This window comes from Corythoichthys intestinalis, chromosome 21 (genome assembly GCF_030265065.1).
Source record: "Corythoichthys intestinalis isolate RoL2023-P3 chromosome 21, ASM3026506v1, whole genome shotgun sequence".
Classification (NCBI taxonomy): domain Eukaryota; kingdom Metazoa; phylum Chordata; class Actinopteri; order Syngnathiformes; family Syngnathidae; genus Corythoichthys; species Corythoichthys intestinalis.
The window spans coordinates 21,280,664-21,352,752 of record NC_080415.1 but is presented as its reverse complement, the minus strand read 5'-3'; the positions used below and the strand labels follow the sequence as shown (position 1 = coordinate 21,352,752).

At 39.6% G+C, this 72,089-nt stretch overlaps 2 protein-coding genes across 5 annotated transcripts in view; one reads left to right on the top strand and one right to left on the bottom strand.

Moving 5' to 3' along the window:
- Positions 1 to 9,257, bottom strand: part of LOC130909821 (heparan sulfate glucosamine 3-O-sulfotransferase 2-like) — a 22,455-nt gene extending 13,198 nt beyond the window's left edge. The window contains exon 1 of the mRNA XM_057826695.1: positions 8,456 to 9,257. Coding sequence (XP_057682678.1) covers positions 8,456 to 8,910 — 455 coding nt within the window. The 5' untranslated portion in view covers positions 8,911 to 9,257. The remainder of the gene's footprint in view (positions 1 to 8,455) is intronic.
- A 3,077-nt stretch (positions 9,258 to 12,334) lies between these two features.
- Positions 12,335 to 44,840, top strand: lrrc4bb (leucine rich repeat containing 4Bb). 4 transcript variants are annotated; one of them, XM_057826693.1, is made up of 4 exons: positions 12,335 to 12,503; positions 15,567 to 15,684; positions 39,998 to 40,621; positions 40,710 to 44,840. In XM_057826693.1, the coding sequence occupies exons 3-4, from the start codon at positions 40,379 to 40,381 to the stop codon at positions 42,684 to 42,686; spliced, it is 2,220 nt and encodes a 739-aa protein (XP_057682676.1). In that variant the 5' UTR covers positions 12,335 to 12,503; positions 15,567 to 15,684; positions 39,998 to 40,378; the 3' UTR covers positions 42,687 to 44,840. The 4 variants fall into 4 exon arrangements, with proteins under 4 accessions (XP_057682676.1, XP_057682675.1, XP_057682674.1 ...); XM_057826692.1 differs by having other exon boundaries at positions 15,567 to 15,690; XM_057826691.1 differs by lacking the exons at positions 12,335 to 12,503; positions 15,567 to 15,684 and adding an exon at positions 36,500 to 36,989.
- Positions 44,841 to 72,089: the final 27,249 nt, after the last annotated feature.

The following is a 72,089-nucleotide window of genomic DNA, read 5'->3' as shown; positions in this document are numbered from 1 at the left end:
TGGTCAAGCAGCCCTCCAAGGTGTGATAACTGTACTGCTGTACTGTTTTTAACTGCTGACTAACGAGCAGATCTAATCTGAGGCAGGGGCTCAATTAAGGTAAGAAAATTGACCGGTTGTGTCTGTATTTTCGACTCAAACTGGAGTGAGTCCATATTTTTTTTCTTCAGGAGGGATGGATTCTATTTTTATTTCCCTGCACTTGCTCTATAAAAGTAACATTTACTGACGAGTCGACGACCACAATGTTTTTTATTCATTTCTTTAAGTGTTTCTGAATGCCAAGCAGTTGCACTTTCAAACTAATTATTTTTTTCAAGCTTTTTATCTGAGTTTGTTCTACATGATAAAATGTCTGAGTGAGTGCTCGTCCGAGACTAGTGATTCCATACTTTTTGCTAGGGGTTGTATTTTTAGTATAGCTCTAATATTGGTTCTCAATAGTTTGTTCAGTTGTATCTAATGCAGGGCTGTCTCAAACGACTAATTTCCTCCCGATTAGTCAGCCAACTATTTTTACGATTATTATCTTTTTTTTTTTTTAAACTAATTTAATAATGACGTTTTTGTTGACGCTTATTAATTCACCAAAAAAAAAAAAAAAAAAATTGAAACACCTATATTCTTTATTAACGAGTAAATAAATAACATAAATACCAATAATAAATAACAAACAATGAGGTCAAATGCTGCTGGCATTAACTAGTGCAAAAAAAAAAAAAAAAAAGTAAACGGAAACACTGTGACTTCACCTTTTTAAAAGGAGTCAAAACAATTCTTACTCTTTTTGTGGTATGTCTATATTGTTTAAATGTTAAAATGAATTGCAATAGGCCTCATGTCCCGGACAATCGTTTTCAGAATACTTTATGTGAGTTCAGATGCTCTTTCTGGTGTGCATTCCGCATTTTTTGGGGAGGGGTAAAACTGTTCAACTTTTGTTTTAATCTGAAAATAGATAAAGCAGAGAGCACACTGAAATATTTATAATTATTTTGAATGGGAGGGACACATAGTCCTAGTAACAAAAATTAAATATATAGTATTAATTTTATAGTATCCTACTATATGTACAGTGGGGAGAACAAGTATTTGATACACTGCCAATGGGCATTGGCAGTGTATCAAATACTTGTTCTCCCCACTGTATATACACAATAATACTTTATAATATAAAGTAACTAACATTAGCGCAGTCAAGTATTATAGTAAGCAGACCAGTGCTGTGTTTCCATATGTATGTATGTATGTATGTATACATATACACAGTGGGGAGAACAAGTATTTGATACACTGCCAATGGGTTTTCCCATAGGCAGTGTATCAAATACTTGTTCTCCCCACTGTATACATATATGTATATATATATATATATATATATTTTTTTTGCCCAAGTGGGAGCTTCCGTGATCCTAATAAATACAATCTACATGCCGTGCACAGAGATGTCGAGATCTACAGCTTTCGGGAGCAGGAGCAGAGTAGATTAAAAACGTGAAGTACGTGAGGAAAAAACTTATGATTCACGTTGATAAGACGCACATAAATGCAACTGCAATTAAAAAAAAATGTTAGAAAGTTGTATGGATTTACAATCCATCCGCTAGCTTGTTGTTTCTTGTTGTCTTCCAAAATTACACCTGGGTGACGGCGCTTCAAGTGTTCGTTCATAGCCGACGTGCTACAGTGGTATGCAAGCTCAGCTTGGCAAAGAGTACACACAGTGGCACCCTCCATTTTCCTTGAAATTATTCCAGGCTCTGGCCATTATGGTCCGCTTTTCTGGCTTTATGCCGCTTTTACCGCTTGCATTGCGAGCACCCGCCATTCTAAACTTTATCCGCATGTCATTTTTTTTTAAACCCGTCATTACCCGTCGACGGTATGTTTTGCCCGCCGACGCATTTACGTCATCGATGACGTCGACAACGTCGACTAGTCGGGACAGCTCTAATCTAATGAAGCATATACAGTGAGTGAGCACGTCGTCTTCACTCCAGAAAACTTATGAATCTGAGTACAGGGTCGTTGTTTGTGCTTGAGGGCCACATATTTATTAAACTAATAGCATAATTGCTTGAGTCATTTTTAAAGGGAACCTCGGATTTAAAGACTTATATAGGCTCTAATAAGCAACAATTGTTCTCTTTTACTAAAATATGTTCATAGAAACACATAAAATATTGCCATTGATTTAAAAATCTATGTTTAGTACATGTTTCAACCTACGTAGGGTGCCATGTTTAAAGCGCGCAATTGAGGCTCGGGTTACTCCAATTCCTTTTACGCGGCGAGACGGTACTTACTATTTGAGTTTTTATTGAGTCTATTATTACCTTTTCATTGCCTCAAGATACTTTTTGCATGTGTTTGCCTCTCATACTTTAAGCATTGTGTTTTCCTGTGGTAGCCTCAAAGCAGATTGTTGATTTGTTGACCACTTTAGCATATTTAAACCACCCTTACTTTATATTACTGCATTTAAGTACTTTCTTAAGGCATCTTTAAGTATGTTCTATCTGAATGCATCTAAACAAAACAAGCTGAAAGTGCACAGTGGTACTTTGGGAGTCAAATTCGCCTCTTGTAGGACATTTCGCTTGTGTACCACATTTTCGTTTTCTTTTTTCTTACTCTCGTCTCATCTCATCCCGTCTTTCCTGTTCATTTTGCTTTTGCTGCTCCTTTTGTGAAATATCGACAGCGCTTTCATGCTCATTAATGTTCCTCTTGGGTTCAAATTGAAAGGGTTGAACAGATGACATGTTTATGTCGCTAGAGTCATACTCTGGAAGCCCGGCTGCGTAACCATGTGACGTCAGCGCTCCGCGACGTCAACAACAATGCGACCTACAAGTTAAACTAATTTTACAAATTGTATTAAGATGAAAACATCAAGAGGGGTTTTCATATCAAATTATTTTAACTCATAATAACGTTTATCTTCGGAACTAGGAACTAGAAGCCTTTCAATTCGTGGATCCCTTTAATCAACTGTCACAACATCAATTGGATACACTAGACAAAAAGGTTTTGTTTTAAATATACTACTTAAAAATATTACTTGATAATCACGCGGTCATTGTCGCTGTTTTCTATTTTTTCGTGGCAGAAATTTTCAGTGAATTCTTATTCTTGCACTGCAGCCCCCTGAGTGTTGTTATTATTTGTAAACTTTTAGGGATCTTTCACCTTTTTGCTTGTTTGAGAGAACAGTTACCCAAAGCTCCAATGGTCAATAAATGGCTGTCTGGCTCCACAGCTTGACCTTTCTTCATCAGAAGCAAACTTACATTATGAAGGCCCACAAAACTCTCAAGTCTGCGTCTGGGCATTTGACCTTTTATGGCGGCTGACAATCAAACTGCCCGGATACCAATTAGCGAAGCAAGGAGGCTTTCTTCTGCAATTATATCATGTCAATTCCACTGCTTGACAGCAAATCATTAGCAAGAACGAATATGACTTAAATCTCAAAATGATTGGAAAGTATGAATGTTAGATTTATTGCAATATTACACCTGCATTCTTCCGTGACACAATTCGAGATTCCTGCCTTTACAAGTAAGATAACTCTTGTACTGGCTCTTACTATGGATTGTGAGGGTATGCCTAATGAAGTGTCTGACAGGCTTTCGACAAACGCGGCCGTTTAATGAGGCCACACTTTGTTAAAGGCTCTCCGTGTCGCAGTTTTGGATCAATAACTAACGCATTCCAACTTCTTTGCAGAGGAATGGAAAAGTACAAGTTTGTTGACGATAGCTGGCAAGTGGTTTAATTAACTGAAATGATGGCAAGACATAGAAATAGGTCTTAGCTTCGCCTTAAAAATAGGACTACATTCTAATACTCAAAGTAGCTCTACAACTGGTTGGAAAAGCCATTTCACATTTGTTTTATCTAAAACATTTTTTATCCTGGAAGTGAAATTTTCTGTATATCTTATGTTGCTCGCATTACAAATTCAAAACCAGGGTGCCTTTGGAAACAATCAATTTTAATTGGTACAAAAATACTTATTTATTGCAGATTATATATCTTTGTTGAGCTGTTTGGTGAGATAGTGTAAAGCGCTTTGAGCGCCTTGAAAGGTGGAAAAGCGCTATGTAAGTGTAACACCATTTACCATTTATGCCAGCGACTTGATTTGACAGGCACAAAAATTAAATGTGCTTCCGCTAAATGGAAGGTAAATAATTCTGAGGCATTCCATGAAAACCAGACACTTCTCGCACAGTGTTAAAATGAGACGTAGCGCCCTCGAAATGTTTGGGATATACAGCGGTACCTCTACATACGAAGTTAATTCGTTCCAGGACCTTGTTTGTAAGTTGAAAAGGTCGTATGTTGAGCAGGATTTTCCCATAAGAATACATTGTAATTCCATTAATTTGTTCCACAGCCCAAAACCCTACACTAAATCCTTAATACAGTGTATCACAAAAGTGTGTAAACCCCTCGCATTTCTCCAGATATTTAAGTATATCTTTTCACTGGACAACGCTGACAAAATGACACTTTGACACAATGAAAAGTAGTCTGTGTGCAGCTTATATAAGAGAGTTAATTTATTTTCCCCTCAAAATAACTCAAAATATAGACATTAATATCTAAACCCCTGGCAACAAAAGTGAGTACACCGCATAGAAACTACATACAGTACATCGCTAAATGTCCAAATTGAGTACTGCTCTTCATTTTCCCTCCAAAATGTCATGTGACTCATTACAGGAGTGCTGTCAGCATTGCTGCAAAGATTGAAGAGGTGGGGGGTCAGCCTGTTAGTGCTCAGACCATACGCCACACTCTACATCAAATTAGTGTGCATGGCTGTCACCCCAGGAGGAAGCCTCTTCTTGTACACAAGAAAGCCCGCCCGTCTCATTAGACCATAGGACATGGTTCAAGTAATCCATGTGCTTTGTTGAGATGTCTTCAGCAAAATGTTTGTCTTCAGAAGAGGCTTCCTCCTGGGGTTAGGGTTAGAGTGCGGCGTATAGTCTGAGCAATAACAGGCTGCCCCCCCCCCCCCCCCCACCACCACCTCTTCAATCTCTGCAGCAATTCCGACAGCACTCCTGTAAGGAGTCACATGACATTTTGGAGGGGAAATGACAAGCAGTACTTAATTTGAACATTCAGGTATGTACAGTGCCTTGCAAATGTATTCGGCCCCCTTGAACCTTGCAACCTTTCGCCACATTTCAGGCTTCAAACATAAAGATATAAAATATTAATTTTTTGTCAAGAATCAACAACAAGTGGGACACAATCGTGAAGTGGAACAAAATTTATTGGATAATTTAAACTTTTTTAACAAATAAAAAACTGAAAAGTGGGGCGTGCAATATTATTCGGCCCCCTTGCGTTAATACTTTGTTGCGCCACCTTTTGCTCCAATTACAGCTGCAAGTCGCTTGGGGTATGTTTCTATCAGTTTTGCACATCGAGACACTGACATTCTTGCCCATTCTTCCTTGCAAAACAGCTCGAGCTCAGTGAGGTTGGATGGAGAGTGTTTGTGAACAGCAGTCTTCTGCTCTTTCCCCAGATTCTCGATTGGATTCAGGTCTGGACTTTGACTTGGCCATTCTAACACCTGGATACATTTATTTTTGAACCATTCCATTGTAGATTTGGCTTTATGTTTTGGATCATTGTCCTGTTGGAAGATAAATCTCCGTCCCAGTCTCAGGTCTTGTGCAGATACCAACAGGTTTTCTTCCAGAATGTTCCTGTATTTGGCTGCATCCATCTTCCCGTCAATTTTAACCATCTTCCCTGTCCCTGCTGAAGAAAAGCAGGCCCAAACCATGATGCTGCCACCACCATGTTTGACAGTGGGGATGGTGTGTTCAGGGTGATGAGCTGTGTTGCTTTTACGCCAAACATATCGTTTTGCATTGTGGCCAAAAAGTTCAATTTTGGTTTCATCTGACCAGAGCACCTTCTTCCACATGTTTGGTGTGTCTCCCAGGTGGCTTGTGGTAAACTTTAAACAAGACTTTTTATGGATATCTTTGAGAAATGGCTTTCTTCTTGCCACTCTTCCATAAAGGCCAGATTTGTGCAGTGTACGACTGATTGTTGTCCTATGGACAGACTCTCCCACCTCAGCTGTAGATCTCTGCAGTTCATCCAGAGTGATCATGGGCCTCTTGGCTGCATCTCTGATCAGTTTTCTCCTTGTTTGAGAAGAAAGTTTGGAAGGACTGCCGGGTCTTGGTAGATTTGCAGTGGTTTGATGCTCCTTCCATTTCAATATGATGGCTTGCACAGTGCTCCTTGAGTTGTTTAAAGCTTGGGAAATCTTTTTGTATCCAAATCCGGCTTTAAACTTCTCCACAACAGTATCTCGGACCTGCCTGGTGTGTTCCTTGGTTTTCATAATGCTCTCTGCACTTTAAACAGAACCCTGAGACTATCACAGAGCAGGTGCATTTATACGGAGACTTGATTACACACAGGTGGATTCTATTTATCATCATCGGTCATTTAGGACAACATTGGATCATTCAGAGATCCTCACTGAACTTCTGGAGTGAGTTTGCTGCACTGAAAGTAAAGGGGCCGAATAATATTGCACGCCCCACTTTTCAGTTTTTTATTTGTTAAAAAAAGTTTAAATTATCCAATAAATGTTGTTCCACTTCACGATTGTGTCCCACTTGTTGTTGATTCTTGACAAAAAAAATTTAATTTCATATCTTTATGTTTGAAGCCTGAAATGTGGCGAAAGGTTGCAAGATTCAAGGGGGCCGAATACTTTTGCAAGGCACTGTACGTAGTTTCTATGTGGTGTACTCACTTTTGTTGCCAGGGGTTTACTTTAGATATTAATGGCTATATTTTGAGTTATTTTGACGGGAAAATAAATTAACTCTCTTATATAAGCTGCACACAGACTACTTTTCATTGTGTCAAAGTGTCATTTTGTCAGTGTTGTCCCATGAAAAGATAGTCTTCAATATCTGCAGAAAGCATAGGGGTGTATTCACTTTTGTGATACACTGTAAATACTGCTGTAACTATTGCAAATAGCAATTCCAAAGAGCAAAACAAATAAATTATGAATAAAAATCGTAATAATAGTATAATAGGAGTAATAATAATAATAATACTTGTAATACTCGACCCCGGATCAATTGGCAGATAATGGATGTATGGATAATGTAACAAATCGGGTTCTAATGTGGCGGATGTATTTTGCGTGGTGTACCTGAACGCACCGCGCGGCTGACTTGCCAGAGTCAGAGAGAGTGCAGTTGAGATATTACTTTCTTTTGTAACGTCCTGTTGTTACTGACGTTAACTGCTGCAGACAGTTGGTGTGTTGTGTTGCGCAAGTTCTGAAATAAATGATTAAAAAACCGAAGCTGATAATCTCTTTGGCGATGGTACCAAAATAATAATTGTCTTTATAACTTCTAAAGACTAGGAGTATTGTCAAGCAGTTCATGGACGAGCACTCATATTTTTCTATCATTTCCATCTTTATTTCAATGATAAGGGTCACCTTTTTTTCTTTTTTTCACCACCTACTTTAACATTCTTGGAGCCCATGTTGAGTTCTCTAACAAGAAAATCCGCCGTGCGTCCGTCTTGCGAGAAAACAATGACGCTGTCTTAAATCGTCATAATTTCGTCGGATGTAAAAACAAATGGCGAGTCAAAAATTTTACGCCCGATGTCGAAAAGATCGTGTGTCGAAGGGATTGTATCTCGAGATACCAGTGTATTGAGATATGATTTATGATTAAACTCTCACCTCAGAAACTTTCACATCAGTATTCATCCTAATGTTGTGTTTGAGAGTGTTTTTCAAAGTTGACTAATTGTAAGCATTGCGAAAACTTAAAAACAAACAAAACAGCAGTTTCTTGTTTTTTTGTTTTGTTTTGTTTTTCATTCAATTTCAGTTTCATCATATTGTAGGTAGCTGCTAAACACCCAACACTGGGCAGTAGGATTGTGGTGGTAATTTTCTATAAATGCTCAGAATGAGTCTCAAAATTAAAGGATGGTTGCTTAGAAATATTAAAAGGCAAACTGCTTCTTTGGCAATGTTCTTATATTTTATTATCTTGAATTTCCTCCAATTTAAAGGAGAAAAATGTAATTCACCAATTCTTAATGATTTCTAAATTCGAAAAGGACAGTATAAATATCTTAAAATCACAATTTGTGGAGTTTATAATGTTTGGTGGTATGCAAGGAGTTTTTTTTTTTTCCTAACATGTAAATTATGTCTCTTGTCTCAATAATGGCTGCAACACCCAAATACTCTATATTTATATGTGTAAATAAATCCAACACAACGAATATGCTTTTACGCATGAATACTCTTCCGTTGACCCAGTCAGTGACGCTTCAAACTAATTTTCTTCATATAGATTGCAAACCGCACTGCATATAGTGAGAGAGTGTGTCTATCCCGCCGTCACCTCCTCACCTGTACCACTCGAGCCCTCGGTCATAGTGCCTGTCAAAGAAGTGCGTCTCGGTACCAGCGGCTCTCACGTCCGGGTGGATCCGAATGAACTCCAGAACCGCCCTAGTTCCTCCCTTCTTCACTCCAACTATGACAGCATTGGGCAACTTTTTATTCCCGAACTTCGGATGCCCCATCGGCGGGCCGGGTGTGTGGCTCCTGGCGTGGAGCGCGGCTGACGGCGGCCCCTCGGCAGCCTTCACCCGGGCTGCCTCCACAGCTGGCGGTGCAGGAGACGCGCAGGCTCCGTCGGTCGGCAGCCGCCGACCGCAGCTCTGCGCCGGATCCCCGGAAGCCGGGAGCAAGAAGGGGTCCCCGTGGAATAAAGTGCAGTAGCCCACGTAGGAAAGGAACAGGGACAACAAGCACACCGATGTTTTGGTAAACCGGCGACTGAAAAGGAGCGCGCATGCCATCACTCCATGGATACCAACAGTGCATCTTTTTCCTTTTTGAACTAATCTCGTCTCGCCTATGATTTGTCCAAAGCGCGAAAAAAATGGTGTTCCATCTTCTGTGGTGCGTGTCCCAAGTTCCCATGTGGGGAAAAACGGCTTACTCCGAGAGTCCTGCTCTTGGTCATGGTTAAGACGCGTGCAGTCTGACAACTTCCACTGACTCTAGGCTCACACACCAGCGCTGCAAAAAGCAAGTTGGTGACGTCACAACATATTTTCGTTATGCTGGACTCGCACTCAGACTTGACTGACTCACTGCTCTTCAAACTGCGCTCAGAATACAGGAGAGTTGGAGATTCCAACACATGAAGAACAATACCTTGTAAATGAATGACAGCATATCATTGCAAATCTTTTATACCACGACTACTAGTGGATGTGAACCACAATTACACCTAAACAATCTTGAGAGCGTTTCTTCTTCTTCTTCAAAAAAAAAAAGATTCGTGTGAGTTGACTGAAAAAATGTCATCTGGTTTATTCTATTTTATGTATTTTTGCTTTTTTATGAGATAAAAGCGGCAGCAGCAGGGGCGTCACAGGTTTTGAGAACGGGGGAGGGGAGGTCTTAGCCCCCAGGATTTACACACGATGTAAAACTTCACAAACAGCTAACAAAGACTGATAATTCATATATATATATATATATATGTCGGAAAACAGGACTGAAAAAGCAGTTTCTGCTCTTGCACTCCTCTTTAAAAGAAACTGCTGTATTTTAAGCCAAAACAACTGTTGTGTTTGAGATATGTCTATATGCTGCCATAGCAGATTCATGGCGCGTTAAGCCCCCAAACTACAGATGTCGCGCAATCGCTTTTGTTTCAACCCAGCCATAAAAGAAAAGTAATTAATGATACTTCTTATTCAAAATGTCTGTCATTTTTAGCTTAGAATCATTAATTTGAAAAAAGTCACGGATATCTACCTCATAACGATCGCTCAATTGCATTTTTTTTGTTACTGTCACATCTTCTCCGATATGTTAGGTGATAAATAATCGATCCAAACAAAGAAAAACTGAAAAAAATATAATAAAAAATAAATGAAAAATACGTTTAAAAGGGTAAATATATGAAAAACAAAATCTCGACCACTCATTGATGTCTGCGATTTCTGCATCGCGACCCATGTTATTTTACCTTGTTTCACACATAAAACCCCCAAAAATCCAGCTGTGGCCATTCACAGCTTTGTCTTGACACTCAGAGATACATGCTACACAGGGCCGGCCCAGGCCATTTGGGGGCCCTAAGCAAAATAATGCAAAGGGGCCCATATTTTTGGCCCACCATTTCGTCACAATGTACTGTGAAACCCATACATGCAATCCAAGCCATACGTCCATATTTTGTATATTAATCAGATTTTGTTGCACTGCATACTTCAAACTTCTCACCCTAAATGATTGTCATTACTTACAGCAGATAGCGCCAAACCTTTTTCTAAAAGAGGAAAGAAAGAAGATAAAGAAGAACTTTTATTTTTTTAAAGTTTGTAATCAAGTATCAAAACTCACAAAAGTCAAATAAAGCAAACTGTAGTAAACAAAATAGAATATAAACGAAACAATTGCCAGATTGGGGGCCCCCTAGTGGTCGGGGGCCCTAAGCAGCTGCATAGTCTGCGTATAGGCTGGGCTGGCCCTGATGCTACATTGAGTTTTTGGATCGAAACAAGATAAGTACGCGATAATATCTCGTTAAAGTCATGGCGCTTGTAATTCTGCTCTCGCGTGCTCTCACCTCCAGTTAGGGTTTTGCTGTTTAAAAAAACATTTTAAAAAAAAAATGCCCTCCTGTTCATTTTTTTTCTTTCCCCAGAAAATTGAGATTTTAAGCTTTCCAATGATGTATCACACATGCATATCGGACAATTTTGAAATTTGGCCAAATTGGGGGTCTCATAGCGGAACTTCAAGTCACATGAGTGTTTTCCGCTATATGTATTTAATCATAGAGGCTAATACCATGACTTTCGTTCATAACACAGTAATTGTTAGTTCCCAAATATTTGTAAATCGCACAGATGACGTTGAGCACATATGTAACAAAAATGGCTGTAATTTCAAACCCTGAAAAATAATACTTATTACTTGAATTAAAGTAATATCTGGGTCAGACTAATTTGCATCAGTATCATCAAGAGAATGGCAAGAGTGTGCAAAAACCTAATCAGAGCAAACTACTTGGCTACTTTGAAGATCCTAGAATATTATACATTTTTAGTTATTTCACCTACATAATCCCACACATGTAAAACGCACGAATGACAAGGTGTGTCCTAACTTTTGGCTTGTACTTTATATATTGTGTGTGTAAGGGTGTGTATGTGGGGGGCGGTGTACAGTATGTATGCTATATATAATCACCTTTTTGGCTTTTTCCACTCTCTAATCATTACTCCCCTACTCACCTTTTAAGTCACCCTCGTTGCTCCTCTGCGCTGACTCCTACAGGTCAATAAAGGTGCTTGAGTGATTATTATTTGTGTATTATTATGACTATCCACTGATGATAATCATACGTGAATGAGCTCAGCTCCTGTACTCATCTGTGCGTAAAGTGAGAAACACAGCTGATGCTCCAGAAGGACGTCACCCCAATGATAGTGGGAACAAGATTGCACACTTACTCTACTAGGACCTTCACAATGCATTTCAGACTAACTAGTTAGCAGCAGCTAAGTAGCAGTGTTATTTTAGAGCTGGGATGTAACTTTTGACTGCAAGAAAACAACGGTAAGACATGCGCAAAAACCGACTGTGAAAAAAAAAAAAAGTCACAGGGAAAATGCGGATTAGATTTTCAGAGATGTGGGCGTTCTTTATATGAACAAGTGAAATGGATTGGATAGCGACGCACTGAAGGGGCTCTCTACCTTCTTTTTTTGTATTTGTATATACTGTATGTATATATTTTTTAAATAAAACAACACCAAATGATTTAGGGGGGCTTAAGAATATTTTAGGGGGCTAAAGTCCCCTAAAAAAGGCCTAACCACGCCACTGGGCAGCAGTTGAACTTGTCCTTCCCATGACAGGGTACGCGCGGGTTATTAAAAGTATTAAAAAAAGCATTGAATTTAGTTTTCCATTATTAAAGGTATTAAAAGTATTAAATTAGCTGTCGTAAGTCTGGAATTTTTTCACCGTGGTTTTAATTTTGAAGAACATCTCAGTGCAACCTAAATTAATATCCGTGACGAAGTTTTTTTTTTTTTAAATCCATAACGAAGATGACGCGTCGAATTTTTAAGATGCACTGCACTACAAATCATAACGCACCTCGTGCATGCGCGCTGTTAGCATAATTAGCATCAACATCACAACAGCAGGCAATCGCACAGTACTGTGTGCTAACGTAAGGAACTGCTCAGATGCCTTAGTTGTTATGTTCGACGAAAGCCTCAACAAGACAACCAAGTCCAAACTGTTGGACCAGCATGTGAGGTATTGGATCGGCGACCAAGTCGCATCAGTATACAAGATACTACTTTGGATCGCAGTTTATGGGTCATGCAAAGGCAGTGGACCTGCTAAACATTTGAAAGTAAGTTGCCAATTTCTCCAATTAAAATGTGTTGGATGCAATAATGTATTTCTGCACGGTTTGCCTTTCGAATGAATGTGAATTTCGGAGTTTTAACTCAAGAGTTAGCCATGTTCAATGGGGTATTGGCAGGTGCACTAGCCTTAGCATGGATAAACCGGAGTCGTAGATCCACCATCAACCTCAGATACACAACACGGTTGACACTATTATTGGAACGAGTGCGGGGTAGCGTTGATCTGAATAACATGGCATGGTGATAGGCAAATTATAATGTAGGTGATAGTAAAACTAAAACACCTCCTGGTATATTTAAATGTTTTTCTTGATTGAATAAGAGTATGGATTTTCTCTATCTGATTAAAAGAAATGTCTTCAATATCTAACAAAGGATTAACATGTGTTTTGTATACTTCTTGTAATGTGATTAGAAAAAAACAATTACCAAGGGAAATGGTCATGTGTAGCATTTTTATTTTGTGGTAATTAATGGTAAACTACTGCCATTTAGTGGCTGTTTTTTAAACTTTCACTGCCAATTGCAAGATTTTCCCAAGCACTTTACAGTTAAGGTGACCAACTTGACAATCACCAACCTACCACCTTGACTAGGTCCTCCTAAAAGGGAAACCTGTTGTATTGCAAATGTAATTTCTGAAGTTGCTTTACAAAAATAGTGTAAAATCCATTTTATCCTGGGGGGAAAAAAAATCTGAAAGACCTTATATTTAAATGCGTTTTAATTGTATCTTCAGTAAATGTGCATTCTTTTGTCAAACATACTTAGTAATTGAGGTCACATTTGATGTTCAGTGCTTTATTTTTTTCATATGATTCAATATTATCTAAATAATGGGTGCGAGAAAAGTATTAATTTTCAGTTGAAATGGCATTAAAAAAGGTCTTAAAAGTCTTGAATTTAGATTCATCAATCCTGGGGGGACCCTGCATGAAATCGCTCAACCAACTAAAGACCATTTAACATCAGACCAACTGATGAGAGGAAAGTTGCGACGCAAAATTCTGATGATTGTTGTTCTTGGAAAAAGAAAACCTTATTTAATTATTGGATACGAAACCAGCAAGCAATTCTGAGGGCTATCGGAAGTTTACATGTACATAGCAACACATCAGATAAAATCTAATTGGACAAAAATATGTGAAGAAACTGGGCAGTCAAGATACAGTGAAAGTACAATTACAAAACAATGTTAAATTTATTGATGATGTAAATAAATCAATACATTTTCATTAACTAATTGAATGCCCTCAACAGCAAATAGACGTTCAAGTCACTTGAAATCATTTGTCAATGATTTCAATTCAAATGAATTGAATGTCTGTCACCGTCAATGGTACAGAAACGTGATCACTCATCAGCCCTATCAGTGAAAAATGCAGGGTTTGAAGGCCTTCATGGTGCACAACAGAGTCACAGCAACATTAAGCGCTACTATTTTGAGCTGCTGCTGAAGTCGGCTAATATTCAACGAAACTCGGTGGGCCCAAACTGTTGAATAAAACAGCAGAGTTCCTTTGACAGACACTAATTCTGTGACAGTGGTTTGCTTTTGGGCAAAGGCACGGGTCGGGTCATCCCTCTTCGTTTCCTGACGAGCGGACTGACAGTCCCGCAGGGGCGAAATGCGGAAGATAAAAACTCGCAGCACTGCATGGGCATGCAAGGAGGAGTCGAGGTGTCACCGTGTTGCTCCCGAGGGTGTTTGCGCCCAATCTCGGAGGCCTCTGATTAAAGAATGATTTATAGGGGCCAGTCCGAGGCCCCCCCTCAGCAATCCGTCTACTGAATGAGATTTTTTCCTCACAAGAGGGCGGGTAAATCAAACCTCGAAGCGAGTAAGTCTGCGCACCGTGGCGATGGAAGTCTGTGATTAAATGGTATAATCACCTCTGCTGAGTGTGCAGCTTGTGTTTTCGCCTTTTTCTTTTCCTTTTTATTTTTATCAGGGACATTGATGCCTTAAATCATTTTAGTTTGAGTTCAGTTTGCCGGGCATACACTGTTTGTCTTATTTTCAGCTATCACCGATTGCAGTCCCAGAGGCGCTGTTATATGAAAAAATGGCCAGGGCAACAGCCCTTCAAGTAGACTACATACCTGCACTATTCCTATATTCTGACTCCTATAAAGAAGTACAACAAAAAAGATGTTATAATGTTGTATCATGTTGCAATATTGTAGAGGTAGTTATAAGACTTTAGTAATGGAACATAACAACATGTCACAAATATGCGTGTTTTGATTAAATAACTACCTAACTTTACCTTAAAGTCTACTATCTTAAGTAGTGCTGTAAGGATGAATCGATCAACTCGAGTATTCGATTAGAAAAAAATATTCAAATTAAAATTTGCTGCTTTGAGTATTCGTTTTATTAACGTGGTGTAGTAATGGTTTATTTTGAAAGTGTTTTCATTTAGTTTTATTGATTACGGTGGATACACGGCCCTCTGGTCTGCCTCTTTTCACATGGCTGAATCCAACTGCCCCTTGTTAAGACCAACGTAAGCTAATTTTTTGTTTGAGATAATGTTTTTTAATGCATTCATAATTTAGTTTATAGGTACATTTAGTTAGTTATATTTTAGTTTTTTGTGGGAATGTGTCTGAACCATTTGTTAAGACGATTTTCCCATAAGAATACATTATAATTCCATTAATTTGTTCCACTGCCTGAAAACCTACACTAAATCCTCAATAAATAATGATGTTACTATTGCAAATATCAATTACATAGAGCAAAACAAATAAATTATTAATAAAAATTGGAATAATAATATAACAATAGCAATAGTCATAATAATACCTGTAATAATGTAACAAACCGGGTTCTATTGTGGCGAATGTGTTTGCGTGGTGTACCTGAACGCATCACGTGGCTGACAGTGAGCTTTTTAGTTTCACTTTGTTTACTTACTGCGGGGGTCACTAGGCGTGTTGTGTAGAACAAGTTCCAAAATGAATTATTTAAAAACCTGACGAAGCTGGTGAGTTCTTTGGTGATGTTACCACAAAAATAATTGCCACCTTAACTTTTAAAGATTGGCGAACGGAGGAGGACCGTCATAGACCATCTATGGCTGTATTGTTGACCGAGCCATATCACGGATGCGCACCCCACACTCATATTTTTCCATCGTATCTATCTTCATGTCAAAGGTAACGGTAAGCATCACCATTTTCCCCCTTTTTTTACCACCTGCACTAACATTGTTGGAACCCATGTTGATTTCTCTCACAAGAAAATCTGCCATGCGTCCACCTGAAACTGCGGTGCTGTCATAGATTGTTGTATTTAGAGCATGTTGTCGGATGTAGAAACAAATGGCGAGTCAAATTTTACGTCAGATGTTGTAAAGATCGTGTGTCGAAGCGATCGGATGTCGAGGTACCACTGTTTTGGAAAGTCAATTATATGCAATGGCATTTTAGGCCACCAGAGGGGGCTATGCGCCAAGCCCCCACCCCCTTAATCTCAGCGTATGGACATTCCCTTTAGCGCAGCACCATCTATTAGATGTGTAACGCAACCCCAACCACTACTACTATTTCTGCGCCTTATAATGCGGTGCGCCCTCTATATGAAAAGTTATAAAATAGGCCATTCATTCAAGGTGCGCCTTATACTCCGATGCACCATATAGTGCGGAAAATACGGTAATTGTAATTTTAATGACTGAACGGCAAAATCCAAAATAAACTCGCCAATGCAATTCAAAATGTCAGATTATGTCTTTTGTACAGAATTCCAAATTTATACGTATAACATAATTTCACAAGGTTTTGGCCGTGATCAGTAAAACATTCTAAATTGTGGTAGTATAAAAGTATTTACTTGTAATACCGTATCTGTTCCCTTCCAAAAGAGGTTCAAGGCAAGGGCGTATGTTTGCATAGGGACGGTAGGGACATAAGACTACCAACTTTTCAGGATGCTCAAATTGTCCCCACCAATTTTTAACCAACCTTATTTGCATGATACAATGACTTCAGTTATATAGGTCATTTAGATTGTCTCCCCATATGTTGTAAGGATAGAATTGATATTACCATTATTAAGTGAATTAGAGTCAGACTTACAATTACCACTTTTCACTACTGAGTGTGCCAGTCCATTTTCTTCCCCCTCAAACATCATATTGCCTCTGCAAAGCCCTTTGAGAAAACCTTGTTGTGATTTAGGGCTATAGAAATAAAATTGAATTGAATTGAATTGAATTGAAACACAGTTTTGATGGGCTGATGACTTCACAACACCCCCTCCCCACCCCACACACACACATACGCACTAGCAGCCCTGACAGAAAAACAACATGTCGACAACATGCCGCCTCCTTCGAATAGGAGGGATATTGGAAGGTTTTGTTTTTTTGGGGGGCCAGCAGCAGCCACCATAAGTAATGTGAAAAGACATCAATGTTGCAAAGGTGGGAAACACACCAAAAATTTTGCTACTGAAAATTTGCCTGACACAACCAGACAGAAATGCATGTCAATATGCCGCCTCCTCCACCTCCTTCAAAGACAAGGGATACTACATTTTTCTTTTCAGCCAGCCGCAGCAGGCACTGTAATTAGATGTCAGTGTTGTAGAAGTGGGGAACACACCACTAATTTTCTACTGAAAGTCCGACCTGCATCAGAGTTAGCATAACATTAAACTGTGTGAACTTGCTAACCTGCAAAACTGTTGGAAGCAGCTTAATAAGTGTTCTCCTGTACTGTATGTGTTTTCTACTGTTAACGTTAATTCAACTGTGCATTTGTTTATTTATTAAAATTTATTTATTTTCTCCCTCATTCATTTAGAAAATAATTTTATTTGCAGACTATGCAGACATTTCTTTAACCCCCCCCCACAAAAACACAACCACTGTAAATTTCCTTTATATGAAGAAAGGTGGATTTCCCCCATTTTCTCCCTTGAAAATAACAATTTTTAACTTTTTTCATTTTACGTAGGCAACTTATCAGCATATTTGTGAGAAATGTAGCCCTGAGCCCCGTTCATCCAATCTGTTTGGTCTTATTAATGTACTGTGCCCAGCAAAAAGTGCAAATGCAGGTTATGCTGTTGTAGTGTCCCTACCAATGTTGATACCAAACCTACGCCCTTGGTTCAAGGAGTGATAATTGCATACAATCTAGTGAGACAAAAAATGATGTGTGTTTTTCTTAGATACTGCTCATTTGTCTAGTGGAGAATTCCAAGAGTCCGCTTTTTCTCACTGTCCGCTGTGCCAGCGGCTCAGCTCGTTTGTCAGCAGTAAGTGAGGCCCAAGGCGGGGGGAGATTGCCGATTGGGGGGTTGGTGTCACCGCTCAGATACAGATGATGCGCACATCTTCACCTCGCAGATGGATGAGGGATGGCTTCTTTGCAGAAACAATTGACGCCCACTTCGTAAAGCGAACACCCTCCAAGTGCTTTTATTGAGTGCCGCTCTTCAGCTCATAAACACACCCAACGGGACTACCACGCTGCGTAAAGTGCATTTATTAGCTGTCGATGCAATCATCTCACTAGTGAAACACAGTTTATAATAGAGACATTTGTAAATACCTATTGTGACAGACACTGTACTTGGCGGAAAACACAGACAAGACTGAAAAAGCAGTTTCTGCTCTTGCACTCCTCTTTTAAAGAAACTGCCGTATTTTAAGCCAAAAGAACTGTTGTGTTTAATAGAACAATATGTCTACATGCTGCCATCGCAGATTCTTGGCGCATTAAGCCCCCCAACTATTTTTAATTTGCCCATTTTACTCTGGAAACCCCCGTTTACAAACGTCGCGCAACCGTTTTTTTTTTTCAACCCAGCCATGAAATCAAGGTAAGTAATTATATTTATTATTCAAAATGTCAGTCATTTTTAGCTTAGAATCATTAATTGATGTCTAATATTTTTTGTCTATAATATTTCTAAAAAACGACTTTAAAAATTATTCACTCGAATATTTTAAACCTTTAAACAAATTACGTCACAGTGAAAAAAATTGTGTCTGTAAAAAAGTCACGGATATCTACCTCATAACTATAGCTAAATTGTAGTTTTTTGTTACTGTCGCATAATCGATCCAAATAAAGAGAAATTGAAAAAAAAAAAAAAAAAAAAAGTTCAAAAGGGTAAATTTATGAAAAAGAAAATCTCGACCACTCCTTGATGTCTGCAATTTCTGCATCACGACCCTTGTTATATTACCATGTTTCACCCATAAAATCCCCCCAAAATCCAGCTGTGGCCATTCACAGTTGTGTCTTCACACTCAGTGATACATGCGACATGGAGTTTTTGGATCGAAACAAGGTAAGTATGCAATAATATCTCGTTCAAGTCGTGGCGTCTGTAATTCTGCTCTCACGTGCTCTCACCTCCATATAGGGTTTTGCTGTTTAAAAAACTTTTTTATTTTTAAATGCCCTCCTGTCCAAAATTTTTCTTCCTCCAGAAAATTGAGATTTTAAGCTTTCCAATGATGTATCACACATGCATATCGGACAATTTTGAAATTTGGCCAAATTGGGGGTCTCAGAGCGGAATTTCAAGTCAGCTGAGTGTTTTCCGCCACATAATACTGTATAATTGCTAATAATACAGTATATGACCTCTAAAATAGGCATCTCTCAATCTCTTCTGGCATTTAGGAGTAAAACCATTATGTTTGATTGGTGTTGTTGTGGACAATAAAAGTCTCTTTAAAATAGTCTCCCATGTCTAGGGTCTTTGCACCATAAAAACTGAGACCCTTCCGCTCGAGTGGTCCAAAGCTGCAGTAATAGCGCAATCTACTGGTGAAACTGGGATAACACAATTTTTTGTGGCGTGATTTGAGATTGATTTCCTCTTGAACACAAAGGGACATGAAAAGACCTCCACCTCTAGATCACGTTGACCTTAATGGTGAATGTATTCACTCATCCAGATTAGGTACGCTTCCAGTCAATAAATTGTTCAATATGTTGTCTTCTCGAAGCTAGAAATGCTCAGTCATGACAAATGAATGGCAGCTTTTACAGTAATTGAAAATATGTATATATTAGTATTGCAACGATTAATGGATTAACTCAAGTAATTTGATTAGAAAAAAGATTCAAATTAAATGTTGCTGCTTTGAGTAATCGTTTAATAAAATAAAGTAGCGTTGTAATGGTTTGTTTTAAAAGTGTTTGCATTTAGTTTTATTGATTTGGTGGATACACTGCCATTTAGTGGCAACAGCGAATATGACATAACGCATTTCACATGGCTGAATCCAGCTGCTCCCTGTTAAGACCACCATATGCTAGGTTGTTGTTTGAGCTAATGTTTTTTTTTTTTTTTTTAATGCATTCGTAATTTAGTTAATAGGTATATTTAGCCATTTTTTTGTGGGAACATGTGCTTGAACCATTTGTTAAGAGCATTGTTAAAAAAACGTTTGAGGCTCACCTCTGGTATTTGTTTATATATGTATATATATATATATACTGTATATATATATATATATATACAGTGGGGCGAACAAGTATTTGATACACTGCAATGGGTTTTCCCATTGCAGTGTATCAAATACTTGTTCTCCCCACTGTATATAATTTAGGACTTTTAGGACATTAAAAGAAAAAGAAAAAAAATTAAACAGCGAACCCCTAACTGGAGGTGAGAGCATGACAGCATAATTAAAGACACCATGATTTTAACGTGATATTATCACCTTCTTTCGATCCCAAATCTATGTGTAGCATGTCTCATCCAGTGTCAAGACTGGATATACGGTATTTGTACATATATATATATATATATATATATATATATATATATAAACTAGGGCTGTCAAAATTATCGCGTTAACGCGCGGTAATTAATTTTTTAAATTAATCACGTTAAAATATTTGACGCATTTAACGCACATGTCCCGCTCAGACAGTATTCTGCCTTTTGGTAAGTTTTACAGCAAGGCTTTTTGTGCTGTCTAACAGCGAACTCTTGTGGTCGCTTTGCGACATGGTTTATTGTTTTCTTGCCAGTTCATTATGGCTGCACGTCATCTCGGGCTGACGCCTACGTTGTAATGTTGTGCTTATATGATCCTTGGACAAGATTTGTCCGTAAATATGGTTGTTGTAAAGAATGTACATATATGTTAGTAAGCGAAATGTTATATTTTTTTTATGAGAAGCTTTTTTTTATGTTTAGTGAACCTGTATAGCGTGCTAAGCTAACGTTATTGCTAATGCAATGCTTGTGTACTTTTATTTAGTAGTTTTACGACGGTCTAAAGAGGACAATGGTTTGAGGCCATTTTATTAATAACTCAGATGAAAAAGGAAGAAGTTTGATTATTAAGGCGTCGTTCACTAGCTGTCTAGCTTTGGAAAAAGTAGACGCTTCGGAGTGAGGACAGCATAGACAGATTTAAATGACAAGTAGAGTGAAATGCCCACTACAGTCCTTATGTACCGTATGTTGAATGTATATATCCATCTTGTGTCTTTTCTTTCTTATCTTATCTTTCAACAAGACATGGAAAAACTTATGCATGCATTCATTTTCAGCAGATTGGACTATTGCAACGGTATATTTACAGGTCTTGATAAAAAATCAGTCAGGAAGTTGCAGCTGGTACAGAATGCTGCAGCCAGAGTCCTCACAAATACAAGAAAGCTGGACCACATTACACCAGTTTTGAAATCGCTACACTGGCTTCCAGTAAGTCAAAGGATAGACTATAAAATACTACTGCTCGTCTACAAAACACTTAATGGCCTTGGACCAAAATACATGCTTGACTTGTTAGAGTCCTATGAGACATCTAGACCCCTGAGGTCGTCTGGAACCGGTCTTCTGCATGTTCCAAGAACAAGAACCAAGCAGGGTGAGGCAGCATTTAGTTATTATGCTCCTCACCTCTGGAACAAGTTACCCGAACGTCTGAAGTATGCTCAAATTGTTAGCTCTTTTAAATCAGGGCTAAAAACGCTTTTGTTTAGCACTGCATATCTATAACTGTCTATATATTTCAATCTACCTGCTTTCTATTCCTCTTGTTTTTATCTCCATTGCTGATTTCAATTATTATTAGTAGTAGTAGTTTTTGTTTTATTTTTATTTTATTTATTTATTTTTATTCTGTGATTAAATGCGATCTTTTGTCTTCGTTTCTACGTTGTGTTGATTTAAATGTGATTTTTATGATCTTCATGTGATGTAAAGCACTTTGAATTGCCTTGTGTTGAATTGTGCTATATAAATTAATTTGCCTTGCCTTGCCTTGCCTTTCCATTTCGACAATTTATTTTACAGAATATATATATAATTTACTGAAAAATATGGCATATTTTATAGATGGTTTGAATTGCGATTAATTACGATTAATTAATTTTTAAGCTGTAATTAACTCGATTAAAAAATTTTAATCGTTTGACAGCCTTAATATATATATATATATATATATATATATATATATATGAAGCTGCCCAAATCTTTTCCTACGATAAAAAATTCAGAATTAATTTTGAATCAACAATTTCATTTATATTACTAAGAAGTATTGCTATTCAGAGAGGCAATACAAATTGATACCATAATTTTAATGTTTATTTCTTCAATTTAGAATATTTGTTGACACACTTATTAAATGGTATATATGTTTTTTAAAATCTGCAATTCTTTAAGTGAAAAGTGCTGACAATTTTCATTTCCTGGGCATGCAAACAGGGAGATAACTTGCCATAACTTGATTAATCACTCAACATTTAAGCACATGTATTTTCCATTTAATTTATAAATCCATTATTTGCTTTTAATCCAATTTTACCTGTTTGTGATCACAGCTGTGGGTCAGACATTAAATAGAAACATAATTTTAAACTTTTCATTTGTTGACAGGAGTCAAATAATTGATTAATTAAATAGATTACATGAGTTGATGTTTAAACTCAAGCGCTTTTATCAATATTGGAAAGAAAACTATTTATAAAGGGGGAAATTACATCATAGCAAGAGAACATGAAGAGATAGCATTGAAGGAAAATCCTAACATCACTTAGGATTTTTCTCTTACTGAAGGCGCTTCGGTGCACGGATTTTATTTTCTTTAATCATATTCTGCTCCAGTCTTATCTAAGAAACACATCCAGCTCCTGTGGGATGTTATAAATCATATGCTGAGCTCTATAATGCGTGTATAATGCTCAAACTGCGTTCTGCTGACTCTGGAGATTTGTGTCAGGCCTTCAGAATTCCTTTGGGAGACGAACACATTCGGTTATCATTGTGGCGTGACCTTTACTATGCAACAATTTTCACCAGATGCCTCTTTGTATGGTCGTAGATCATTTCATAATATTATTATGAGGACGCCTTAAATGTGCCATCTGCCACCAATGCACTTTTCATTGTTAGAAGTTAGAATTGTTGCTATGTTGCCATTGGCAGTGATGGATGTCAATGAATTATCATTTTTCCAGTGCCATTGATGGTGATAGACTTAACTGGAAGGGGCCGACAGCAATCAATTGATCGCTCCAAGCCCTCCAGGTCAGAATGGCTTGGGCGTCTTTTGCCGTCAGTGGAAAAACAATGAGTTAATTTTGGAAAAAGCATTAAAGCAGTTGCAACAGTAAGTTGTTCATCTGTTTCCTTAGTTTCAGTTTGGTAATTAGTAAATGCCAAAGTTACTATGTGGTCAGTACATTTGTAGAGAAAATCAGTTTTTCTATCACTGTCAATGGCAGCCAACGAGTTAATTATATTTCCACCCTTATATGATTGCTTTTAAGTCACGGAAAATACATTTGAATTGTAAACTTTCTGACTAAAAGTATACATAGAAATACAATACAGTGATCCGTTTTTCGCGGTTAATGGGGACCAGAACCCACCGCGATAAGTGAAAAACCATGAAGTAGCGACCCCCCCCCCAATACACACACACACACAAAAAATTTTTTTTTTTAAACCTGTCCTGTACAGCTGCTTGGATACAGGAGATTTTTATTTGATGTACGTATATTACATTCTTTATATATATTTTTGTGTATACAGTACACTAGTTAGAGAAGTAAATGCAATATTAATATACAATAACATGCATAAGATGAATAAAATGTACTCACCACACTGATGATCTTGATTAATGAAGAAAAAACTCCGAACAATGGATATAAAGGTAAAGATGATTTATTGAGAAGCTTGAGAGTCACGCGATCTTTGTAGGACTTAAAGCCTCGCCTCTTCACTTCTTCCTTGAAAAGGAATTTCCTGGATGGCATCATCTTCCAAAAAAGGCCAGTCTCATCCATGTTAAACACCTGGTCCAGGTGATAGCCACCCTCTTCAATTAATTTGGGAAATTGGTCCTCAACGTAACGAACAGCTGTGTCATGGTCCGTCGAGGAGGCCTCCCCATGCAACGTGAGGCTGCCAAGTCCAAACCTCTTTTTGAATTTTTCGAACCAGCCCTTGCTGGCAAAAACCCCACAATTTTCTGTGGTTCATCTTCGTCGTAGTCGGCATCACCGCCACCTTCATTCAACTCTCCTTCAGGAATGAGGCTATCATACAGCGCTTTGGCTTTTCATGTTTGTGTCGAGACTCACCTTCTTTTCCCGACAGTCCGATATCCACACTGTTAGTCCATTTTCCATTTTTACAAACGTCTTGTTGCGAGGAGTCACGACTCACTTAATGTCCCTGGAAAGCGACATTGAGGCGGTCTTTCAGATTTTCGCCTCGTCTTTTTTTATGTAACGAACTGTTGATTCGTGTAGTCCGTAATGGCGTGCAACAGACACATAGCTGTGGCCAATTTTAAGCATGTCCGGTAATTGAACTTTCTCGTGCACCGTCATCATTTTTCTTTTCTTCTTGGGTTCGCTAGAGGATTGAGCGGGCGGACGACGCTTTGGAGCCATTTTCCTTCGATAGCAGCAAGGTTAAACATCTCTGCCAATCAGCTTGCGATATTACCGAGTGATGCTGGCCAGCGAATCAGAGCGGTGGAATATAAGTTGGGTGGGCTCTCCCAGGGCCGGCCCAGGCCATTTGGCGGCCCTAGGCAAAATAATGCAAAGGGGCCCATATTTTTGGCCCACCATTTCGTCACAGTGTACTGTGAAACCCATACATGCAATCCAAGCCATACTTCCATATTTTGTATATTAATCAGATTGTGTTGCACTGCATACTTCAAACTTCTCACCCCAAATGATTGTCAGTACTTACAGTAGATAGCGCCAAACGTTTTTCTAAAAGAGGAAAAGAAAGAAGTTAAGGAAGAACTTATATTTTTTTAAGCTTGTAATCAAGTATCAAAACTCACAAAAGTCAAATAAAGCGAACTGTGGTAAACAAAATAGAATATAAATTAAACAATTGCCAGATTGGGGGCCCCCTAGTGGTCAGGGGCCCTAAGCATCTGCATAGTCTGCGTATAGGCTGGGCCGGCCCTGGGCTCTCCTTGCCTTCAGTTAGGGAACGGGCAGATTTTACACCATATTTTCGCCATTATTTTTTATTTTATTTATTTATTTATTCTATTTTTTATGCATATTTTTCTATGCATGTATATATATTTTTTTTGACTGAAAAAAAAATCCGCGATAGACTGAAACAGTGAAATTCAAAGCGCGAAGTAGCGAGGGATCACTGTAGTAGTGGGTTGAGACTGACTGCAGGTACCATTTATTTCCACAAGAGGACAGTGAAAGATAACAATAGTGAAAAGACAGTTTGCAAAGCATTCAACACTTTTGATTTTTTTAAACATTGGGACAGTATAGATAACTTTTTGTAATAGACATTGTATGCATATTACAATTTTGTGATTAAATTATATACAGTTGGGATCATTATGAGTCTACTGTTGTTCATTGTTGTAGTTTATATTTTTGTTTTTGAATGGTTCCATGGTAAACGATTTTGTCTCATAAATGCAGTAACTACATGCCTTATCATGGATGTAACATGTAGTCAACTTACAGTTTAACCCCGAATACACACACGTATATACACACACACACTTAAAGTGAGTTCTCTAACAGACAGGAAATGATGTCAGCCCTTCGTCTCCAAGGAGATGGAGGCAGTTGCTAAGATACTGTGACACCAGGGTTTTTCCTCACTGTTTTCTCTCAGCTTCCCATATACTGGCGCCCAAAAAATGTATACTTTTTTTTTCTCACGGTGATGAGGGGGTTTGAAGTGACGGACGTGTGTACGGGCCCCCTCCTCCCTGCCAAAACTGCTTCACAGTGTGAGCCGCACCTCTGTGGTGCTATCAGCATGCCACATATGTCTCGGCGCGCTGGCATGTCTCTGCCAAATCCTCGTCGCCCTCCCTCTCCCGTTCCTCTCCTGTGGCTCCCGACACGGCATTAAGAGTTGATGGGGTTTGTGCCTTGTCCTCTGCATGGAGGGATGACAATTCCCTCCTCTGTGCAATCCGTGTACCGATGACACGAGCAATACAGTCATGATGTTTGTTTATATGGCACAAATGCATGTCCTCTCCTCACACAGATGCTCAAGGGTGCCTGAAAATACACGAGCCGTACATGCATAAGGGGGGATATCAGATTCAATGTGCAATGACACAGTGAGGACACGGAGTGGAAAGCGGGGGGGAGAGGAGGCGTGGAGGACTAGGGACTTGGCATGGGCAGCGTGGAGGCATTTTAAATGGCGTGGTGGGCAGGGGATGGGGGGTTTGGAAGGCAAAAAGATGTACAGAGAGGAGAGTGGGCGCTGAAAGGCGGCCAGGTTGGGACGCAGACTGGATTGTGAGCTGAGATTTCAGCAGAGAAGGAAAAAAGAAGAGGGAAGAGAGGGAACAAGGGAAAGGAGGAATATCCTCTGCACCGCTGTGTGACTGGAAATTTAATAGAGAGAGAGAGCGAAGGGGGGGATGGGTAGACGAGGTGGGGGGGAAGAGGCAAAAAGGCACAGAGACCTCATTGCTGTGCGGCTTTCAGCAAAAAGCCAGCGCTCGTGAACAATGCTCACTACGGCATTCACAGAGAGGGGAAGTGCAAAAAGGGATGGGGGGCATATCTTGGGGGTCTTTCAGAAGCATAACCGGCCTTCTGCGTCCTTTGACCTTTTAGTGCGGGCTGGGACAGAGCGAAGATGCGCTAACTTGGAGCTGACAGTGAAGAGGGCAGTCAAAAGACAAAATCTGATAAGAGGGGACACTTCAAATGTGCAGGGGCCAAATCAGCACACGCGCATGCACACACGTGCGTGCCGATGCACACGCACAATGCTTTGTGACGGAGATTTGATGTGCTCGCCAAGACTTGCATAGGCGACGTCTGCAGAATAGGCATTTTATTGAAGTGCGTTTCGTTTAAAAGGCTCCTCTATCAAATACAATATAGTGGCTCTAAAATGTCTACACACCCCAGATCAAATGCTAGCTTCTTCATGAGATAACTTCTACCATTAATGTGCCAAACAACCTGTTCAATTGGAATATTTGTGCAAAGCTCTTTGCAATTGTCAGCACACTCTTATATCTCATTTGACAGCGATGGACGTCCAATCCATTTTGACTGGGAGATGCTGGCATGAAGCGAGCGAAGTAACCAATTGCATCCAGCATGGGAATGTAAATCATATACAGTATATCGACCTAGTGTTTTTTTGTTTTGTTATTTTTGCTAAAATACACTGTTTAAAAAAAATAATCAATGGTTCCCTGAGCGAAACACGGGCGGCGCCATCTTTGATAATTTCTGCTCCGAACTTGCGGTTTAGACAGAACAACATGAAGTGTGCAGTGTGTTGACAAAGTTAAAACTGCAAAATCAAACCAGAGGAACCCATGGAATCTCCAAAAATGGATTCAGCACGACGTAGATGAGACTCCAAGACTTTCTGTGCTGTGCGTGAACTCCGGGAAGCATTTACAGTATATATGGTTGGAAGTGAAACATTTTGATAAGCGACCAGCTAGTAGCTACAATGCGCCAGTGTGAATCTAACTCGCCTCATGCCTTAATAAGAAAGCAGTTTAAACCCCAGGATCTACCTAAAAGATAGTATGTTTGTTCTTATCACTTCGTTGATCATTCGTGGACACAATCATAACAACCTGTGTTAACGTGAAGTGTGGACTGATACACCGGCCACTTGATTGACCAAAATGAGGTGAAATTACAAATATTACAGTTGCCGAATACAGAAGGGCTGAGACGGATTTTGTTGTGTGAAATACTACAAAGTATGTATAGCATGTAATTCTTTTTTATTGCAGATATTGATCGCGATAAAACATTTGGACAACATGATTCCATTTCTTGTTTTATTTAAAATGATTGGTGCATGTGCAAAACAGGTCAACAAATCACAATTTATAAAATTATTATAGAAATATTAACGAAGGTTGAGCATGAGTCGAGCCTTCCACCATCAAAGTAGAATGCACGTATGTCCATCAACATAAGGACATACATCAAGTTGTCTTCCCTTGCCTAACAGTGTTTTCACTTGTAAACAACTGAACAAAAAACTTGTAATACTTGCATTTATGCGTTTACATAATTGTGCCATCATACACGTACTGACTAGCAACAGGCTAGCAGCAGATAGCATGTGTTGCAGCCACAGCAGTACATTATTATTAAACATCATCATAATTAAAATCATCATCGTAATAACAATATCAAAGTCAACAGGTCGTTTCATGCACAAGATTTTAGCTTTAGTAATTTTTGAGCACCTGACACATTAAATGCAGGGATAGGAAGAACATGCCTTCCATAACACCAGCGTCAACATGGCTACATAAACAACCGGTCTTCGTGGTGGCACGGGCTTGGTTACACATCTGCCTTCATGAACATGTTGCCCTCTCATGTTGTGATGACGTCAGATGGATGCAATATTTCCAAATTGTCTTATTTGAGGGATTTTGATAAGTGATACCACTCGAGCTCCACTGTTGTTTTGGAAAGAGAAAGTGTAAAACGGAAGTCGCGAGCAGAAATGTGGAAGCAAAGCAGAAGTTCCTCGGAAACTTGTCTATAAATTTTTTGAATTTTGAAAGGTTTTACTGGCTCCTGATTTCCATTTGTTGTGTATTCAATATTATATGGCGATTATACATTTACTTTATATGGGCTCACAGCCATAATGACTCTCGAAGCAAAACCATAACTATGATTTAAGGCCTGCGACAAAAATGAAAAAGTTCAAGTGTTCTAGCAGGATTTTCCTTTTTTTTTTTTCTTGTTAATCCTGACTGCCACTTCCAAACTGTTCATAATTCCGTTCATTAGTTACAGCCATGACACATTATGCTACAATTGCCATTGAGTACATGCTGTCTACCAACGTGCTGTAGACCAGCCAAAAAGTTGTTTTTTATCGGAACAAAATCCCCTCCATACGTATGGGACTTTGAGTGTGTTTTCGATTGGAAAGATTCCATTTTGCCACCCTTGCCCATAGCTCAGACATATGAAGCAATGGGAGATTGTTGTCACTAAGCAGTCACTTCTTGCCAGAAATACTTGCAGCTTCTTCAATATTGCTGTCACTCTCTTGGCAGGCTCCCTGACCAGTTTTCTTCTCGCCTTTTCATCAGTTTGGGAATGGACATTCAGTCCTTGATAATGTTACCATTGTGCCATATTTTCTCTACTTGAGAAGCAGTGTCTTCACTGTGTTACTTGGTATGTTCAATGCCTTGGAAATTCTTTTGGTTTCCTTCTATGAACTGATTCCTTTGAACAAGGAGATCCCAGCGATGCTCTGAAGCTCTCTGTGGAACATCACTCGTGCTGTAAGATGTGACTAGGAATACAGTATATCAAAAAAAGAAAACTAGAAAAGCTGACCTTTATTTGGTGTTGGAAACATTTCAAAATTATTCCGTCATCATGACACTATTGTTGGGGGTAAATACATGCAATGTACAATGATATATACCTGCACCAATAATTAGCCTTGCAGATGACATTAATGTAGATTTTACCTTGAGGGAAACAAATAGACCCCTACTGTACCCCATTTCCAGACTCAGTAGGTGGCTGTTCTTGCTCGATACAACGACTTCACAAAAGAAAATATTACATGCTGGAGGATATTATTGACTTTTTTCAACCCTTGGCTAAGACCAGAGGTTGGGATGTGCAAGTATGTATAACCCTTAAGTTTCAAACAGTGTTGTTTTCGTCAACGATGACGATAACGAAAATATTTCATCAACGAACACTTTATTCATGATGATGACGAGACTATAACAAGCTAAAAACGTGTTTTGGGAGAATAAAACATCACGAGATGAATGCCAGTTTTCGTCTAACAAGAACAAGACGAAAATGCACAATAGTTTCCGTCACATATTTACAATGTGTGACATTTACCGTATTGGCCTGAATATAAGACGGTGTTTTTTTTGCATTGAAATAAGACTGAAAAAGTGGGAGTTGTCTTATATTAATATTAAAATTAATTATTATAAATATATTAAAAATTAATTACCGCCGTCATCGGGATAAATTTGATAACCCTACCTTAAGCCTAAACTAAAGACTCTGGATGGGTGTAACATATTATGTCTGTAACGTTAAATACAATTAGAAAACGATTTAATTAAAAAATATATATATATTAAAAAAAGGCATGGCCGATATTTTTTTGCCGATTCCGATACTTTGAAAATTACGTGATCGGACCCGATCGATCGGCACATCTCTAACTAAGACTAAGACGAAAATTAAAAGGGCTGTCAAAAACAACACTGGTTTCAAACCAGTACGATAAGTACTATACTTAGTCCATGTGACTATTAACGTGGCATTATATTCGTCCTAGCAGGTCACTGTTAAACGTGTTAAAATTAAAAGTTGTGCACACGTTGCGTTGCCCTCATGAGTGCTGTTACTTTAGAAAAGTGACTCCAAAGTAAAGCAAACGCTCCTCTAAATAATTACTTCAGTGTCTGCAATTTATTGGTTGAATAGCGTATGAACTTTGAATAAATAAAAACATTATACAGAGGCATGGAAATTCAAATATCACAGGAATCAGTCTTAGAATAAATGTATTTGCTTTTAACAACTAAGATGCAGCACAATAGACATACCATAGACTTGTATAAAATTGTTGTCTTTTAAATAGTATTCAGTCAACTATCAATTTCTCTGTCGTCTGTCTGTCTTTTGACGGGGGTGGGGGAACACGGAAGTAATTACTCAGTGTGGCCTGCCTCTTCGACATTTTGAGAAGTTATTTTCTCGTGTCCGCCGCAAATAGAGTGGTCAGCCATCGGTACGCAAAAGCGTATGGAAGCCGTTGAGGGCCAGCGCGTTTGTCTACGTCCAGTACGCATGTGCGGACCACTTATGTGCACCCCTGAATATAATATAATATAATATAATATAATATCATGTAATATAATATAATATAATAATACTGTATTAATTAAATAGATAATAACCAAATAACCATTGCTCGGTTCTTCACAGAAAAAAGCCAGGAAATAAATAACTCTATTGAAAAAAAAAAAAAAATATATATATATATATATTTTTTTTTTTAACAATTTTTTTTTTTTTTTTTTGTTCAGGGGGCCGGACCAAATGTGGCTGCGGGCCGTGTCCGGCCCGCGGGCCGTAGTTTGGGGACCCCTGGCCTACACTAACTATTAATATGTTGGTGCTATCCTCAGCTTGATGTATTTCCGACTGACACCATCTAGGGGGCCTGTTGACCCGGGAAAGAAGGGGAGGGAGGTGGGGAAGTCTATAAGCTTGCAATTGGGATGGGTAGAGTGTACACAAATCAGATTTTAAAATCTTAAAATATTTAGTACGTGTTTTGACCTTCGGAAGGCGCTATGTTTTAGGCGCACAATGCATGCTTGGGGTGATAATAGTAGTTCGTCACTCACTAGTTGAACACTACCGGTGTTCTGTTAATCCTCGCGGTGAAATGTACTACACAATGTTCAGTGCGCTTGTGCAAACATCCGCATGCATGCACACATCGGTTAAAAGCGGCGAATACTCACTATTTTTGTTTTTATTGAGTTTTTTTTTACCTTTTCAAAAATACTTTTTGCATGTATTTCCCTGTCATACTTTTAACCACTGTGTTTTCTTTTGGTAGCTTTAAAGCAATGTTGATCTGTTGACCACATTAGTCACATAACGTATTTAAACCGTCCTTATATGATATAACTACATTTAATTATTATTATTATTTTTCTAAGGCATTTTTTAATACGTTCTGCCTGTATGCATCCAAACAAAGCAAGTTGAAAGTGCACGGTTGTACTTTGGGTTTCAAATTCGCCTGTTGTAGACGTTTTGCCGATGCAGCGCCTAGACAACCTGCAGATAAGGACGCCTTCTGACTACGGAAGCCCACATGTGCGTCATGCAACTGACTGAGCAAGATTGACGCTGACTACCGGGTGATAGGCAAGGCATCTACAAGCTCACGTCTGCAACACCAAATTCTGCAATCAGCTCTTCAGGACAGTCCAGAACAAATGGCGGCACGTCCTGTACTAACACAACACGCAATAACAAAAAGAACTCCAAGTTTGATAGCTCAGCCCTTCTCAGAAGTTGAGGTGCGCCGAACCTCCCACCTCAGTTACCTCATTAACCATTACCCAGCAACGGTGACACAAGAACCTGACCGAACAAATCTGCAACAGAAGACGACCCAAATACACCATTCTTCCTGCGCACGGCCTGCCCCACGAGAGCCTTCAAAAAGACTGACTGTTTAACTAATAGTTGTCATTTTTCTTGGAAACATTTTGTTGACTTGTGATATGGTGACCCTGGAACGAGTCTGCCTTCTCGCCTGGGTCTGTTGCTGTTTTGCCTTGTCGTTTGATCGCTGTCGACTTGAATAAATTGTGAACTTGTGTATCGAAGTCTTTTTCCAGCTTTCAAAATGGAGTCAGTACAAGGGGTTAAGACTGAGGTGAACGCGCGGAGTTTGGCCTTTTGGCCGGGTTGTTGTTACTGCGCCAGCACGGGTCCGGCGGTTTGGCTGGCATGATTCCGTCAATCTGACTAGAACAGGGGTTGGCAAACTATTGCACAAAGGGCCACAGTGGGGGCAAGTTTTTGTTCATACCCATCATGAGGACAGCCTTTCACCAATCTGGTTCAGTTCAGTTGATTGCAGTCAGGTGCTTCTTGTTTCCACTGAAACCTCATTGGTTAAACTGTCTGTGCTGAATCAGTTGGAACAAAGACCAGGACCCACTGCGGCCCTCGAGGACCAGGGGTTTGCCCACCCCTGGTCTAGAAGGTCAGATTCCTTTAGTTTATTGAGTTTTTTATGACCTTTTCATTGCCTCAAAAATACTTTTTGCATGTATTTCCCTGTCATACTTTTAACCATTGTGTTGTTTTGTAGTAGCTTTAAAGCAGAGTGTTGATCTGTTGACCACATTAGTCATGTAACGGATTTAAACTGTCCTTATTTGATATACTAGTAACTACATTTAAGTATTTTCATAAGGATTTTTTTGTATGTTCTGGCTGTATGCATCTTAACAAAACAAGTTGAGAGCGTACGTTAGTACTTTGGGTGTTAAATTCGCTTCATGTAGACATTTTGGCAGAACACCGGCTAGGTTTAATCTGAAACCCCAAATTAGGTTATTCAACTATTTGGGTCAAAATAACCCACGTTGTAGCCTGCCTTTGTGTGTCGTCTTTTTGGCACAATTAAGGGAAGTGATTAAAAAATGAGGCAGTTCACTCATGCTCAGTCATTGAATATCAGTTGGAATAAGTCAGATACCGTAATTTTCGCTCTCTAAGGCTCACCTGACAATAAGCCCTCGCTCACCAAATTTGACACGAAAACAAAATTTATTCATAGATAAGCCGCACTGGACAATAAGCCGTAGCTGTTCTCACTGTATTATGGGATATTTACACCAAAAGATATTAACCGGTAACACTTTATTTGGCAGCTGCATCACAAGACCAAGCGAACCCAATTGCTTCAAGAAGCTTCATTTGGCTGTCACTGCTCCCTTGGGGGAGACAGTCAACCTTTGCTGCCACCTGCTGTCAACAATGTTGTTTTTCAACATGCCTCCTAGCATGGATTGCAGCGCTACAGATGTACGGTGTATCACAAAAGTGAGTACACCCCTTGCATTTCTGCAGATATTTAAGTATATCTTTTAATGGGACAACACTGACAAAATGACGTCTTGACACCATGACACCGTCTCATCAGACCATACATGGTTCCAGTAATCCATGTGCTTTGTCAACATGTCTTCAGCAAACCTTTTGCGGGCTTTCTTGTGTACCGTCTTCAAAAGAGGCTTCCTCCTGGGGTGACAGCCATGCACACCAATTTGATGTAGAGTGCAGCGTATGGTCTGAGCACTAACAGGCGGACCCCCCCACCTCTTCAATATCTGCATGAATGCTGACAGCACTCCTGTAACGAGTCACGTGACATTTTAGAGGGAAAATGACAAGCAGTACTCAATTTGGACATGTAGGGATGTACGTTTTTTCAAAGGCTTGTACTCACTTTTGCCAGGCATTCAGATATTATTGGCTATATTTTAAGTTATTTGAGGTGAAAATAAATTAACTCTATTTTATAAGATGCACACAGACTACTTTTCATTGTGTCAAAGTGTCATTTTGTCAGTGTTGTCCCATGAAAAGATATATTTAATTATCTGAAGAAATGCGAGGGCTGTACTCACTTTTGTGATACACTGTAAATAACCATCAAAATTTATGTTCTGTGCTAATTATTTTCTTCAGTTACTGTTCCAGTTGTAACATGAATTGCTAGTTATGGTATTTGGTAACACTTCATTTGCCAGTGGCGATATAAGACTAATCATAATTATGATATGACACTGCCATGAGCATTAATTAATGTTTATGACAGATGTCATTTTTTGTCATCTGACAAATTATCTCACTTTTGAATGGATGTAAAATATCCGAGCTGTACTAGGCCTGTCGCGATAACAAATTTTAGTGTGCGATAATTATTCTCATAAATTATTGCGATATGCGATATTGTTGCGCCTCTCCCCATTTTTTTTTAACCAATTTACAATAACACAGTGAGAATACAGTATATACTAATAGATCAAGTACACCCGTTTAAACGCGATAAATATTTACTCTTAAATTCAAAAATACTTTTTAAGAAATCGCAACTAAAAACAATAGACCATGCCTCGTAAGTAAAAAACAACAATATTGATACCGCACAGAAACACAGAATAAATAAAATGTGTTAAAAAAAAAATGCACTTAACTTAAGCATTTAGGCAAATGCAAATTTTTCCCGTCATAGCTTCTGCAATGTTCCATAGGGATGCAACTATACAGTTAAGTCACGGTTCGGTACGATTTTTGATATGGGGGACACGATTTTCGATCCGATTCAATACATTTAATGCTTTTTAAAAACAATAACAATTACATTGTTTGTTTTGTTTCATTTTTTTGTTGTTGTTTTTTTGTTTTTTTTTTTGCTAACAAGCAAAAATTTAATTGCCATCATATAAACATGCATTTTAGTGTATAATATTTATGTGCTTACTTCTTTCTGATCTGAAAAAAATGGTATAAAAGTGCTGAGAACAATCTTTACTGTTTGTAAAGTGAGGCAGGGCACACTGTTGATTGCTACAGCTCTCTTAGCAGCTAGGTTTACTACATGAGCAAGACATCCTATTTGTGGTCCAAATCTATCTGTGTCACGTACTGAACTAACAATATTTGCAACATTATCTATAGTCACTGGTATGGATTGATTTGGCCTTCTGAACTTCCATTCAGTCATGACAGTTTAGAATTCATCGATGTAGTATATGGACTACGTGTCCCATGATCACTCTGGCCTCACGTAGCCAATGGCATGGGACGTAGCACATCTAGTTTGCCGTTTCATGATATCTAGTGTGTGCGCGCATTAAAAAAGTTAGCAAGCGCCGCTGAAGTCACGTCTGCTCATTACTACACAACACCAGCATATGACAATCGACTTTCATAAACAGGACGAGTTTGAAGCACAGCGCTCTTAATTTCATTCAGCTGTTCGTTGTCAAAGCGAGGTTGTTCGTAGCAGCCAAGTCGGTAACAATGTTTTGGCGGAGTTCGTTGTAAATATCCGGCGTTGAGCTGAAAAATAGCCACCCCGCGTGAAATGTCACTCCTGACGGGAGCGCCCACACGTCAACAACACCGGCACGCCATAGATGGTCCACAGTCACTCCGAAGCACTGACGCGGCCGGTATACGTTGAACAATAGGATATAATAGGAATGATTGGCTCCGGCGCTAGCTTTTGCCGGACCTGGAACGAAGATGCATTTTGAGCAGTTGGTAACGAGGAATCCGAACTTTTAACAGCACGTCTGCCGCACGTGCGCACACACGTGCACGCGAGGCGATAAATCGCGGCGAAAAAATTACCGCCTTCATTTTTATTTATCGCGCGATAAATGGAATTATTGCATATTGCGACAGGCTTAAGATGGACATAAGGGGAGTTAGTGACATCATTTGCCGGATGACACTTAAAGACATCTGTCATAAGCATTCAGTAATGCCCATACTAGTCTTAAGACACCGCTATCAAATAAAGTGTTACCTATTAACCCAAATGAATCAACAAATAAACTGCACTAGACTATAAGTCGCAGGATTAAAAGAGAAGGAAAAAAGTAGTGTCTTGTAGTCCGAAAATTACGGGACTGAATGTGCCAATGATATATTCTTTATGTATTTTTTTAAGTTTCAAGCATGTCACAAGTGAGTGTATAGTCACTAAAAAAGCCATTAGTTGGGTTAAGCAAGTCATAAGTCAGTCTATTTGATTTTTTTTTTTTTACAAAGCTTGAACTTGTCCCCATGTGTCCTATACTGTAGCATGACTGAAATCTGTGTCAGCATCATGCTCTTTTACAAGACAACTCATGCGGATGAAGTGCTCCAATCGTTCCATGACTGCAGGTGTAGCCACGAGAGTCCCGTCTTAGCTGCTCTTAGTGGGATTCAGAGAAGGCGACATGCGGAATGTGCGTAAAGACGGGAAAAAAAACTTGTGCGCAGCCTGCACGCGCGCCTTCTCCAAGGATGACCAGACGCGCGCATGCATCCTCGTCCCCTTCAATTCAATGTGATCATACTAACATCATTGTCTCCCAGTGGCCTTTCAACTGATTTTCCTCTCTCCCTTTCAAGCTTCCTTCATTTTTTTTTCGGTCGAGCCGCGACAGCGTGCCCGTCGGTGTGGATTGTGTTTCTCATCACCACCACCTCCACCGTGCAGACCCCCGCGTTGCATTGGCGCTGCGGAATAGCCGACAAGACGAACAAGAAGAGGGCAGCTCTCAGCCCGGGAGACAAGCCAATCCATTTTGGTGAAAAGGGGGGTGGGGGGGAAGACAGACAAGCGACCGCTGATGGGGATGTCGAAGGAAAACATCGACGTTAGACGCCGCAACGCTTAGGTAAGTGCATGTCGGTGCAGGTGTGTACATATGAAGAGGAGGATGAAATGGCCGGCGCGTTGATTACATTTGATCCCGATGAAGATTGTGCCAAGATGCATGACAATTTAAGCGGAATGAATAATTAACACGCACAAAGAGGAAACAGTCATGTTAAAACGGGATTGAGGAAAAAGCAAATGTATTATGTAAGTACATTTCGTTGCCTTTGGAGAAACGGCGGAGGGGGTGGGGGGGCGAGGTGGGGGTTGTGGGTGCAGTTGTCATTAAGCGCGAACGGGTGCAAGCCATTTTGTAATGCAGCATGTGCAGAATTAGGCCTATTCAGAATTTCAATTGCGTTCTGGAGGAAGGTGCGCCGTATAGTCCGCTGCAGCTGCATAGATGAATAAGGCCATTCTGTTGGATTGTGGTGCATATCATGCAAGGAAGCAGGCGAAAATGCAGGGCGACTGCTGGACATTAGTCCATTCAATATATTTATGAATGAATAATATATTATTTCCCGGTGATTAGATGAGAACGTTTGGCGTGAAGCATCATTTTTGCGTGGCTACCCTGATTCCCACGTCCTGAATCAATCTAGTGTTGTCATAGTTACAGTAGATGAAGTTGGCCCTGCTGCACCTGTGTCGCTTTGTTTTTATGCACACCATCATCTCATCGGGCCTGGCGTGGACCGAACACCCCACCGGTAAAGCGACCCTTTCTTTTTTGAACCCTTCTCGAAAACAACTGGGGCCATTTTTGGCCTCTTCATAAACCTTAACGACTGTGTTGTGGAAAGGCTTGATACAATCACACCGTGATTGGTTTGTAGCAATTGGTCAGCAGCTTGCAGCTAATTTGTCTTTTCACGACTGAGCGCTCTCTCAGGCCTGATCGAATAATCAATACTGACATTGTTGCAATCTGCTCTCGACACCAAAGAGCAACAAAGATTAAAAAAGGGAGAGAAATACACCTTTGAGAATTTGCTCCAGTGGGAACCAGTGATGTGGAGGATAAATAAAATGCAGGCGTGTCAGCAATGTCATGATTCAACCGTCAGCCCCCAAAATGAGTCAGTGTAATATTCTATTACCTGAAGAGCATCATGAGATATAACTCGCCTCATATGCTGGAGATTAAGGATGGCATGTCAAGGCAACAGGCTTTCAGTGTCAAGTTCTCTCTCTCTCTCTCTCGCTCTCTCTCTCCTCCCTCTTCCTCTCTCTCCCCCTCTCCACACAGTGAAAGGTTTGTTACCTTGTGTGGTCTTTAACATGTGAATAATGTGTTTCTGCTCCCCCAAGGGTGTGGAAAGAAACCACACACCTACCATAGCTGCTTAAATATCCCTAGTGTGTTGTTGTGCATTGAAAGAAGAAATATTAGACTTGTTTTGCATGGTTTAAGGGAAGATTGCGTCATAAATTGATTTTTATATTGTGTTTAAGTTTCACAAAATAAATAAACAAATAAAAAACCTCATGAATAACAAGTATTAAAAAAAAAAATAAGGAAAAAAAGCTTTGCTCAGCTCATGATTAGCCTCAAGCCTCCATTTTAGCTCAACACGTTAAGCCATATGTCATCGCAAATGCACAAGCAAGCAGCCAAAAGGCCAATTTCCTCTCTATTTGTGTCACAGTTATGTTGTTGTTGACAGTTGGCGTTTCTATACAATGTGTGCCTGTATGAGGGGATGTGTGAGAGTGTGAGAAAGTCTGTGGGATGTGCAGAGCATCTGAAAAGTATTTTTAGCAAACATACTCCCTCATGAATTTTCTTAATAGCTGCTGTAAGAGTTTGCAGCTATGTTTTTCCCCCCACAAAGACTGATGTTGACCTTGTAGGTATCATCATTCTTACCCCTCCTTTTTTTGGTCTTCTACGTGGATTTGTGCAGTTTTCCCACACAAATGCAAACTTTACTTCTGAATAAACGCATTGATTATATATGACATTTAAGTGCAGTGGTGCTTGTTATCTGGTTCGAGCAGCAAACGTTCATCAAGCGCCGCTAAATATAATAATGTGGAATGGGGCAGTGGACAGTAAAAACACAAGATGGTGAGTGAGCAGGTTGCCACAGCAACCGTGTTTCTAGGAGCCCATGCATGGCCGCTGCATAGGAGAGGAGACGCCAAACGCCGTCATTGGAGCATGCGAAAACCACCGCTTGTTAGAGAGTAAAATATGTGCATCCGTAATGTATAGTCGGCATGACGAACTTACAAGAGGACTGAGATCTCGGGAGTCTTAATGTCTCAAAAACAACCAGGAGCTTTGTAGCTTATCATAGCAAGGGAAATAGCCCGAGCATTTCTAAATTTAGTGAGTCTGCTGATGCTTGCAGGCATTTCTGTTTCCAAAAAAGTGTGCGACACCCTCTTAACCAAGGACACAGTTTTGCTACGGATGCATATCAGCGTGGGTCTTGTTCGCAATGTCTTGTTCGGTTCATCAGCTTCCGCACGGGGCCTAATTGTGTGTTGGCTTATTGCACACAACACATGCGGTCAATAACAATTATAACATAATTGCCAGTACTGCATGAGGGTATCATTTGTTAACTCGTTGGTAGTGTTGTTGCATTATGATGGATCCCATCAGGCTCTGCAGTGACTTTAAGCTAAGATTAAACCAGGGGGCCTTCATAATTTCTTTCTCTAGACTAAAAATACAGTACGTCTTGAGTTTATGTTGAGGGACCACCTTCGTATCGCTTTTTTTTTCGCTTGGCTATTTTAGATGATGACCTAGACATTAAGTTCAGCATCAAGAAAATGGCAGCTTACTGATGAGTTGTACTTCAGGTCAAAATTTGAAACAATTTCTTCACAACTCAACGCCTGACCTTGCTTGTCTTCAGCAACAGGACATTGTCATATTTTCATAATTAAATTCCATCCTGGCCATCCTTGCATGAATGTGTTAGGCTAATATCTCAAAGCTACTGCACTGTGCATGACTTGACCTCCTTTCTTTCTTTTTTTCCCTTTTCTCTCTTCTTCCACCCTCAGCCCCTCCTTCCACAGTGAGAAGAAACAAACAACCTCCGCAGAGAAGAGCTTTCCGGAGCAAAATCCCTCCCAAATATAATTTTATACTAATAATTGTCATGGGAACAAAAAAGGACATGCTTTCTTAAAATGACATGTAAGGAAGAACAAGGTGTTTGGTAGTCAAAGAAGCATGAGCAAAGTAAAATAAGAATCTATTAATGATAGAGTCGTTAATATAACATTACACCCGTCTTAGTAAATTATTAAGCAGTCTACTTGAAGGAGAAAAACTGCATAAGTACATAAAATATGAACATCAAACTAAGCACTTAAATTCCCCTGTTAGAAGGTGATTTATAACATCATACGGCAGTAGGGGTGGGTCATGACTCAGTTGCCATGCGTGTTGTCATGGTGACCAGCCCCTGTGCCCCTTCCCCCCTCCTCTGGTTGGTCCACCTTTTGTTGTGGTTCCACAACCATGGACCTCAGCTGACAGAAGCAGCACCCCCCTGCCCTGTCCCCTGTAGCTGCTCCAATCAGGCGAGCCGTGTCATTTGCACGAGGAAGACTCTAGATCAAGTCCCAGAAAGTATTTCAGAAAACACAAGATACCTCAATCTACAAGAGAACACAATTCAGGTGAGGGTGACATCTCTTTGGTGTTCAGTTCATATGTTTTGACAGGAGGTGCTACAAACATGCCTCCTTGTTTCTCTCTCCACACCAGGTGATCAAGTCTGACACCTTTAAGCACTTGCGGCATCTGGAAATCCTCCAGCTCTCCAAGAACCACATCCGGCAGATCGAGGTGGGAGCGTTCAATGGGCTGCCGAACCTCAACACGCTGGAGCTGTTTGACAACCGTCTCACCGTGGTACCGTCGCAGGCCTTTGAGTACCTCAGCAAGCTAAGGGAACTATGGCTACGAAACAACCCTATCGAGACGCTGCCGGCGTTCGCCTTTCACCGCGTTCCCTCTTTACGCCGTCTCGATCTCGGGGAACTCAGGAAACTGGATTTCATCTCAGAGGCCGCCTTCGAGGGTCTGGTCAACTTGCGCTTCTTGAATCTCGGCATGTGCGGATTGAAGGACATCCCCAACCTCACTGCGCTCGTACGACTAGAGGAGTTGGAGTTGTCGGGGAACCAGTTGGGAATAGTCCGGCCCGGGTCATTCCAGGGCCTCGTGTCTCTCCGGAAGCTGTGGCTCATGCACTCCAAGGTGTCGGTCATTGAACGCAATGCTTTTGATGACCTAAAAAACTTGGAGGAGCTCAACCTTTCACACAATTCACTTCATTCACTGCCTCATGACCTCTTTACCCCTTTGCATCAGTTGGAAAGGGTGCATCTTAACCACAACCCATGGGTGTGCAACTGTGATGTTCTGTGGCTCAGTTGGTGGCTTAAAGAAACAGTTCCTAGCAACACCACATGCTGCGCCAGATGCCATGCGCCGCCGGGTCTGAAGGGCAAGTACATCGGCGAACTGGATCAGAGCCATTTCACCTGTTATGCCCCCGTCATCGTGGAGCCACCTACCGATCTCAACGTCACAGAGGGCATGGCTGCTGAGCTCAAATGCCGCACGGGAACGTCCATGACCTCAGTGAACTGGTTCACTCCGAACGGCACTCTTATGACCCACGGATCTTATCGCGTCAGGATCTCAGTGCTCCATGACGGAACGCTCAACTTCACCAACGTGACCGTGCAGGACACCGGGCAGTATACTTGCATGGTGACAAACTCTGCCGGTAACACCACCGCCACTGCTGTGCTCAATGTATCAGCTTCAGACCCCAGTAACAGCTACAGCTATTTCACCACCGTCACTGTGGAGACGGTCGAAACGGTGGGAGGAGGGGACGATAAGAACTCAGCAAGACAGTACATCAATGAGACCTTAATAGAGTTCCCCAATCCTACTGTTGAAAAAGATGGCATCACTATGTCACCTTCTCTCTCTTCTCTTTCCTCACTGTCCCCACGAGCGAACAGAGCCACAGAGAATGCAGTGACTGTATCCATCATCGATGTAACTAACATTCCAGGCCTAGATGATGTCATGAAAACAACTAAGATTATCATTGGTTGCTTTGTGGCTATTACTTTTATGGCAGCCGTAATGTTGGTGGTCTTTTACAAGCTCCGCAAACAACACCAGCTGCACAAGCACCACGGCCCGGCCAGAGCCATTGAAATCGTCAACGTGGAAGACGAGATCGGAGCCGGTGCAGGGAGTGGTATCTCAGGCGGCTCCACCATAAATACCAGCGGTGGCGGAGAAGGAACTTTAAGGATACATCATCCCGAAATAGTTAACCTTCCCAACATTGGCCGTTCTGACACTTTGAACCACTACTACAAGACCCATCATTTCAACAACAATGTAATGGGTCTTAATATTGGACCGGACGGAATGGGATCAGGAGGTATGCACAAGACCCAGCCAGGCCAGGAAATCCCCATATCTTGTACCCCCGTTCCCATCTCGACATCCAATCTGCTCGTCTCTTCGGGAAACGGCACCAACACCAACCCGAGTTCAATGTCGCCTCCTCTGCCAATGTCTCTCCCGATGCCTACCATGGGCCTACATGGATCTATTAAAGGTTTCATGGGCCAGAACCAGAACCCCCAAATGGAGCCTCTTCTCTTCAAGGGGAACTCAAAGGAAAATGTCCAGGAGACTCAGATCTAAAACAACCAGGGGACAGAAAGGGGATTCATGTTGGGTTTATGCTCGGATTGATGAGACACTAGAGTGCATTGACTTTACACCAGGAGACAGGATAGACAACACATGGTGAGACACACAAACGCAAAGACTCGTCCGTGATGGTTTACTGAGCCAAGGATTACCACAGTGGGCCATTTGTGTTTGTAGTACCGCTTACGGCCTAGGAAATCAAAGAATGGACATTGTGACAATGTAAATCTGTGCCAAAGCAAATGTTTTTTGCATTTTCTCCAAACTGTTGTCAATGGGAGAAGAAAACAATAAGTCTTTGGGAGTAATCGGCCGCTAAATCATTGTTGGCCTGGAGAGACGGAAGACATGCACACTAGTACTTACCACGTTGAAGATGGCAGAGATTATGAAGAAATGAAATCCGAGAGACATTTTTCTTGACAAAAAGAAGCCACACTCGCTCTGAACTGACTCAATAGACTCCCCAGAGGTGACAATAATGTAGGCATAAATAGATGGACAAAAGGTACAGTGCAGTACAAACTACTGTGAAAAACCCACAAATTATATAAATATATTTTCATTTAAATATGTATCATTGCAAACTCCGACGCAGAGATATTTTGGGGTGGATGTGTACTCGGGGAGAGTTTGTTTCTATGTGAATATTGAGGGGGCGGAGATCGGGGAGGTTGGTTATGATACATGTTTTCAGTTTGGCTACTTCTCAGAGAACATAAGGGCTCAATTGCAACACTCATTGTGAATCTTTGAATTGGCTTCAAGTCTATTTAGGTTGTAGTACAGTAAACGCCGATCTCTGTTTGACAAACTTCTGTCTGTTGCTTCAGTAGTAATCATTACAAATTTTTGTGTTCCGAGGGTGTGTTATGTATTTTGTAACAGCCAGCTACTTGGTATTTGAATCGTATCAATTCTGACAATGCCATAATGTTCGAACTAATGTTTCACAAACAGGGAGCGATATTCCCATGCAAAGACCTGTACGGCTAAAATAAAGTGTTGACTTATGTGTGTTATTTCAAGCAGATCCTTAGCCAGGAATTTGATATGACCTCCTTGCTCATGGTGACTATAATCATGCCATAAACGCCGTCGCAATGACGTTTCGACATCTTTCTGCAGCTGTGCTTGAGAAGGGATCCGACATCCGACCTCGGATGATTAGAATGAATGGAAATGTACAGTATATCAATAATAACAATGTCTGGTTGTATGACAATTGTAAGAACTGCATTTTTACAGTGTAACTTTCATATGTTCGATGCCATTTGCGCTTCTCGCGTTTCAACTATGTATTTCTTTATTTTTGTTAGTTTGATATAATGTGTACAGTTGTCTAGCCATGTATCATTATGTGTGAAATAAATGAATCATATATTGGATTGTGGCAGGTCTATACGGCAAACGCGTTTGGAAAACGTAAGATATTCTGTACGAAACCTGGAGAGTGAAAGTATGGGTTGTGGTTCCGTCATTAGTCACTGTGCTAATGAAAGGTGTCATCTGCTCTATTAACATGTTCAGACAGGCTATTAGTCACTCGCCTATATATGTCCAACAGACACTACAAAAAGAGTGTTTTCGTGTAAACTAGATTAATTTTAGAAGCCTTTGGTATTATAGGAAGATATTTTAAATGTAAAATGTTTGTTGCAATTGAGCACAAATGGATACTAGTAGTATCCTGTGTTCATCTTTCTATCGCTCACGCAGCAGGACCATCATTTCATGGATTGAAACACGATCGGGGAACAATCTGGTCACGAAGTGGCTTAATATACATTGCAGGTCAAAGTACTCAATTCAAGATTTAGGACCTGTTCTGATTTACATGTAAGACTTTATTAAGTGAAAATAAATGTCTTGTAAATTTGAAACACCGCAGTTGTCGTTAACTTAAAACGAAGCTTCAAAAACCGGAAAAAATACGCTTGTCAAACACTTTGGGTGTGCTGGCAGAAACAATGCACAGCTGACAAATGTCAATCAACTCCAGCTACGCCTACGGTGTTTCGCAGTCCTCTAGCTCCTTACATTTTTTGCCTGGTGAAAATATGTCTGCTTAAAATCTCTGGTGGCTGGAATGTATTCCCACGAGTGGGAGTTGTACCGGGGCTTTCTACAGTATTCCTCGACCGGGTTATGATAGATTTAAGGCTCAAAATATACAAACCTACCTTTGGACATGGTATGGCGAGGGATTCTGGTTAACTCAGTGGCCGTGAAATATAATCATTCACAGCTAGCTCATACCCTGGTCCCAAAGATACTTTTTAAAGGAGTGAATGTCAGGCTTTATATTGAGCTCTCAGTGCACTCAATTTTCCTATTTGTTTACATTTGAACCCAAGCTTAAAATGTATCCTAAAAAAAAAATAATGTAACTCTCCAGTGTCCCGTTTTTAGTATACCTGATGATACTTACGATGTACAAACACCGTTAGTGGGTTTACGACGATAATACAACAATTTACAGTGGTATAAAAAAGTATATGAAACCTTTTGGAATTTCTCACATTTCTGCACAAAATCACCTTCAAATGTGATCTAATCTTTGTCAAAATCACACAGATGAAAAAACAGTGTCTGCTTTAACTAAAAACACCCAAACATTTGTAGGCTTTCATATTTTAATGAGGATATCATGCAAACAATGACAGAAGGGGGGAAAATAAGTAAGTGAACTATCACATTTAATATTTTGTGACACCCCCCTGACACCCCATTCCCTCCTTTGGCAGCAATAACTTTAACACGAGGCCTTCCTGTAGCTGCAGATCAGTCTGGCACATCGATCAGGACTAATCTTGGCCCATTCTTCTCTAAAATACTGCTGTAGTTCAGTCAGATTCCTGGGATTCCTGGCATGAATCGCTGTCTTTAGGTCATGCCACGGCATCTCGATGGGGTTTAAGTCTGGACTTTGGCCACTCCAGAACGTGTATTTTGTTCTTCTGAAACCATTCTGAAGTTGATTTACTTCTGTGTTTTGGATCATTGTCTTGTTGCAGCATCCATCTTCTTTTTAGCTTCAGCTGTCTGACAGACGGCCTCAGGTTTTCCTGCAAAACATCCTGAGGCCGGAAGAATGAATTTTTGAATTCATTCTTCCATTAATGATTGCAAGTCGTCCAGGCCCTGAAATAGCAAAACAGCCCCAAATTATGATGCTCCCTCCATCATGCTTCACAGTGGGAATGAGGTATTGATGTTGGTGAGCTGCTCCATTTTTCCTCCACACATGACGTTGTGTGTTACTCCCAAGCAATTCAACTTTGGTTTCATCAGTCTACAAATATTTCGCCAAAACTTCTGTGGAGTGTCCAATAGCCTTTTTGCGGACATTAAACCAGGAACAATGTTTTTTTTTTTTTTAGACAACAGTGGCTTCCTCCGTTGAGTCCTCCCATGAACACCATTCTTGGTCCTAGTTTTACATATGGTTGATCATGTGTGCAAAGAGATATTTGATTGTGCCAGTGATTTCTGTAAGTCTTTAGCGGACTATATAGGGTTCTTTTTTAACTCTCTAAGTATTTTGCGCTGAACTCTTGGCATCATCTTTGGTGGACGGCCACTCCTTGGGAGAGAAGCAACAGCGCCAAAATTTCTCCATTTGTAGACAGCTTCTTTGACTGTCGATTGATGAACATCCAGACTTTTAGAGATGGTTTTGTATCTTTTGTGTCAGCTTTATACAAATCATAAGTCCTTGATCGCAGGCCTTCAGACAGCTCTTTTGACCGAGCCATGATGCACATCAGACAATGCTTCTCATCAAGACAATTCTTACCAGGTGTGTGTTTTATAGTGGGCAGGGCAGCTTTAAAACATTCATCAGGGCACACACCTGACTTAAATTGTTTGTAAAAATTGGTTTCAATTGCTCTTGAATTTTCCTTAGGCTTAGGGTTCCCTTACTTATTTGTCCCCTTCTGTCATTGTTTGCATGCTATTCTCATTAAAATATGAAAACCTATAAATTTTTGGGTGGTTTTCATTAAAGCAGACACTGTTTTTATATCTGTGTGATTTTAAAAAAGATCAGATCACATTTTATGTGGATTTTTTTGCAGAAATGTGAGAAATTCCAAAAGGTTCAGGTACTTTTTCATACCACTGTATATCATTTTGTGGGGTATTTTTTTCCCCTGTCAACACTAAAGCCATCTTTCTTGTTCGCTCGAGCTATTTAATGTTTTTTTTTTTTTTTTTTTTTTTTTTTTTAACTCACAGTTGCGGATCGATTATACAACATTGACAACTTGTCATCGTCTGGGTAATAATATGAGATGGGCATCTCCCCAAAAAACTCGTGAGACTCTATTGTCTGTTATTAAAGGAACGTCTCCCATGTCAACAAACACCACCTTAATGTGTTCGATGCTTAACACAGAATCTGTTACGCTTCGCCCCGCAGTATAATCTCACAAGTAGAGCAATCGATCAAGTGAATCAGGTTGTCTCAAATGCGGCCAGGCTTATTCTCAAGACTGGCTGTTTTTGGCTGTGCATCCCATTAAAACGTTGATGTATATCGCAGTAAACGTGAGCGTGGCCCCTACAGACGCATCTAGCAAAGAGGGATGGACATTCTCAGAATATAAATGAGGGCTAAAGACTTAACATATGGCCGCTCCCTTGATGTGATCCATTTGGGGTCCCTGTCGTCAGATTTCAAAGAGCATACTAGATAACGTCTCATGTGTGAGCGTGCGGTCGCCGCGTGGTTGCCATGGAGTCGACGTTTCAGACAGAATGTTAGAGAACAGGGCGCTTAGCCTGATTCCCGACTTTCATTCATATGAAATGAATACATTGACATGATAACGTTTGCCGGTGAGAAAAAGTTTAGGAATTTGATTGTATAAGCTTATTAGAAGTACAATTGTGTGACCCACTTTGAATGAACAAACAGAGGTGAGAGTGGTATTTCAGAAAATTGTACTTCACTGTATATTTTGGCTCCTCTCTATGCTTACAATCCATTACCTGCAGAAATGTCTGGATTACACCAAGGCATCCTTAATGACATGGACTGTTGTTGACTGCTGGAATAATGGATAGAGGAAATGGACTGACCTTTTTGCTCCCTGCAAGGTAAGCTACACTCTTTCATAACATGAGAAATATCACTCATAACTATCTGTTTTTCCTGTGTGTTCAGTTTAGTTTATCTCAAGGTTTCTCAAAATGAACTTAAATATAGTTTACTGTACTGAACGAGCATAGGCATGAATTAATAAATAAAAGAACAGAACTAAAAGTCATCTCCGACTGCAATGAGCAATCACCCGTACTACTAAATTCATTAATATACTCTGGTCATTTGAGATGCGAATTTAATTTGGTTCACGACTGCCCTCATATATCAAGTCTCTCATCAAAAGAAATAGAAATGGCATTAATGAATTCCAGCCTCCCTAAAAACAAACAAAAAAATATTTAATATCAGTCGGTCTTCACAAGTGATATAGTGTTTAGTGTTAAAACACTGCACTGATGGTGGATTTGCTATTACCGTAATTTTCCGACTATAAGGCGCACCAGACTATAAGCTGCCACCCACCAAATTTGACACGAAAACGGCATTTGTTCAAAGATATGCCGCACTGAACTATGAGCCGCAGGTGTCCTCCCTGGATTATTCGATATTTACACCAAAAGATATTAAATGGTAACATTTTATTTGACAGCGGCATCATACGACTGTCATACAACCAAATGAACCACCATTCATTACTTCAAGAAGCTTCATTTGGCCATCACAACTCCCTTTAGGGGGACAGTCAACCTCTGCCTGGTGGGATTGTGGGGGCACTGGGGACACTTTACCTTTATATTGCTCTGCACCAAGCACTTTAATGGAACCTAACCCATAGTATTGTTGGAACTCCAATCTGAATTTCGTTGTTATCTTGACAATGACAAATAAACTCTGAATCTGAATCTGCTGCCACCTGCTGTCAACACTGTTGTTGTCCAAAATGCCTCTTAGCATGCATTGCAGCGCTCCAGATGTAAATAACAATCAAAAGTCATGGTCTCTACTTACACTACATACACAATCAGTCCCCATTGCCTCCAATTGAATCTCCAACCCACCCTCCCAAAAATCTCGATTTGTGGTCATTCTTTCTTGACCAAAAATTGAGATAGTACCGTAATTTTCAGACTGTAAGCCACAACGGGCTATAAGCCGCAGCTGTCCTCACTTTATTATGGGATATTTGCACCAAATGATATTAACCGGGAACACTTTATTTGACAGCAGCTTCATATGACTGTTATAAGACCAAATGAACCACCATTCATTACTTCAAGAAGCTTCATTTGGCCATCACAACTCCCTTAAGGGAGACAGTCAACCTCTGCTGCCACCTGCTGTCAACACCGTTATTGTCCAAAATGCCTCCTAGCATGCATTGCAGCGCTCCAGATGTAAATAACAATCAAAAGTCATGGTCTCTACTTACACTACATACGCAATCAGTCCCCATTGCCTCCTACTGAATCTCCGACCCACCCCCCAAAAAATCTCGATTTGTGGTCATTGTTTCCTGACTAAACATTGAGATAGTACCGTAATTTTCGGACTATAAGCCGCAACAGGCTATAAGCCGCAGCTGTCCTCACTTTATTATAGGATATTTGCACCAAATGATATTAAATGGTAACACTTTATTTGACAGCAGCTTCATATGACTGTCATAAGACCAAATGAACCACCAAGAAGCTTTGAACCAATTGGCTGCAAAGTTTCATTGCTTTAAAAAGCTTCATTGGGCCATCACTGCTCCCTTTAGGAGAGACAGTCAACCTCTGCTGCCACTTGCTGTCAACGCTGTTGTTGTCCAACATGCCTCCTAACATGCATTGCAGCGCCGCAGATGTCAACAACAACCAAAATTCATGTTCTGTACTAATTATTTCTTCAGTTGCTGTTCAAGTTGTTTCGTTATGTTAGTTAAGCTATTTTATGGTATTTGGTAACACTTTATTTGACAATAGCACCATAAGACTGTCATTAGACAATCATGATTATGACATGACACTGTTCTGAGCATTGCTGAATGCTTAAAACAGATGTCATTTAGTGTTTTCCGGTAAATTATCTCACTTTTGAATGAATGTAAAAGATCCGAGCTAAACATAAATGGAGTTAGTGACATAATTTTCCGGATGACACTTAATGACATCTGTCATAATTATTCGGTAATGCCCATGTTAGTGTCATGTCATAGTTATGACGGTCTTATGACAGTCTTATGATGCCACCGTCAAATAAGGTGTTACCTATTAACCAAAATAAATCAACAAATAAGCCACACTGGACTATAAACCACATGATTGAAAATGAAGGGAAAAAGTGGACTATTGGACTAAAAAACTTCAAAAAAAGAAAAAATACACAATGCCTAAATCCTTTTATTTTATGCTTAATTTGACAGTAAACCTTAACTGTATATATATGTATATTAGGGCTGTCAAAATTATCGTGTTAACGCGCGGGAATTAATTTTTTTAATTAATCACGTTAAAATATTTGACGCAATTAACGCACATGTCCCGCTCAGACAGTATTCTGCCTTTTGGTAAGTTTTACAGCAAGGTTTTTTTGTGCTGTCTAACAGCGAACTCTTGTGGTCGCTTTGCGACATGGTTTATTGCTTTCTTGCCAGTTCATTATGGCTGCTTATGTTGTGCTTATATGATCCTTGGACAAGATTTGTCCGTAAGTATGGTTGTTGTAAAGAATGTACATATTATGTTACTAAGTGAAATGTTATATTTTTTGTATGAGACGCTTTTTGTTTATGTTTAGTGAACCTGTATAGCGTGCTAAGCTAACGTTATTGCTAATGCAATGCTTGTGTACTGTTTTTTTGTAGTTTCACTACGGTCTAAAGTGGACAGTGGTTTGAGGCCATTTTATTAATAAATCAGATGAAAAAGGAAGAAGTCTGATTATTAAGGCGTCGTTCACTAGCTGTCTAGCTTTGGAAAAAGTAGACGCTTCGGAGTGAGGACAGCATAGACAGATTTAAATGACAGTAGAGTGAAATGCCCACTACAGTCCTTATGTACCGTATGTTGAATGTATATATCCATCTTGTGTCTTATCTTTCCATTCCAACAAATTATTTTACAGAATATATATATATTTTACAGAAAAATATGGCATATTTTATAAATGGTTTGAATTGCAATTAATTACGATTAATTAATTTTTAAGCTGTAATTTACTCGATTAAAAATTTTAATCGTTTGACAGCCCTAATATATATATATATATATATATATATATATATATATATATATATATATATATATATATATATATATATATATATATATTTATTTAGTTATTTATTTATTTATTTATTTTTTTTGCCAAAGTGCTGCTTAACCCTATATTGCCAAATGTATCACATTTGATACACCTACAATTTCATGATTTTGAGACTAATTCAGAATTCTGACATTTCTTTTTGAAAAAAAAAAAAAAAAATGATGGATGCAAGTCAACACATGCATCTGCAGGTTCCATGAAAAAAACAAACAGGATTTAGCAAGGGTTATTGATATCTGAACGCTTATTACACATATTTATTTTGACTTTTCTTTTTACAAATTTGAAAACAAGGTTTCATTAGGACCTTATTTTTCAAATTTTGGGATTCTCTGATGATTGCTTCATATTGCTGGCATTAAAGGGTTTTAATGTAAAATGAGTTAACTTCACTTCTACCGCACCAAGTCTGTACATGCAAAACAAAGCAAAAAATGAAAAATTGTCCCACATGACAGTATGCGTCTAACAAAACACTTGAGTTAAGCCACTCATATCACAACTCTGCTGTAAGTACTTAAGGAAAGTCATTGAACTCCTCCAATGCCTTTGACAATAAGCAAAAGAACAGATGTTATTAAAGATCAATTATTACAGCAACAACAACAATCAAAAAAACAGTTTTACTCCTTCTGGAAATATGACTCACCTCTAATATATTGCAAGTGCTACTTTTGGGCAAATTATAGAAAAGTAGTTTTATTTTTTTTTAAAAAATAGCAAATCTTTTTAGACAGTTGTGCCAGCTGGCTACTAAACAGAAACTGTAAACAGATTTGACTGACTGTTCAACAACAAAAAAAACAGTTATCTTAATGACGGCTTTATTGAGGCACACAAACAGTATGTTTTAGTAGCTTCTTGGAAAACATAGCCCTTTCCACTGATCTTAGTCTTGACTAATTAAAATCTTAATTATAAATTAATTGGCTAATTTTTGGATGAGGTTATTAAAAATAAATTCAATACGATGAAGAGGCATTTTAATAAATTGATGATGTGGAGTTTACACAATCACATCTCACAGGATGTATGAGGAGCAGTTTGTTTTTGTTGATTTTTGAAAAGCGTAATGTTGAATTTCCACTGCAGTGAAACATGTATTGCATAAATCTCATTGCTCCAACCCTGTCTATTCCCCTTCAAATTCAATAACTAACGTCCCAGCTGTGTTCTTCTCGAGGGAATCCCTCGGCCCCCGTGGCCCGTCGACAAGCTGCACGGTCTATGGGGAACCTGACACAACGTCAACTCTGCTGCGAAGCTGAGGTGTCAGTCTGTGGGCCGCGTCGGGAGCCGTGAAAAATGCCAAAGCCTCTCGCTGCTTCACACTTCACAAGCAGATAAATAAGCGCAGGGCGGACATATTTGATGTGGCTGCGTGGGCTGCAGCAAGAGCAAAACATCAAATAAAATAATAATAATCCTGTGCCTATTTATGGGAGGATGGAGCACTTTTAGGTCTGTCTTGATTAAGAAGATGGATGAAAGACAACAATTTAACTCTTTGGCTGCCATCGACCGAGATAGATGTCAATACATTTGAAGGAATAGACAGCAAATGTTTAATTGATACTGGCTGGCTAAATTAGTTGCTATGTTTGTCTCGTAGACTTCATAATGTATTGACGGGGCGCGGGGCTGATTCATAGGGGGCCTATCGCCATCAAAGCTGAACGACAGGAAACACAGACAAAGAGCTTTTTCCGTTGAAAATTCTTGTGAATAAATGCTTAAGTCCCAGTATTCTTGATAGATATGGACGCAAAACTAAGTCTCGATTCTTGGTTAAAAAAAAAAAAAAAAGTGTAGTTAGCATTTATTTTATGTAAATATTGCTAACTTTGATGCTAGTCAGTAAGCAATTTAGCGGCCACCATATGTAAACAAAGAGCTATTTCCGTTGAGAATTCTTGTGAATAAATGCTTAAATCCCTGAATCCTTTATAGATATGGGCGTGAGATAGTCTCGATTCTTTGTTAAAAGCAAAAAACCGTGCATTAAGCATTTATTTTACGTAAATATTGCAAACTATAATGCTAGTCAGTAAGCAAATTAGCGGCCGCCATATGTAAACAAAGATCTTTTTCCGTTAAAAAATTCTTGTGAATAAATGCTTAAATCCTTGATTTCTTTACAGATATGGATGTAAAACAGTCTCGATTCTTGGTTAAAAGCAAAAAACTAGTGGTTATTTTACGTAAAAATTGCGAATTATAATGCCAATGCTGTAGCGGCTAATTTCCTCCGCTGATTTTTTTCACGTTTCAAAATGCATGCATGGTACGAAAAAATGTAATACTTACCTTGAGTCCTCGAACAAATCACTCCTGAGACAATCCTTCCTGTCTGTATGCAGTATAGCTTTCGTACTTTTTCAACCTAAATCAGGCGTTAGATCACTGCATGTGACTGACTTCTAATAAATAAAGCGGAGTGTGGGGCGGCCACATTAAGCATTAAATCCCACTGAGACATAGGAAAACCCAGAAAAAAAAAAAACACTTTTTTTTTTCTGATTTTAACAGTTTCGACTACAAACTGTTTTACTCGATCCTCTTGAAAATAAAAATGTCTGGCAAATTCTACCAAAATATTCATGCAGTGGACCTATTAGCGTAATTTGACTCTATATAGTCAACATTACAGTATAGGAGCTACAAAGACTCCCAATTGGCTGCATTTCCAACCCCCCGAAACTCCCCTCTGATGCCCATGACCGTACACTACATACAAAATCAGTACCCATTGCCTCTTATTGAATCTCCGACCCACCCCCAAAAAATTTCAATTTGTGGTCATTGTTTCTTGACCAAAAATTGAGATAGTACCGTAATTTTCGGACTAAAAGCCACAACGGGCTATAAGCTGCAGCTGTCCTCACTTTATTATGGGATATTTGCACCAAATGATATTAACCGGGAACACTTTATTTGACAGCAGCTTCATATGACTGTCATATGACCAAATGAACCACCAATAAGGTTTGAACCAATTGGCTGCAAAGCTTCATTGCTTCAAAAAGTGTCATTTGGCCATCACTGCTCCCTTAGCAGAGACAGTCAACCTCTGCTTCCACTTGCTGTCAACGCTGTTGTTGTCCAACATGCCTCCTAGCATGCATTGCAGCGCTGCAGATGTAAACAACAACCAAAATTCATATTTCTGTACTAATTATTTCTTCAGTTACTGTTCAGGTTGTTTCATTAATTGGTAGTTATGGTATTTGGTAACACTTTATTTGACAGTGACGCCATAAGACTGTCATTAGACAATCATAATTATGATACGACACTGTTATGAGCATTAAAGAATGCTTACAACATGTCACTTAGTGTTATCCGGAAAATTATCTCACTTTTGAAAAGATCCAAGCTGGACATAAATGGAGTTAGTGATATAAATTGCCACATGACATTTAATGACATCTGTCTTAAGCATTCAATAATGCCCATAATAGTGTCATGTCTTAATCATGACAGTCTTATGACACCGCTGTCAAATAAAATATTACCTATTAACCCAAATAAATCAACAAATAAACTGCACTGGACTATAAACCGCAGGATTAAAAATGAAGGAAAAAAGTAGTGGCTTATAGTCCGAAAATTACGGTAAGTACGTTACCCGAAACCAACAGGGCATTACCCAGAAATGAGCTGAAATCAACATGAAGTAACAAAGAACTGACCCAGTATAAACTTGAACTAACTCAGAAATTCCCCCAAATCAACAGGATGTGGCCCAAAATTCATGGGATGAAAGCATTGACATCTATATTAATTTTGAGTATTCCATTTGAGTGTCTTTGTGATATATTTGGGCGAATGCAGAGAAGTGTCCAGTGGCCATGCTGCTCGAGTGGACATGCGTCACTATCTATCCAGTATGTGTCACAAGATTTCACAAGCCTGCAGAGTTTCTCGCCACCTCCGGGGATAAAACAATCAGCCTGACCAACAAGGCATGTAACCTCGAGAGCGCGAAAGAGAGAGAGAGAGAAAAAAGCTGATTGTTTGTGCAAGCACACAAATGTTGCTGAAGTGGCTGATGTACGTGTAAAGGTTACACATGCATGATGATTGTTTGACTTTGGCCATGTGACTTTTACAGCCCTCTAAAAATCTGTGTGAATATCTGTTACTCATACAGTGGAGATTTGGTTCATTGATGACCCTGTTCACAGACAATTAGTTTCAGAAACAGGATTTTCTTATTAGCTTGCAACAAAATGTAGTTGGACTGTTTGGTAAATGAATCGATATCTGTGTAAAAAGTTGCAAATGATTTGTTTAGGCACAGATAGGAGTAGTAAGATACATAGATATAGAGCAATCAAAATGCAAAATGTATGATAAGATATGGTCATCTTTTAGATATGCCGTTTTGTTAAAGGCTTCCAATGATAGAAAGACTTGTAGTTCTTAAAAGATAAACGTTACTATTAGAGGCGTGCGAAATTTCCGATTCTTAGATTATTCGCCATTCGCCAGTGGAAGATTCGATAACGATTCACAAATATCCAAATTCTGATTATTGAATTATACCAAGTAAAGCGGAAGTAAAACACAGTCGCGGTCTTTGGGACGCAATGAGGAATGGACCGAGAGTAAATATCATGTTCAACTCATGCCGCTAGATAAAAAAACAATCATACCTGACTGCGGCTGACAGCCGCTACAAACAACGTCCAGTTGCTAGTTGCTACAAACATACAGCTACAGTAGATATCATATATATGTAGAACTAGATACAAAAAAACAGACAACGTCGGTGTTAGAACATGTATTATTGAACAGAGATGCGAAATGACAGACTTTCCGGCGTAAGTAAACAGCTGCCATCTTAAAGCAGTAGACCTCTCTAGAAGGCTCTGTTGTAGCGAACCTAATTAACTTTTTATCTAAAATACTCCTAAATCGGCAGAATCTTGTCTTGAATCTATCTTTAAATGATGAAAACGTTTTAAAACTTTGACAAAAGTAGACAGAAAGGAAATAGTGGGATAACGGGAGCAATTTTAACAACTGTAACAGTGATTCACAACATTAAATTAATTGAATGTAGTTTAAAGCTGCTCATACAGAATGGGGACGGGAGTTTTTTATTTACTGTTATTTTTGTATATTTGTTTACTGTTATATGTTAACCTGATATTGAAATAGTAGTTTGGTTTAGCCTGAGAGAATTTTTGAACAGTTTTGGAACTAATGTAAAAGACATTTAAAAAAAAAACAAAGGGGGGGGTGCATCAAGAATCGTTTTATAATCGAATCGGAGCCTTGGAATCGTAATCGAATCGTTAGGTGCCCAAAGATTCCCAGCTCTAGTTACTATGAGTTAAAATAGTCTGGTATTAAAACCCCTCTTGATGAGTTCGTTTTTATACAATTTGTAAAATTAGTTTAACTAGTAGGTTGTTGACCTTGCATGGCGGGGACGTCACATGGTTACGCTGCCGGTGTCCCATCAAATTTTTGTCCTATATTAATATTTTGTTCCCAAAGCTGTTGTGGCGGTGAATAAGCCCTCTTTTACATTCAGATGGACTCTCAGTGTTATCCAAAGGTGCTAAAAAAACAAGTTACATCATAAACATTCATGTGCAACACGAATATGGCGTAAATGAATGCTGAACGACAAAGCGAAGATGTTAACAGTGAGAAAGCAGCGTGCAGTTGTTGTGTGCAGCTAACATGGCAGGATGTGTCAGAGGAAAACTTTTCTGCATATCCATCCATGATCAAACTTAAGTAAATATTCCTTTCTTTAAAGAAATTTTGTAGTGTTTACTTTGGAACCGCTGCATTTGCGGCCATTTTTAACATTATGCGCAAGCGCAGAACAGCAAAGTTGAAATTTCTGATGGGGTGCAAAATTTGACAAAACACTCTAGCGACATAAACATGTCAACTGTTCAACCCTTTCAATTTGAACCTAGAGGAACATTAATTAGCATGACAGCATTGGCCATTTTTTTTTTTTACAAAACGAGCAGCAAAAGCAAAATGAACAGGAAAGACGGGATGAGACGTGACGAGTGTTCTGCCACAATGTGCTACACTGGCGAATTTGACACCCAAAGTACTACCGTGCGCTTTCAGCTTGTTTTGTTTAGATACGTGCAGACAGAACATACTAAAGATGCCTTAAGAAAATACTTAAATGTAGTAATATCAAATAAGGGTGGTTTAAATATGCATAGTGACTAATGTGGTCAACAGATCAACAATCTGCTCTAAAGCTACCACAAGAAAACAATATGCCTAAAAGTATTGGAGGGAAACACATGCAAAAAGTATTTTGAGGCAAAGAAAAGGTAATAAAAGACTAAATATAAACACAAATAGTAAGTACATGCCGCTATTAACCGATGAGTGTATGTGCTCGACGTCTCAGGAACCCGGTAGTATTCATCGAGTGACAGTGATAATCTACGTCATCACCCCGAGCGTCCATAAAACACAGGGCCCTCCGTAGGTCAAAACATGTACTAAATATTATAAATTTTTAAATCAATGGCAATGTTTTAAGTGTTTCTAATAACATATTTGAGCAAAACCGAACAATTGTGGCTTATAGAGCCTACAAGTCTTTAAGTGCGAGGCTCCCTTTAAAATGAATGGTTTTCATTCAAATAGCTGAGATGTTTGAGTAACAAATTTGTCAAAAAAATGTCAAAATTGCTTCGCATTTTAAATTTTTTTATCGCTTTAAGTGATACTTAACTAATTTTGTTAAATGTGTACAGTCTGTATAGTATTAAATCCATCGAAGGCCCTTGAATCAAATTTAATAGTAGGACACTTTGTCATATGGGCAAATATCGTATGATTGTCCAAAGAATCAATAAAATCGGTGATTTAAAGCGGTAGTCACAGCATCCTTTCACGCCAAGGTTTTATTGTATCGACCAATGAAGGCGAGTGTGGATTTTTCCAGGGTAGTATATACTTTCAGTCTATATGTGGAGTAGCACTTGTCCTCTAATGCCTTTATCCTCTGTAGTCTACGTGATGAAGTGACAGCGATTACTGTCCTATGAATATTTAGTTTGCGGCAAACACGGCGAGCAGACACCTCGGAGTAATTACTGCAGGAATGTACAGTGTGTAGCAAAATGCTCCCCAGCGGATACGCGCCCACGCACCCAAATACACACTCGGGCTCGGTGCGGATGCCGTTATTAGATTATACTTACTTGATTATTGATTTACCATAACATCTGATGGAGGCCATGTCTTTACTCTGTAGACCCCCGATGCTTTTGGCTTTTATCAGCGCCGCACATTATGTCGGAACATTTACTCAGCCCAGTCGGGCCCCGGGAGTACGCTAGGATTTTACACGGCTTATAAGAGCTTGGCATTTGGGGTAATTTGTTTGCTTTGCCGCTAATTAAATGAGAAATTTAAAAGCCCTCTCATGTTTCTCAGGTCAGTCTGAAGAGCAATTAGCTTAGCATTAGCAGTAGCTTCATCCTTCAGTCCAAGTCAACAACAAAATGCATGTTCTTTTGTGACGTGTAATACGTCATTTTTAATATTTTGACTTAGGTTTACGCTAGTCATTTGGTAATAGAACAAACACCTTTGTTTGATGTATTGTATATTGTAATCTAGTCATATTGTAATCTAGTCATCTAAGTAGGGTTGGGCATCGTTTGAAATTTAGCGATTCCGGTTCCGATTCCGACTTCACGTTTCGATTCTGGTTCCAAACGATTCTCGATTCCGATTCTTTCAAGAGGCAGGGTAAAAAAAAAAATGCAGAGTCAAAAAAAAAAAATGGCATAGTTTATATTAAAGTCAACTTCTCGACAGTTTTTTAAATTAAATGAACTTCTTACAAGGCTAATTTTAACTTGTATATAAATATTATTCTTTGAACTCGAGCAATTTTTTTTCCCGCTCGGCGGTCAGGGCATCGAAACAAGGAATTGAAATATAAAAATTCGAACGATTCCGGGAGCATCGGCGTGTTAGAAACGATTCCCATCGATGCTCGATTTTCGATGCCCAACCCCTACATTTAAGACAGTGTTTTTCAACCTTTTCTGAGTCACGGCACGTTTGTTTTCACGAATATGAACAAAATAATCCATCGACTTGTTTTGAAGCGACGGGCGTTTTGTTTGCAGATGATGTTTAAGCTTGCTTGGCACCATGGCGCTGTTGGAAAGCTGCTCGTGTGGTGTTCAAGAACTGCTCGGATTTCTAGCCATCAGCCACCTGGCTGTCCTCGACATTGTGTTGGAATAAAACACGGAGGGAGGGTTGACGGTCGTCACATATGGATAAAATGAAATGGAAAAATTTGATTTCACTTGACAAGTGTCGATATACACGAAAGTGTCCTTACTTTCGTGTATATCGACACTTGACGAGTCTAATCAATGACGTACAGTAGACTTGCTGGAGTCCACTTTGTCACAGAGAGCAATGTGGCTGATGGTTAGGAATTCGAGCATTCTTGAATGCGACACGCGCAATATTTCGCTCATCTGCACACAACCGAAACCTTCTACCTACTCTTTCCTTCCTACTGCAACTCTGCCCGACGACATAAAAAAAATGCTATAGACAAGTTTCCAAGGTACTTCCGCTTTACCTCCGCATGTGTGCTAGCAACTTCTATTTTAGAATTTCTCCATCCAAAACAACAGTGGAGCTAGAGTAACGTTACTCCACTCCTCAAAATCCTTTAAAAAAGACAATTTGGAAATACCGCATCCATCTGCCGTCAACACAACAGGGGAGGACAATACGTTCATGAAGGCAGATGTGGAACCAAGCTCGTGCCACCACAAAGGCCGGGTGTTTTTGTAGCCATGTTGCCGCTGTGTTATGGAAGGTATGTTCTACCTATCCCTGCATTTTCATGTGTCTGGTGCTAAAAAATACTAAAGTTAAAATCTTGCGCATGAAACGACTTGTTGCCTTTGATATTGTTATCACGATGATGATTGTAATTATGGCGATCTTTAATAGTATTTATTCGACAAATGTAATATACCGTATTGGCCCGAATATAAGACGGCCCTGATTATAAGACGACCCCCTCTTTTTCAAGACTCAAGTTTGAAAAAAGACTTTTTGAACACCAAATTGATTTTTATACAGAAAATAATTACAGTACATCTGAAACACATGATTCTAACAATATATTTGAGAGAAAAAGCATGTTATTTTGCCTCATTCAAATCTTAATATCTGAACATTTAAATATGTAAACTAAAGTGCAATCACATTCGTAAATGTATGGCTTCTGATTTTTGAAATGTAAATAGACCAATCTATTGTGATAAAACAACAAAATTGGAATAACTGCATTAACCATCAAAGTGAAGTCTAACTGTAACTGTAGTCTTGAAACAAATCTGAATAAGGAAAAACATTACAATTAAATAATGCAAACTGGTTAAACCTGAGAGAAGCTGAGATCTGTCATGACAGAACATCGCTTCGATGATATCTGGCGCCATCTAGTGTCGTGAATGGGTATAATGTTTAGACCACGAACATAAGACGACCCCCATTTTTTCAGTCTTATTTCAATGCAAAAAACACCGGGCCACTACGGTAATTTGTAATTTCACCTGATTTTGGTCACTCAAGTGGCCAGCGTATCAATCTATACCTCACGTCAACACAGGCTGAAAGGTTGTTATAATTTTGTCCAGGAATGATCGACGAAGTGATAAGAACAATCATACAATCTCATCTACGTTGTGCTGAATTTTTGGAGATTCTGCGGGTTCCTCTGGCTTAATTTAGCAGTTTTAACTTTGTCAACATACTGCTAACTTCAACCACAATTCATGGTGTTCTGAAGTTTGGAGCAAACATTTTCCAAGATGGCGCCGCCCATATTTCGTTCAGGAAACTTGTCTATATTGGATAATTTCTCGTGGCATACCTGATGATCTATCACGGCACACTGGTTAACACACACTGATCTAAGACCACCGTCTTGGGAACTGAAACATCCTCATTCACTGCTAGTCCTCCCAGTTCAAACATCCTCTAAAATCTATTTTTTTCCAGCCACAAGCACTTTGACTTTATTCTCAAATGAATTTTTGATCGACACAAAATGTATCATGTCATGCAACTAAACGCCCGTCTGGTAAAGACATGTTCTTCATTAAATATACATCCACCCACCGACCTAAGCTTGATGATTCAACGCAGCAAAAAAGACTAGAAAGCGGAAGAAAGTCCACTTTGCGCGCTTCCCGTTCTGTCGCTGCCATCTTGCCAATTCTCCTTCTGTCCTAAAGAAGGACATTTAAGTCCCGTGGGGCAGAGGAATATTGACGTGGAGAGATGAGTTATTGATCGCTGCGAGAGGACAAGCGAGACAGTTGACATGCAGCAGACTGCTCCATGTAACAAACAGCATAAAAGCGTCGGGCTCTAATGACAGAATATTAGACATGATGCGCATCTATCGAGTTTCGCTCCGACACGTGTACGCTGACAGAAGAAGGTGCCGGTCCCCTCTGCGTCGCAGTGTTGCATCTTCAAATGATGCAACACGGTTTTCTTCTAAGGCCTTGTATGCATGTGGGTGCGCGTATATGAAGAGATAAATCAAATGCGTTCCATCCTGATCGAATAGGATGATGACATTGATGTGAAATAGCTTTGGCCTTCCCCTGACTGCGATATGGGTTCCACAGAGATGCATTTTCATGTCTTATGGTTGCTTTGACATTGCTTTGTGATGATTGAACCTTTGAAACTGAACCACATGTGCCCGGGTTTGCACTTGTATGTGAGGACATTTTAGAGGAAAAAAATAGGGGAAAAAGTTCCAGCGCATTATTTGAGCAAATATATTCCCACAGGCTATTATGCAAATGAGGATGCTGCGCATTGTGCGATGCGACTAGAGAGGGGAGTTCACCAGCACGTTAGAATTAGCATTGTTCACACATCCGCTCATCTTTAGGCCGCTTTCTGCACTCCCCTCAACAACTCCTCCCCCCTGCGTCCTCTCCTTCCCGTTCTCGCTGCGGTGTTGCTATAGCAACAGAGAAATGTGGGAATACCTCCGTCCTTCAGAGTGCGGGAGATGGAAGGAAGGAGCAGACAGAAAGGAAGTCGGCAGACAAGGATGTGCTGGGAAAGTGCTGTTATTGTGTCAAAATACAGGTGTCAAACCCAAGGCACACGGGCCAGATCTGGCCTGCCATGTTATTTGTGTGGGCCGTGAAGGGAATAGGTACCGTTCTCGCACATGCCATATAATTGTTTGCATTAGTCTAACACATTCATCTAACTATAGTTTAGGCAGACTTCACTCCATGCACATGGACACAGTAAAGTGGATCACCTTATCAGGGCTCATGAGGGGGAAATGGAAAAATGGTACCGTTTCTTGTAGGCACTGTCTAACTGTTTGCTTTACTCTAACACACGTAATATAATTAATCAGGGAATAGTATTATTTCTCATATTTACTGTAGGACTGTACTATTTTAACACACCTAATATAAAATAAATAGCACACCATAGTTTAATGAAAAGAAGCAGAATAGATACACAACGCCATCTTATCACAGAAGCCCAATGTGTGCGTCACAAGCAAGATTGATGCACCAACCCTTGCAATCAGTTCTCCCGACCACCAACAAGGACAAAGAGCAGTGCGCTTTGTCCTAAAACAAGTAGACCGGATAACAAAGTTGATATCGGGCGCTAGGGACGTCAAGACCACCGTCGGTCGCTGTGGCAACCACGTCCCATCCAAGGACGAACCTAACTGCCCAAAACCGGCCACAGAAGGATTGTCCCGAAACAACACTCAGCCACACCTTCGGCCCAGCCTACTCCAACACGGACTTAAAAAACACTGGACACTGAGATAACACAGATTCGCTGCTCGGAAACTTTTCTATGTAGCCTTGTTTTGGATTCAGCATGGTTCCTCCGTCGTCTTTTTTTGCCTTGTTTTTTGACCATTGGCGACGAATAAATTGTCAACCTGTTTTCGGTGAGCCTTCTTCAAACTTTTGGAACATGGAGTCAGTACAAAGGGTTAACGCAAGAGGTGAACGCGCGGAATTTCCGCCTTCCCGGTTGGCGCACGGAGGCGGTAAGCAGCGGAGCACCATTTCGTTTGGCTGCTGCCGTTTCCAACAGCCACAAAAGCAGATTCTGTGCATTGAGTTCATGTCTCTGGGCAAAATTTCAGACTGTCATTTTTTAAAAACAACATTGCGATGTTGTTTTTTTTTTTAAATTAAATTGAATAGTTGAAGACTGGGCTACAGACTGCTCTGATACACTTACGTCTTTGAGACCAATCATTTTGTCGATTTGATTCCTTTAAAAAATTAGTATTTTTCTTGATTTTGTTGTTGTTATTACACAGAAACCTCTGCTCCCCTATTAGCAATGTTGGCTGAAATGTGAACAAAATTCTTCAGGGGTAAAATTGTGCGGGCCTAAATTTTAGGCCCCCTAAAATTTCGGGTTAGGAACTCCAGTGCTTTCATTCAATTTGTTGTGAATTTGTGATAATATAAAGCTTTCATTACATTTATATGAATCGACAGACGAATGGCCTTAGAAGGAAAATGTAACAACAATCTGGGCTGTGGCAAACATTAGTTTGACACATCTGTTGACAATTAAAAAAAAAAAAAGCATAGCAGAAGGACAAAAAAAACACATCAGGCTTTGAAGCCGTAGGTAGAAGGGCCATGATTGGACGTCTATCATCGTCGATATTACTGAAAAGTTACCAAAACGCAAAAAAAATCCCCTCTTTCTCTCCACAAATCTTTCTTATTCCATTTTTTATTCAGGGTTGGGACTAGGGGCTGTGTGCGGCCACGTCCGAGTATCACGCTGGGCCCGACACACCATTTGTCTGACGATACATGTGTTCTGGACGTCTCCATTTGTAGTGAGGCTGCAGTTTCCATGACAACGTCCAGACGAAAATAGCACCACACTCTCCTGCCTCTCTCTCTCTCTCTCTCTCTGCTCGGCGTGTGCCGATAATGGTTCATCCCAGATCTTAGGGCCTCCTTCCATCAGCATGAGACGTCCCAGGCTCACGCACCTCATATACATTCATCTTATCGACTCCAAAGCTCATGTAACTCCCTCAAACTGCATTTCCATCCTGCTATCGTAACTCCGCTCATCTCTTATCTCTACTGCGCAACACGTTCTGTCGACATGCATCAAACCTGTGGTTGCCAAGGCGACGCACTTGAAATCTGTGGCTATAATTCATAACAATGGCAAAAACACTAGAGCCCACTTAGATGGGAGTGTATGTGTGTTTATGTCTGTTTTTTTTTTTTTTTTTTTTTGAGTGACAGAAAGACAAGGCGGCAGCTGGAGTGTTGTAAGTGACCCTTCAGTGAACTGCTGGGTATCAAATGCCATCGCTACATACTGTGTGTATATGCGTGAGTGCGTGTGTGGGTGCAAGCCACATATGGTTATGCTGCTTTGATTCTGCTTCTCTCTTTGAGATCAAGCTCTATGTAAAGTAGTGGAGAGTAGTTTTGTTGCACTGATACGGCACTAAAATGACGTCATTGGGTCGTACTGAGAAATAGTTTTAGTAATAGTAATAGCTACTTTTGTCCCACCCAAGACGGCTGTCAGCTACGCACGTACTCCTTCCCAAGATGATATTAGACACCCAATCGTGTGGCGTTCAATCATCCTTCTGCTGTGAATTTTAAAGGAGTTTATAACTAGTAGACGTACTGTTACGGCAGGATAGGCGAAGCTAATGCGGAAAAAAGAGCATCCAGGAAGCAGATGGACGCTGAAGGGACTTTTATTGAACAAAGACAAGGTTGTTGGTGGCTGGCGGGGGTGATATGTCGGTAGATGGCTGTGGCAGGTGGCTTCTTCAAAGCAGGTGGCTTTAACTGGGTGGGTGTCCTGAAGACAAAAACAGAATTCGTCAAAAGTTAAAAAATGAGAGTCAAAACCAAAATTTACATGGTGATGCTCCGAGAGTATGACAAATTTCATGTTTGCATTTATATGGTTCCGTCTCCATTCGAACGATGTTGCAATGATGTGCTGCAAGCAACACGTCAATTTTGCTCATTAATATTTATGACGTTAGCAGCTGTTGCTAGGTGGGTCAACCTCCTGTTTGTTTCTAATGGTAAATGAATGGAAATAGTGTACGAACGAGATTGTTTACTGAACTAAACCTACCAATTCTCTCCGAAAATGATGTCCCTGATGCCAAATTCATTGGTAAAGATGTGGAAGAACATACAAATGTTCAGTTAAAGAGATGGCTTGAGTGTCGAGGGCTGAAAAAGACGGGAACAAGAACCAACCTGTTCAAGAGTTAGCTTTTTTATCGACACCTTTTTCTTGTGTGCATTGCCTTACGCCACTGACAATGACATTCTCCTGTTTCAACAATCTATCCTATACCACCATATGCCCTGTCTTTCTTATATATTATATCCTCTGGTTGTCTTTCGTCTCTGACCGTTCTTGGGGGCAATTTACATTGCTATATTTGTGTAGCGATCGCAAATGCTACTCAGTGACAGCCAACGAACACTTTTAATTTTTTCATTAATAACAAATCTTAATTCTGTAGTTTTTGACACTTCCCCCTTACTAAAGTTGTTGTTTTTTTTGTTTTTTTTTTTTTTTTTACAAAAGAAAAGGTAACAGTGGCAGTCAAACGGCACGCTAAAAAATAAGTAAAAATATCAAAATGGCTTACCTCTTCGTCTTCTGTAGTACCATGGCCCCCAACAAAATGTTTACTGCATATGAAATGTGAATGGCTTCACCTTGCTGGCGTTAAACTGGTCTTTTGGATGTCCGCGCAAGTTGATCCATTCTTCACATTTTTTCCTCTGAGTTTTTGGTTTCAGGAAACTTATAAAGAAAACATCCTTCATATGTTGTAATGTTTAGAGTCGTTTCTACAAGTTCAGTAGCAGAAGTGTTTGATCGGCAGGTTCTTTTTTGAAAGATTACCGGAGAAAACAAACAGAAATAACATTGATTGTATGCGAGGGCGTGTCTATAATGTCCCACTTCCGCATTACGATGACGAAGTCACGGTCTAAAAATAGCATTGGTGCATTACGCTGTTCCACGTGAAAATGCATAGTATTCATGTCAGGCCCTAAGGGGCAGTGCAGATTTACAAGGCAACAGCCAACGATGCACTTCCTTAACACCAATAACCTCCTCTGCCCAGAAGACAACATACAGTGCTTTGCAAAAGTATTTGGCCCCCTTGAACCTTGCAACCTTTCGCCACATTTCAGGCTTCAAACATAAAGATATAAAATTTTATTTTTTTGTCAAGAATCAACAACAAGTGGGACACAATCGTGAAGTGGAACAAAATTTATTGGATAATTTAAACTTTTTTAACAAATAAAAAACTGAAAAGTGGGGCGTGCAATATTATTCGGCCCCCTTGCGTTAATACTTTGTAGCGCCACCTTTTGCTCCAATTATAGCTGCAAGTCGCTTGGGGTATGTTTCTATCAGTTTTGCACATCGAGAGACTGACATTCTTGCCCATTCTTCCTTGCAAAACAGCTCCAGCTCAGTGAGGTTGGATGGAGAGTGTTTGTGAACAGCAGTCTTCAGCTCTTTCCACAGATTCTTGATTGGATTCAGGTCTGGACTTTGACTTGGCCATTCTAACACCTGGATACGTTTATTTTTCAACCATTCCATTGTAGATTTGGCTTTATGTTTTGGATCATTGTCCTGTTGGAAGATAAATCTCCGTCCCAGTCTCAGGTCTTGTGCAGATACCAACAGGTTTTCTTCCAGAATGTTCCTGTATTTGGCTACATCCATCTTCCCGTCAATTTTAACCATCTTCCCTGTCCCTGCTGAAGAAAAGCAGGCCCAAACCATGATGCTGCCACCACCATGTTTGACAGTGGGGATGGTGTGTTCAGGGTGATGAGCTGTGTTGCTTTTACGCCAAACATAGCGTTTTGCATTATGGCCAAAAAGTTCAATTTTGGTTTCATCTGACCAGAGCACCTTCTTCCACATGTTTGGTGTGTCTCCCAGGTGGCTTGTGGCAAACTTTAAACGAGACTTTTTATGGATATCTTTGAGAAATGGCTTTCTTCTTGCCACTCTTCCATAAAGGCCAGATTTGTGCAGTGTACGACTGATTGTTGTCCTATGGACAGACTCTCCCACCTCAGCTGTAGATCTCTGCAGTTCATCCAGAGTGATCATGGGCCTCTTGGCTGCATCTCTGATCAGTTTTCTCCTTGTTTGAGAAGAAAGTTTGGAAGGACGGCCGGGTCTTGGTAGATTTGCAGTGGTCTGATACTCCTTCCATTTCAGTATGATGGCTTGCACAGTGCTCCTTGAGATGTTTAAAGCTTGGGAAATCTTTTTGTATCCAAATTGGGCTTTAAACTTCGCCACAACAGTATCTCGGACCTGCCTGGTGTGTTCCTTGGTTTTCATAATGCTCTCTGCACTTTAAACAGAACCCTGAGACTATCACAGAGCAGGTGCATTTATACGGAGACTTGATTACACACAGGTGGATTCTATTTATCATCATCGGTCATTTAGGACAACACTGGATCATTCAGAGATCCTCACTGAACTTCTGGAGTGAGTTTGCTGCACTGAAAGTAAAGGGGCCGAATAATATTGCACACCCCACTTATCAGTTTTTTATTTGTTAAAAAAGTTTAAGTTATCCAATAAATGTTGTTCCACTTCACGATTGTGTCCCACTTGTTGTTGATTCTTGACAAAAAAATTAAATTTCATATCTTTATGTTTGAAGCCTGAAATGTGGCGAAAGGTTGCAAGATTCAAGGGGGCCGAATACTTTTGCAAGGCACTGTACCTGCCCACTCAAGCAATGGCATTATTTTTTCGCTCCAAAAGGCACAAAAATGCAAACATTAAACATAATTTTTTAAAATTATAAAAACAGTCAATTCAAGCATACGTTCCGCCTTGTTTGCTGTTTTCAATGTATAATAACAACGCTGCGCACCCCCAAAGTGACGTATGCAAGGCTCGAGACCTTTCGATTTGTATGGTTGCAGAGCAAGCTCCGCAATCGAATCCTTCCACTTTGGAGCCCGGAATCAAAAGTTTGCGTCTTCGCCTTCCGTTTTCACTGTTACCATAAAAAGGCGAGGCCATTCTGCAACACAATTGTTGCGTCTTTGTGTTGCAGCGACAGCATATAAACTGCCCCTTTGTTGGGCGATGTACCAATGGTGACTGGCAGAATCATCTGGCACCTGCTAGCTGCCCAGGCCGCTCCTTAAAAGCAGTGATGATTAGTGACAAGCTGCAGGCCCACTCCCAGGTACACCACACACCACCCAGCCTGCCAAGGTTGAACTAAGGGCACAAGTCAAAACAGGAAGTGTTACCAAAGTACCGTATTGGCCCGAATATAAGACGGTGTTTTTTGCATTGAAATAACACTGAAAAAGACAGTGTCGTCTTATATTAGCGGTCTAGACTTTATACACATTCACGACACTAGATGGCGCCAGATATCATTGAAGTGATGTTCTGTCATGACAGATCTCAGCTACTGTTTTTAGTTTAATCAGTTTGCATTATTTTATTGCAATGTTTTTCCTTATTCAGATTTGTTTCAAGACTACAGTTACAGTTAGACTTCACTTGGATGGTTAATGCAGTTCTTGCAATTTTGTTGTTTTATCACAATAGATTTAGGTTTATTTACATTTCAAAAACCAGTAGCCATTAATTTACAAATGTGATTGCACTTTAGTTTACATATTTAAATGTTTTCATACTAAGATTTGAATGAGTCAAAATAACATGCTTTTTCTCTCAAATATATTGTTATAATCATTTGTTTCGGATGTACTGTAATTATTTTCTGTATAAAAATTAATTTGGTCTTCAAAAAGTCTTTTTTTCAAACTTGAGTCTTGAAAAAGAGGGGGTCGTCTTATAATCAGGGCCATCTTATATTCGGGCCAATACGGTAAAAGTAAAGAGGAGTCTGGGAAAGGACCACCACACGAACAATCCATTTGAAGTGGCAGGATGTCAGTGAACAAACTAATAAACATTCGTATTAATGTCAAAAACAGCCCTGTCTGACCAAGCCATGAAAGCAACAACTTGAAATTTCAGCGAGTACTCAGCAATTAATTTCAAAATACACATTTAAATATACATACTGTATTTATATTTCATCAAGAATATGTGGTATCTGTACAATATCCGCATTCACTAACACCACACAGCCAGGTGATAGGATTGGTATTGGGAGCCAAAAAATTACAATACTAATAAAACACTAATAAGCAATCAGGTACAGGAAACAGTATAGCACTGACATATACTGTATTTACAATATTTAAAATAAAAATCCTTTAGTGCCATTGTTGGCAATAGACGTCCAGTCCAATTTTGACAGTAATAATTTCATATCAGCCCTCCCAGTCCAAATCGACTGGACATCTATCACTCTCAATGGCAGCCAATATTCCATAAAATTGATTTTTTTTTTTTTTGTCGAAACTAATCTATTCAGTGTTTTTGTGCTCTGGTCATGTGAGAGTCACTTGGGCCTCTTTAAACCGGTCAAAATGTCAATTCGTCTTCAAATTTGGATGAGTGCATTTTCTGATTGGACAGTCAGAGCAAAAACTTGGTACAGCCGACTTCAATACTGGTGAGTATGATTTACTTTCTTCATTATGTTTTTGTCATGTTATGAGATGAATATTGATTTTGAACTGCTCCAGATGATGTATGCGTTTTCTATAATAGTGATGGTTTTTACAATTGCTCTGTAATATCTATAGTATTAAGAGGTAGATTAAGTCAAGCGAGTCCCATGACAGCCCAGGCACATAATATATTTATGCGAAACACATGGCGCATGCTATGTGAAAAAATGTATCAAGATGTACCCCTTAATCAGTGGTGGAATGTATTGAAGTAAAAGTACTTCGTTACTGTACTTACGTACATTTTTGTTTTTCTGTACTTTACCTCAGTACAAATATGAAGTGGTACTTTTTACTTTTGCTTGACTATATTTTACAGCAGGTATCTGTCTTTTTACTCCACTACTTTTCAAATTGTCCCCTGCGTCACACGTTACTTTTGTTTCTTTTCATTTTTTCTCATTATGAATTGACAGTGTTGTTTACATGCCGTCGGCACAATTGATAAGCCCGTGCAACTGTACCGTAACTGAGCACTAGAGGCAGCAACACGGGTAAAAGCAAGATTACGCAGGTGAGCAATATTTTGACCAATAAAAAACTCTACACTCTTGTACAGTAGGTGGCGGTATGCACCTGATAGTTGCTTGCAATCCGCCATTAAGCTATTTTTTGGAGTTTTGGAGCTTGTTAAGCTTCTGTTTACAGTGCAATCAATTTTATTATTCATTTTTCCATTTTGCATAGTTGTAGATAAAACTGAACAGTCAATGAATTTTCTGGTTGTTTCTTTGAATATTGACTCAGATCTCTGACTTTTTAATTGTAAGTTTTAAAGGAAGTGCTTTTGCGGTTATTTTAAGTAAATATTGCGAAGTTAATGCCAATGCTGCGGCGGCTAATTTCTCCCATTGATTTTTTTCACGTTTCAAAACGCATGCATTGTATGAAAAAATGTAATAATTACCTTGAATCCTCGAACAAATCACCGCTGAGACAATTCTTCCTGTTTGTATGTGGTACACCTTTTATACTTTTTCAACCTAAATCCGGCGTTGGATTGCTGCATGTTTCGCTGCGACCGACTGTGAATAACTGAAGCGAATTGTGGGATCGCCCCCTACTTGAAGGTGTGGCGCAGTGAAGATGGACTCTGACCCGTCAATATAATTATGAAGTCTATGCACAGTTTTAATAACTTTACCCATTAAAATAAAATGGATCATTGTGACAGAACACCATCTAATAACAAGGGAAATAGCATCTTTGTCATTGCCACGGCAACCATGACTCACCTATTTTTCTGAGAATGGATGGATGGTTTGTATTTTCTTCATTGGCTGAAAAGAAAGAGGCACTTGCTGTCAGGGGAAATAGTGGACAGAAAATTATTCTAGGAAGGCTTTATTGACCACATTTGTAATGAGGAGGGAAAAAAACGACTTTAAAATGGATTTCCTCAATAGGACACTTGCATCAATGCTCTATGTGGTTACATTACATGAAGCACCAGGCAGGCCACTGGCCAAACTCTGAATATTCATGTCTTTGGCAATTATCTCAATTCAATTCAGGTCAATTTTGTTGTTCAATTAAATATGCATATATACACTCTAAAAAAAAATGACCAATGGCTACACAAAAAAATTGTGGCAACAAAGTGACACTTAATATAATCAAATAGATTTTAAGTGCTCCAATTTAGATTAAAATGTATTGAATGCATTAACTTAATTTAAACCCAAAAAAATAAGTATATGTTAATAAAAGCAACAGCTGAAATGTGTTGGATGTAGTAACAGACAACAAATGATGAGTTATGTCACTAAATTTTTTTTAGTATATCCTACTCAATTTCACAAGGAAAGCTGATTTACATTAACTAAATATCTGGAGGAAACTGATTCACATTTACTGATAATCTAGTGAAATTGAGTTATCTTTGTTAAAGGTTGGGTGAAATTGATTTACATTTACTAAATACTGTATATGCATGAAATTGATTTGGATGAATTAAATATAAGTTATATCAACTCATATTCATTCACATTGTTGCTTAATTCAACACATTTACACTTTGGTTATTTTTTTGTACCTAAAATATTTTTTTTAATTTTAAATTATAATTTGTTTATGACAGGATTTTAATCTACTCAATAATATTGAGTGTTTCTTTGTTGCCATATTTTTTCTGGGTCTTGTTCACCCAATATCCTGACCAAAATTAACTCATTCACTCCCAGCCATTTTCACCGGCGCAAGGCCCTTGGATCCCGGCCGTTTTACTGGATTTTGACTGATTTTGCAAGGCCCAGAAAATTCTGTTCTATATGACCATGGAACCCA

Excerpts from the sequence above, each read along its gene's own strand:
- lrrc4bb (XM_057826693.1), top strand. The coding sequence starts at position 40,379 with ATGCGTGTTGTCATGGTGACCAGCCCCTGTGCCCCTTCCCCCCTCCTC. Across the intron at positions 40,622-40,709 it reads TACAAGAGAACACAATTCAG|GTGATCAAGTCTGACACCTT; the intron begins GTGAGGGTGACA and ends TCTCCACACCAG.